The sequence below is a fragment of the Euleptes europaea genome, chromosome 2 (assembly GCF_029931775.1).
Source record: "Euleptes europaea isolate rEulEur1 chromosome 2, rEulEur1.hap1, whole genome shotgun sequence".
Taxonomy (NCBI): Eukaryota; Metazoa; Chordata; class Lepidosauria; order Squamata; family Sphaerodactylidae; genus Euleptes; species Euleptes europaea.
In genome coordinates, this window is record NC_079313.1 from 117,701,759 (window position 1) to 117,772,341 (window position 70,583).

General features: G+C 44.6%; 2 protein-coding genes and 3 non-coding genes across 12 annotated transcripts; 4 read left to right on the plus strand and 1 right to left on the minus strand.

Moving 5' to 3' along the window:
- Positions 1 to 3,604: 3,604 nt before the first annotated feature.
- On the plus strand, positions 3,605 to 50,362 carry STAU1 (staufen double-stranded RNA binding protein 1). 8 transcript variants are annotated; one of them, XM_056867406.1, is made up of 16 exons: positions 3,605 to 3,699; positions 12,111 to 12,181; positions 19,054 to 19,331; positions 22,162 to 22,286; positions 23,489 to 23,645; positions 27,562 to 27,700; positions 29,151 to 29,316; positions 35,825 to 35,923; positions 37,689 to 37,919; positions 40,056 to 40,199; positions 43,375 to 43,521; positions 44,480 to 44,552; positions 45,206 to 45,522; positions 47,527 to 47,649; positions 49,243 to 49,328; positions 49,895 to 50,362. In XM_056867406.1, the coding sequence occupies exons 3-16, from the start codon at positions 19,127 to 19,129 to the stop codon at positions 49,980 to 49,982; spliced, it is 2,100 nt and encodes a 699-aa protein (XP_056723384.1). In that variant the 5' UTR covers positions 3,605 to 3,699; positions 12,111 to 12,181; positions 19,054 to 19,126; the 3' UTR covers positions 49,983 to 50,362. The 8 variants fall into 8 exon arrangements, with proteins under 8 accessions (XP_056723384.1, XP_056723387.1, XP_056723385.1 ...); XM_056867409.1 differs by having other exon boundaries at positions 37,707 to 37,919; XM_056867407.1 differs by having other exon boundaries at positions 19,058 to 19,331.
- Positions 50,363 to 52,765: 2,403 nt separating this feature from the next.
- On the minus strand, positions 52,766 to 60,863 carry LOC130473358 (retinol dehydrogenase 10-like). Its single transcript, XM_056844879.1, has 5 exons — positions 60,408 to 60,863; positions 57,464 to 57,562; positions 55,051 to 55,196; positions 54,200 to 54,331; positions 52,766 to 52,862 (listed from the first exon to the last, which is right to left on the minus strand). The coding sequence occupies exons 1-5, from the start codon at positions 60,861 to 60,863 to the stop codon at positions 52,766 to 52,768; spliced, it is 930 nt and encodes a 309-aa protein (XP_056700857.1).
- A 3,973-nt stretch (positions 60,864 to 64,836) lies between these two features.
- On the plus strand, positions 64,837 to 64,930 carry LOC130474071 (small nucleolar SNORD12/SNORD106). Its single transcript, XR_008933218.1, has one exon. It is a non-coding gene; the product is annotated as a small nucleolar SNORD12/SNORD106 (small nucleolar RNA).
- Positions 64,931 to 65,752: 822 nt separating this feature from the next.
- Positions 65,753 to 65,844, plus strand: LOC130474069 (small nucleolar SNORD12/SNORD106). Its single transcript, XR_008933216.1, has one exon. It is a non-coding gene; the product is annotated as a small nucleolar SNORD12/SNORD106 (small nucleolar RNA).
- A 1,936-nt stretch (positions 65,845 to 67,780) lies between these two features.
- On the plus strand, positions 67,781 to 67,871 carry LOC130474070 (small nucleolar SNORD12/SNORD106). Its single transcript, XR_008933217.1, has one exon. It is a non-coding gene; the product is annotated as a small nucleolar SNORD12/SNORD106 (small nucleolar RNA).
- The last annotated feature ends 2,712 nt before the right edge of the window (positions 67,872 to 70,583 follow it).

Consider the following 70,583-nt stretch of genomic DNA (forward strand, 5'->3'; position numbering starts at 1 on the left):
GAGCACTATCAGGACATGCGGCAATACACAGCCTGCAAAAGCACTCACCCAACTGCCACATAAGCACTTTTTGGAAGCCCCCTGGGGGCCATCAACTGACTTGCTTTAAATAGAGCAACATGCTCAGCTCAGCGGCTTTGAGGCCTTCCTGGTGGAGACTACAAGACCCAGCATTCCTAGTTACTTTTGGTGCAGGAGTCTACAAGTGCCCAAAGGCCACATTATAGGAATCCTCTGGTCTATTGGTATTGCAGGTGGTGTGGGTGGGTGCTTTGATCCAGCTGCATGGAGAGAGAGAAATGAACAAAGCAACTAACCTTTCCCAGCAGAACAGTTTACGCCTTTCTTTTCTGGATGTGAATTTCAAATAATTTGATGTTAGGACACGTTTTAAAAAGATGCTTTAGAGAGCTGCAATATATGGAGCTAGAGTCCATAGACGAAAGCATCTTATATTCTAATAGCGAAGTCGGCCAAATCTTTGGATACTTAAATCCAGTGACTGGAGCTGTGAACGACAAGATAGGTCTATTGGTATTGCAGGTGGTGTGGGTGGGTGCTTTGATCCAGCTGCAAACCTGAAAAGGGCCCCAGGTTTGCAGAAAAATCTGAAATCTTAAAAACAAAACATTGAGGGGTTTTGAAAAGCCTGAAAATTATAAAAGGAGCACCTATAACTTTAAAAAAAAAAATAGATTCCTTCAGTGGTTGTTGCTAGGCAGTCACAACATTCCAGGCTGGGTTTCTGTGAGTAAAAGGCAGGGGGAGGGGGCTGTGCCCTTTCCAGGCCTATTTTGGCATTTGAGGGAGGACTAGGGTTCCCAGGTCCCTCTTTGCCACCTGTGGGAGGTTTTTGGGGCGGAGCATGAGGAGGGCGGGGTTTGGAGAGGAGAGGGACTTCAATGCCATAGAGTCTTCCCTGCAAATCCTTGTGGGTTCCTGTTTTGTGTTTCTTGAATGTTAAAAATCCAACAAGTGTCTGGGGAAGAGGAGGTTTGGTGTGACAGAATTCAATATTGCTAAAGTGAATGTTGGCTGCTGTCTTGAACAATGTATCAAAACAAGGCTGTTAATTATGCTTATTACTGATTTAGAAAAGTGCAACTTCAAACAGGGACCTGGAATTCCTCACTCACTACAGGTGTTTATGTCTTGCATAATCCCACTTCTTACAAATGCCAGTTAGTTCAGGTGTCTCTCTAACTTCATACTATATGGGTTTATCTTGCACTAGATTAAATCCTATGTTTCCCATCCAGCAACAGCTCACCCACCCATTACTCCTTCTTAAACCTCCACATCAGAGTGGGAATTCAAACTTGGGTCTGCCAGATCCTAGTGTGACCCCCTAGCTACTACTCCACCCTGGCTCTCGAAATACTTACTCCTTCATCTGTATCTTATCATCATCTCAGTCACTTTATTACTATCTCATTCTACAGCATATGGAGTACCAAGTTCAAGCCTTACTCCCGAGCAGACAGATACAGGACAGGACCGGCAAAACTTCCCACAAGCCGAATTTTGAGAATCCCACTAGGATCATGACTAGCGAGGTGTGGCTACTCAGAAGTGTGTCCTACTTTATTCAGCGGAGCTTATTCCCAGGTAAGTGAACAGCTCGGACCTCTTCCCTGCACGGTCTCTATTGGCCAGTGTAACGCGAGTTTAAGCTTAAAACTAGGCTGACCATGTAATGCCTGAAATCATTATATGCTATGGGAAATGTATTGGAAAAGTATGCTTTTATGCTCAGTCCGCATACCCGCACTTATAAAGATGCTAAGTCCAGGATATAAGGGTTAGCATCTAGCACAATACCATGTGAGAGCACATATATGTAATTGACCTGCAGCCCCAGGTATAATGGGTGAAGTATTGATCCTTGGAACAGATGCCCTAATGTGTAATCATTAGAGGTAGCATGAGTCTGGCAGATGCCATTATGAGCTGCCAAAAAAAAAACTACATTGCTGCCTGGTACGGCCGTTCACCAGTAGAGAAAAAACGTGTCTTACCTATACCTGCATCCTTAGGAATGTGGTCTCTAAATCACAAGACCTAATGCTGGCTTAGCTTTGACCAATATCTATATGCTATGCTAATTAAAGTGAAATAGACAACCAATGGGCAGTGAATCTACGTAATTGTAACATCCCTGACCCAAAGTTATAAACGTTGTTGTAATCCTTTGTTCTCTGTGTGAATTGTCCTGCGCATTTGGGGCAGTTCTTATCCGGTATGTATATTGGGCCTAATAAACAACTGCTTTAAACTCTCAACCTCCTACTGTGTTATTGTCATTGGAAATTAATACAACAATACAGGCCCTATCAACCATATTTCCTTGAGACAAAAACGGGACAGGGGTTATGTAATATGAGTGTAACTCGATCGGTGCACTTTTTCTATGAGTATTTACCCAGCCATGCCTGCATGCAGCATAAGAAATGTCAGAACTGAAAGAAAGAAAGAAACGTTGGAAGCGTAATGAGATGCAAAACATGACAAAAATTGACATTTTAATCAAAAAGACGGGACAGCCAGGAAATATGATAAAAACGGGACTGCCCCGTTCAAAACGGTGCGTAAGGTCAGCACGAATGCGCCGCCCCGCCCAGCACTCTGGCAGCAACCTTTCTTCAATTAAACTTCTTTCTGAAGTATATATAATTTTTTTAACAATGCTACCTATTTGTTTTTATTTTTTATTGTTTATGTCATTGTTAAACTGTGATTAATAATTTTGGAAAAATAATAAAAATTTTATAAAAGAAAAAACTTCTGAAGTATATATAAATTTTTTAACAATGCTACCTATTTGTTTTTATTTTTTATGGTTTATGTCATTGGTAAACGACGTGATTAATAATGTTGGAAAAATAATAAAAAATTTATTAAAGAAAAAAAAACTTCGTTCTGGAGTATATATAAATTTTTTAACAATGCTACCTATTTGTTTTTTATATTTTTATGGTTTATGTCATTGTTAAACTATGTGATTGATAATTTTGGAAAAATAATACAAAAAATTTATTAAAGAAAAAAAAACTTCGTTCTGAAGTATATATAAATTTTTTAACAATGCTACCTATTTATTTTTTATATTTTTATGGTTATGTCATTGTTAAACTATGTGATTAATAATTTTGGAAAAATAATACAAAAATTTATTAAAGAAAAAAAAACTTCGTCCTGCGGGGGTGGGGGAGCAGCGCCCGCTGGGAACTGTAGGATCCTAGGACACGTCGAGGGAGCCGGCGAACGCGATCCCGCCTTCCTCGAATGAGCAAAGCCTGCTGGGAAATGTAGTGCGGGGGGGAAAGGCAAGCGAGAATCCGCTTAGCATGCCGGGAGCGGTAGTCCTCCGGCGACGTGGGCCCGGGGAAGCCGGTGCGGGCCGCGATTGGCGGCGCGCGCCTTTGCTGGGCGGCGCCATAAATAGCTGCGGAGGGCCTGGTTGGCTCCTCCCTCCCCGCCCCTCGCGCGGTGCCGTCACTTCCTCCCCGGCCGGAGCTGGCCCCGCTCATTCTCTTTAGTGTTTGCCCTGTGTCCGCCGCCGCCGCGACTCGCTCGCCGCCCCCCCTCCTCCTCCCCGGATCCCCCCCCTTTCCTGGGAGCTGCCAATGGACTGAGCCGCCCGACCGCCCGCCCGCCCACACGAGCCGGCCCGGGAGCCGCAGCCCAGACAGCCGCCAGGTGAGGGGCGGAGGGGGAGGAAGGGAGGGAAGGGGCGGCCGGAGATGAGGCGGCCGGGCGGGCGGGCGGGCTGGCTGGCTCCGCGGCGGGGCTGTGGGAGTATAGAGGCCTCCTCGGCCGGGCCTGGGCTCAGGCTGGGGCCTAGTGGGGGCGGGCTGGAGGGCAGCTCAGGCTTCTCCGGGGGGGGGCAGTTGCACGCTCGCCCATAGAGGCTAGTTTAAGCCTTCCACTCTGTGTGTGTGTGTGTGGGGGGGTCTCCATAGTTGTGGATCACGCCCTTCTTTCCAAACTTTAGCTTGATTCGCACAAATGCATGTGCTTCCTCTCCCGGAGACCTCCTTCATGCAGCTCAGCTAAGTAAAAGGGATGCAATAAAATAGCCTTCAACAATATTTTGCAATAAAATAGCTTTTTTTTTTTTAAAAGAATGAGAAAGTGCGGATAATAAAGCAAGCATTGGAAGAAAGACAGAAAAAAAAGCAAGGCGGTGGTGTCCAAGTGGCGTTCGGTGACCGGGTGTAGCGTAATAGGGTTATCTTCCCAGTCTGCTCACAGTATTTTTCTCTCCTCTCTATTATGCTCACAACAACAATCTTGTGAGGTGTGTTAGGCTGAGAGAGTGACTGGCTCAAGCTCGCCCGGTGAGCTTCCATTCAAAAATGGGGATTTGAATCTGGGTCTTCCAGATCCTGATTTGACACATCACACCTCCACACATTTATTTCCTTTGTAATTTGGATTCCTATTGGGGACTCTCCTGCACTTTTGGGGTGGTGGAAGGAAGAGGGCAGGGGTTCACACCTTACTTAAAATACCTGTACATGAGTGTTTCAGAGGTAAATAGCAACTTTTTTTGTCAGTCTCTCCCAAGCAATTGATACTGTATAGTCTGTGATGTTTATTATTTATAGTGTACAATGTGTTCTTCATATGTGCAAGTATCTATTCTTGTCAGATCTCTTGCCAAGCAGACATTAAACACCTTTGCATCTTAAAAGTGCTGGTGTAGCAATTCTAAGGGAAGTTGCAGATGATAGTGGGGAGAGGATATACTGGAGTTAAGATCTGAACTTTGATTCTGTGCTGCGTACTAAATCTGTTTCTTTAGCTTCTGCCTGCAACCTGCTTTCTTCAGGATAGCCTGGAAATAGCTTCACGTTTCACTCTTGTTGCAGAAAGAGCTTTTGCAGTAATGTCGCAAATATAATGCTTTCAGCTCCTTAATGCAAGTAATGAATGGCTTAATGGCTGTAATGGCTTATTTTGCTCCCCGTTACATGGCCACAAATCTAATTGGCTACTTAACTTTAGCAACATAAGAAAGGGCTTTGGTGTGTTAAACTTCTTGCCATTGTTAGAGATGAAATCACTTGTGAAACTTAAATCCTCTTGCATTTGCATCTATTGCATCACTTTCAATAATGTGAATGAGTGCAGAGGGGAAAGCTGTAGGCTGTTGCATAGCTGTGGAAAGCCACTGTCAGTTGCAGTTAACACGAGACCTTGAAAATGTTTAATATCTCAGGTTTCATGGAAATAAAGCTGTCTTGATACATGAAACTTTGTTCGACACCATTTTTTTGAGCACACTTGATCCCTATGAAAGCAATTAAAGAGAAGTTCTGGGTGACAGTTAAGAAGTCATGCAGATGTGGTATTTAAAGATCATAGATGTGCCCAGATCTTGTGTCAGAATAACTGGTAATGAAGAGACCAGTGTGGCTGCTATATTAAAACCATCAGCCCACGTGGCTTAAACTGCACGGTATTTTTAACAAAAGCCATACTGACAAAGCAGACTAATTTAGAAGTTAACCTTTACCTTTTTATCCCAGTTCTTTGTCCAAGGGTTACTACTGTTTGTTCTCATTAGTAATATTATAGTTACTGGCCATTTACAAGTTCAACCTGCCCCCTAATGTCTCCGAACACCCACTTTACTCCAGTGGACTAGTTCTTGCACCTTCCTGTGCTACAACTGAATTCCAAATAAATGTGGCTATAGGGGGTTACCGCACTTTGTATTCCCAGCGATGTATTAAGAGTTTGAAAATGTTATAAAAACCATCGCTTTAAAAGGGTTTTTGGATACCATGGCTTATAAATGGTTGGAAGACGTCTTCACAGCTAAAGGGGCCAAACAAAGTGCGAACAGTATTTTTTATAACGTTTTCAAACTCTTAATACAACGGTGGGAATACATAGAAAGTGCGAACAGTATTTTTTATAACATTTTCAAACTCTTAATACATCGCTGGGAATACAAGTGCGGTAACCCCCTTAGTTAGCAAGTGTGTCACAACGGGAGCAATCCTTATCTAATTTTACATTCTTGTGACACTGTGAAGTGACTGTGTGGACACCCTGGAGAATTTGGCTAATGTTATGATAAAATGCCCAGGTGTGTGTAAAGTCGGCATGATAATAACTGTGCGGCAGATTTTTTCACCGTAACAGTCTTCTGCTACTCAGCGGAACTTTCAGTAAATTCTTTCACCTGAACCATAGGAGAAACAAAGTACAGTTAATCTAGGCCTGTTGGCTGCTCTTGGTGGCGGTGGAAAGTACCATCAAGTTGCATTCGACTTACGGCAACCCAGTAGGGTAGGGGTGTCAACCATAAGGCCCGGGGGCCAGACCCGGCCTTCTGAGAGCTTTGTTTCGGCCCACGAACCAGCCGAGGCAGCCACCCCCTACTTTTGATCCGGGCTGGCGAAGCATGGCCTGTCCCGACTAAGTGACGCTTATGTCATATCCGGTCCTTGTAATGATTGAGTTCGACACCCCTGCAGTAGGGTTTTCAAGGCAAGAGGCGTTCAGAGGTGCCATTGCCTGCCTCTGCATAGGAAGCTCTTACTCAGTTGAAAACAGTGAAATGAGAAACCAGGTAAGTTCTCCTTATGAGCACTTCGTTTCACGGGCAATATATTGTGGAATGATCACACACAACAGTGAACTTCATAGTGTACACACTGCCTGGTGTACAGTTGTGTTTCTTGACCGTGTGAATTGTCTGACTGACTGCTTAGATCAGTGGTCCTCTTGACATTTGCACACAGGAAGATGCCTTTGGTCTTTTAAGGCCAGTATCTGGCTGGCAACAGCTGTCTGAGGTTATCAGGTAGAGGTCTTTTGCATCACCCACTACTGGTGCCTTTCAACTGGAGATGCAGAACGTTGAACGTGGGACCTCCTACATACAAAACAGATGCTCTACCATTGAACCACAGCCCTTCCCTATAATTTTGTGAAAAACATAGGACCCAGCTTGAATCCCCATCAGTTAAAATCAGCTGCCATATATCATGTAGGGCAAATGCATAATTTAGATAATCTTCACACTGATGTTTTTGCAAACCTGGTCTTAGATGAGTGAGAGCAACAATTCCCCTGGCTAAAGATGCTCCTGACTCTAGCATAATGGTCTGTTGGAAAGCCTTATTTAGTGGAAGGTATTTCCACTTGTGTGCTACTAGGTAGTAGTTTTCACGAATAACAAAAGCATTAATGCACATATTACTGTGTGCAGTCAATGCAGGAATTGGCAGTGTCTCTCAAAATATTCTCATCCTGCCATCATAGCATTTGGCAGACCAGATTCCCCCCTCCATTTATTTAAAAAATGGAGGTCAGAGAGACCAGGATGGCATATCATAGATTTTGTTGTGCCCGCCCCGTTATTTTACAATCACGGGATGCATTCCATTGGGAAATCCTTAATGATTAGAAATTGTACAAAAGCATTGATGTGGCCTATTCATTTCACTGCAGTTTGCGTACTGGAGCTTCCCAGGTTGGATGAGCTTATTGTAATAAAAACAAAGAGGGGCGGACTTCTTCCAGCATGAGCTTTCATGGATGGTTCTAATGGGCATTCTTTTGATGAAGTGGGCTATAGTGCACAAAAGCATACGCTACAATGAATCTGTTAGTCTTTAAGCTTCTTGAAGAACTCAGTACTTTTCTGTGCCCAGTATGGGAAAATAGATAGTTGTACTACAGTGCTGCTTGTATAATCAGTGTACACAAGGTGCTTGTCCCAATTACAGCAGTGCAACTTTCCAAACTATGTTTTATATACTAGGGGAGTCTTTGTACACTCATTTGGTAAAGCTTTGGGGAAAAGATGAGATTACAAAGCAGCAAATATGTAGCCAAAATGCTACTAGAAGCTTCTGAGAACCAACCATGCAATGTTTAGTAATGTTGCCGTTAGTAGGCAGATGACTTTGAATAAGCTACACTTTACAGTACAAGTTTCACATTTGCCTGATGTGTGTGTCTTTCACTTTTGGTGACTTTGGTAGAAACGGGCAGCAGCTGGACACTTGAAAACCAATGAGCTAGCTGTTCATCAAGCCTACTCCCTTTCCTGAATAAGTTTTTTTTTTCATACCTGGGATCCACCTTTAACAGCCCATTCCTGAGGTGGGGGACTGAAAGTGGTCTGGAGGCAGCAGGACCCCGCTGCCAGCATATGTGTGTGTGTGTGTTAAGTGCTGTCAAGTCGCTTCTGACTCATGGCGACCCTATGAATGAAAGTCCTCCAAAATGTCCTATCTTTGACAGCCTTGCTCAGATCTTGCAAATTGAGGGCTGTGGCTTCCTTATCACGGAATAAGAGGCACTTATGCTGGCAGCAGGGGCAGTTCCATCAGCGCCTGGGTGCCACAGAGCTGCATGCTGCTCCTCCAACGCCGCAGTCTCTCTGGGACCTAAATCTCAAAAGAGAAATGCTGCGCCGGCATGTGGGGGGGGTGTTCCTTGGGGGGAGAGCTGATGGTAGACCGCTTCCAAAGCCTTTCCAGCTCGGGAATGCCCCCTTGAACAACAGCGTTGCTGCGCCAGGTTCTTCTATGGGGGGAAAAGCCCATTTTCTTGTTACACCTTTAAAAAAGTTTTTTTGAGTCTTGTGGCAGCCGGGAAACCTCTTTGGGGGCGCCACACCGATGCCTCGGCTATGGTGTTTCCAGCTGCCGCAAGGCTCAGGAATGAGCTGTAAGTTGGGTATGCAACAAGGGTCCACTCCGTTTCTCCTCTTGCTTTCTCTTGCGGTTTGCTTCCTTACCTCATGTCTGTTTCCTCATTTAAAAATGAAGCACAAGCTATAAAGGGAGGGAAAAAAACAGTGGTATCGTCACCGGTGTAACCTATGTTGAGGTCCAAACTGTGATCCACCGGTTTGGCATGCTTAGAGTCATGCCTGGAGATGTGAGATTTGTGAAAATTTTGAAGCCACAGAAAAAAAAATCAATGGGAGGAGGGGTTTTATTGGGAAAAGCAGGAATTTTAGGGGAAACTGACATGTATGGAAGACTTTCCTCTCAAAAGTAAACTTATTTTACTGATTTAATAACATTAAATGCATAATTTGTAACTATATAAAATTATACTATTTGGTGTATTTTAAATTCCTTAAATATGCCAAATAGTGCAATTTTGGTTAAAAATGGTGCATTTTATGTTGCCTAAACGTATGTTTATGGATCTCTTGGTTTCTACAGGAAAAATTGCAAATTTAGGCAGTACTTGAGAGAAAGTTGCTAACTGCTGTACCCTATGCTGCCTTAGCACATTATCTTATTTTTTGACATTTGAGGAAGCAGGAAAAATAAAAGTTTAAGGTAGAAAACAAAATTATGTAGTATACAAAGTATTGTTTGGGCAGAAGCCCTCTGATACAGTCACAAGCGGTAAGACCACCAGCATATTTGGATGTCAAGTAAACTTTATAACAAATGCTGAAAACACTGAACTGTTTAATATTGTTAAATGTTTTGGCATCAAAATGCTATAACATATTTAAGCAAAAAAAAACCCATTCTTGAAAATGTTGTGTCTACAATATACTTAGGTATTATAATTATTTAATGCTGCAGACTTACATAATTTTTTTCATATTACAAATGTTAGATAAAACCTTGTTTTAAAAACTTATTCTAAAAAAAAAAGTTCAAAGGTATTTTCAGTGTTCTTTGTCTGTTGGGCAATTTGGTTTTTATTTGTCTTTATTTACTTTATCGCCTGCCTTTCTCACTAAGACTCAAGGCGGATTACAGAATAGGAAACAGTGTAGTCAGACACCACAAGAAACAACAAACAATGCAGTAGGTCTAGAGTTAGGAAACAGTGAGAAAGTTACATCATCTAAACCAAGGTATCATAAACAATGCAGAAAGTAAAATGGCAAATGTAGAAGATAATGCTATAAAAAACAAGACGACATCTGCAGTGCAAGGCTGCAAACCTTCCGTTATGAAGGTGCCCTCCTGGACTGTTTTATTCTACTACAGTTCTAACCCCGTTAAGGAAACGCCCCTTTCTCTGTTTCAGCTTTGCACATTCTGCAGAATGCTAAAAGAGTGGGAATGTTTCTGACCTCCAGTAGCCACCACAGAGAAATCACATGAATGGCCATTTGCCAATCTTACCCTTTTGCAAGGTGGCACCTTCGGAAGGCTTCCCTTGGGTGAACGAAACTGTCAGATTATTTCCCAATGTCTTGCATCCATATTTCTCAGTAGCTCTACTGTATCTGGGAATCCAGGCATCAATTCTTGAGATGCATTGTTGTGTTCCCATGTCTGCCTTGCCCGATTTGGCTTCCTTGCTGCTCCATAAAATTTCCAATCTTTCCGCCGATCTCAATGCTGTGCTTCTGTCTTGCAGAAGGGGGAGGTTGTATGCCTAGTTTGTCGGATATTTTCAGAGTTGCACTTCAGTGTGTTCTAATCTGGGTGTGTTTGGGCTGCCTTCCATTATACCCGTGCCCTTTTTATAACCATACACAGTAGGAATGGTACTCAAGCCCCAGCCAGGTTTCTTTGCATTTGCAGAAAACTATCCAGGAGTGATGGTAGAAGGCGTTGGTGACCGAGTAGAGCCTTCCTGCTCCAAATGTTGGAAGAGATAAGCATGATAGACCTGGAGACCAAGCCCTACAAGCAAAGGCTGAGGGAGTTGGGAATGTTTAGTTTGGAGAAGAGGCGGTTGAGGGGGGACATGTTTGCTCACTTTAAGTATGTGAAGGGCTGTCATTTAGAGGAGGGCAGGGAGCTGTTCCTGTTGGTAGCAAAGGATAGGACTCGCAATAATGGGTTTAAATTGAGGGCAGAAAGGTACTGGCTGGATATTAGGGAAAATCTTTTACAGTAAGAGTTGTTCAACAGTGGAATCAACTACCTAGGGAGGTGGTGAGCTCCCCCTCACTGGCAAACACTTGTCAGGGGTGCTCTAGGCTGATCCTGCATTGAGCAGGCGGTTGGACTAGACGGCCTGTATGGCCCCTTCCAACTCTATGATTCAATGATTGGGTGCTTTGGGACACAATGCATGCATCATGGATGTGGAAGACTAGTGAGTTTTAGACTGATGCACACAAACTTACATGTATTAGGGCAGAAAGCACTGCTGGTAGGTAGCACCAAGATATAGTTAAGAAGGCCGGCACTTGCCACAGTTGAGCAAGAATATTTGTATGGCTTGTTTCAAAAATACGAGACTTGCTGTTCTCTCTCTTCAGGATCAACAGCTTGCTAGTTTTGAACAGCAACCATCAAATATTGTGCAGTATAAGCACATTGTTTCAGTCAGCATCTTGAGTGTACAAGGCTTTAGCCCAGTGCAGATGTAATACTGGCGAAATGTTTTTAGTTAAAATGGGTTTGTGTTCTTGATTATCCCCCATTGTACATGGGTCTTTGCTGAATGTTGCTTAGAATCACAGAGTTGGAAGGGGCCATACAGGCCATCTAGTCCAACCCCCTGCTCAATGCAGGATCAATGCTTAAATTAGAATAGAATATTTGGATCCACAACAAGTACGTGTTTTATCTGTTTATCTGTAAGCTCTGAAAGTTTTACCCAAGAAGAACTTACCTGTCCATTGCTCCTGACTATTGACAGAAATGAAAGAACCACCGTGGTGTAGTGATTAAGGTGTTGGACTGGGAAATCCAGGTTCGTATCCCCACTCTGCCATGGAAACTTCCTGGGTGACCTTGGGCAAGTCACACACTCTCAGCCCTGACCAGTATTTGGATGGGAGACCTCCAAGGAATACCAGGGTGGTGTTGTGTGGCAGGCAATGGCAAACTACCTCTGAATGTCTCTTGCCTTGAAAACCCTACGGGGTCACCATAAATCAGTTGTGACTTGACGGCAACACACACACAATTGTAGAATACTAAAATGTTGGTGTGGAAAGAACCAGCTTTTTTGCTCCATTCCATATGGCTTTTGCCTGTGCACATCCCATGATCTCCAGCACAGCCTTTTTTGATGGTCAGCAAGGGCAGAACTCCCTCCTTCCTGTCTCACAACAGGAAGAGCTGGTTGGATCCAGCCCACTGTGTTTTAATTTCTCAAAGTAGCTTTCTAACATGATGTGTTTTTCTCCCCTTTTGTTATAGGCAATCTCCAACATATAAATAAACCGCTTGGAACTAAAGCCAAAAGTACACTGTCCCTGGATCATCTAAAGGTACAGAAACTTGTAATGATGGTAGTAAATTCCTGAGGAAACCTTTTAATAGCAGACGTTAACGAATCCTGCAACTTCCCGCCTGCAATACCTCTTCATTCTTCTAGCTCTCATTGGCAGTGTTGGTCGAAAGCACTGAAGACCTCCATCCAGCATCTGGCTTGTTGACTTAAAATCAGTGTGAAATAATTGACCTCTTGCCCTTCTTCATCCACACACCTTCAATCTCCTATGGACCATAGTCCTCTGGACTGCAAACCTAGTTTCTCTCTCCACTCCTTGGTGGTGACACACGATGTCCAGCTCCAACCATGGAGATGACTGGTTCTTTTGTGCCCTTACACCCTTCTTTCTCAGGTCCCTGCTTTCCAGCCTATTTGCATGCCTCTGTCTTCCTTCAGGCTGCCTTTCTCTGGGCTCTCTGCTCTTCAGCTTTCCTGTGTCCTTCCCCCAGTCCTCTTTACCCAGATTCGCTGTCCCTTTGCCCCACCCCACCCCGGCCTCATTCCTGTCAGAAGCATCCTTGAATCTGCTGAGTCAGTATTTTGTAGGCAAAAATGAGAGATCTTAACATAAGTGGAATGCTATTGATGTCTAGGGCCTTGACTATGATGGTCTACCTTAAGGGAAGGGTGGGGACTGTAGGCAATTTCTGGGTATTTTTGGCTGTTCTGTTTCTTTGGTAGTGTCTGATTATATTCTGTAGAACTCTCCTGGTATTTGTGTCTATTAAAAAAAACAGTAGAACTGTATTTGGAAGGAGTGTGTGGCATATACAGGCCTTGACAAAAGCTCTTTGCCTTTAGGAGCCAGACTCCTCTTCATCTTTCCTGGGTGGTGCATTTTTATGACCATATTTTGTAATTATTTTTACTATGAAGCCTCATCGTAAACTCTTTACAGAGTTTACAGAGTAATTTTTATTAAAGCTATCACAAAAGTGTGGTAATATATAAATAATTATGGGGTAACGTTGGTTGTCCTCACTGAACAGAAAGGTTGTCCTAAACGCAGCTTCTCCCCAGTTTGCCGTAATTCAATTATTGTTTTTTAAAAATCAATTTAATTGAATATTGGAGCCAGTTTGGAAAGCAATTGCTGCTTAAGAAATGAATTCATGCATCACCACTGAATACAAACAGTCATGCAGGCAAGGACAAGCAAGGAGCAGTTTTATCTTCATTCACATGAATTTTATATCATAGAACAAAACATATATCATGGGTTTACAAAATACCTTTGTATTTGTACTGAGGATTACCAAGAGATATTACAATAATATAAACCAGTGGTTTCCAAACATTTCGGGCCACCGCCCACTTGGTTCCACAAACTCAACCCCAGCGCCCCCTACCCTATCCTATAAAAAGCATTATTCAAAATAGGGGTTTGCATGACGCACTAAAGAAGATAATAACAATAAAATTTCAAAACCGTAACAATTAATTGCACATCTATTCGAAATCAAATTAAAACTTTTCAGTTGGAATTTATTCAACAGAACTGATGAACTTGATCTGTTGGTACTAGCTCTTCAAAGTCTTGAAAAAATTCTGATAGTTTCCACCAAATCTGCCAGCATGGTGCCATAGCTTGAACTACTGTAAATTAGTGAACAACACAGTTGAAGGGGCCCACCTCTAGCGCGCCCCCCTTGCTGCCCCCTTGCCTCTTACTGCCCCCCTAGGTAATCCCACCCCCCAGGAGGTGGTACTGCCCACTTTGGGAACTACTGATATAAACAATGAAAATACTAGGTGCTATGGCTGCCAAGGGATTTGTAGAGTCTTTATAAATATTTGTATGTATAACTGAGGTTGCATACTAAAGGGAAAATAACAAACTTGATTGAAAACGTCTGTATCCCATGCATATTAATCTGGAGAAAATGGTGTTTTTTAAAAAAACTTCTACAGATATTGAGGCAATATTCTTGTAAATGGTGGACATTATTGCCCAGATTATAGATCTGCATATGCTGGTTCTAATAGACGTTCAAGGAAAAGTGCATTAAACTGAAGCCAGTATTCATCTGAGAATCAGGCTATGCTTTTTGCCTCCAGGTGACTCAGTGCTCCTGCTCCTAGTACGATAGTGACTCATTCTAAACAGCTTTTTAGGTGAAAAAACATGAATTACATGTTGAGATAATGGAATATGTCCAGATTTTCTGGAAAGGGCTATGGAGCTGGGTGTGCGCGTGTGTGCATGTGCAGCCATTTTTGAGCCAAAGCCTTCCGTTAGGCAGTCTAGCTATTGCATTCATTTGCTTTGCTAAAATTACAGGTTAGCTCAGTCAGGGTTCACCTGTCTGGGTTACTTTTTTTTCTTGCAAGTTTCCTTTTATACAAGCAGTATATTACACTGTGGTTGGTCTCAAAAGGAGAGGCTGTCATGGACACATGGAGCTGCCTTATACTGAATCAGACCTTTGGTCCATCAAAGTCAGTATTGTCTACTCAGACCGGCAGTGGCTCTCCAGGGTCTCAGGCAGAGGTCTTTCACATCACCTACTTGTTTAGTTCCTTTAACTGGAGTTGCCAGGGATTGAACCTGGGACCTTCTGCCTGCCAAGCAAATGCTCTACCACTGAGCCACAGCCCCGCCTCTGTTAGATTTTATAATTTACCTAGTTGGATTTGTGTCTGGAGGTGATGTTAAGTGAGAAGGGAGAAAAGTTTTGCTTCTATTCCGTGGTCATTTTCTTCTGTTCATGAGAAATCAAATCCCTCCGAGTGCCCAAGAAACTTTCCAAAAGTTCTAGTTTTGGCAATGGTCTTCCCATTCTGTGGCTCCATCCTTGACGAAGCTCTTGCCTTCCCTACCTCTTCCTGACACAATCTTTAAAGACGTGGCTGGCTTTTCTCTTGCACCTAGACCAAAGTACACAACCTGTGGGTTCTTTTACTAGGACATTTAGTAGGTTTATGCCTGTTGCAGCGAGTTACATTCATGATTTTTAAAATGAGCCGTTTGGACTTGTGCGGAACTCTAGCCTTACACTTGTTGCACTTGGCCAGACTATTGTAAGTTGCAGGAAATATTATTGCCAAACTGGAAATCCATAAATTTAAAATAGTGAGTTGCACTCTGTGTGAACATAGGCTTAATAAAACCAAACTATAAAATTCTTTGCTCCCTGGGGCTCAGTGGTAGAGCATCTGCTTGGCATGCAGAAGGGCCCAGGTTCAATCCCGGGCGTCTCCAGTTAAAGGAAATAAGCAAGTAGGTGATGTGAAAGACCCCTGCCTGAGACCCTGGAGAGCTGCAGCCAGTCTGAGCAGACAATACTGACTTTGATGGACCAAGGGCCTGATTCAGTATAAGGTAGCTTCATGTGGGTAACTTGTAGAAAGGCAACACGTGAGGGGAATTATGGAAGACTGTTGCTGATGACTTTGTTAATGCAGATAATATTGACCACTGTGGCACTGGAAGCTGTGAAGTTGTCAAATGATCATAGTGTGCTTTGGTCTGCGCTAGGGAAGAATTTGCATTGTGGTAGACTGGGAAAGCCAAGTGCCTTGTCCTTATGTAAATTCCCTAGTCCAAACTTAGAAACTGGATCCGGGACTGAACAGCCTTCCCCAGCCCCAATGAGGAAATACAGAGCTTCTGTTTTTTGATGCCCACAAACAGGGTCAAAACACAGTTGAATGCTTGAGTTCAGCACTACCTGAGGATTTCTATGTAATCACTTCTCAAAATCCACAGAATTGTTTGTAGTTTGGCCTTTGCAGATCTGTAGAACATGGGGCTTTCGGAGCTCTGGAATTTTTATGTGCATAGCTGGGGAAGCTAGTACAGAAGCAGAGTTACTGGTATAATTGGTAAAGAACCAACCATTTATTTAAGATATGTGCGAGACCAGATTGACGCTTGTTTTGAACACCACTTTTCAAAATTTTCCCCTGATACCCTCACTTGTATTTCCAGAAGTACTAGCTTTTTGCTAAAGTCATCTTTGTCTATGACACATCCTCTCTAAATTTAGAGGCCTGGTCATGACTTTATTTTGGTGGCCTGCAGAATGTTTAAGCAAATGGCTTTTACTAGTCCCCAGATTCTAGTCTATAATTGCTTCTTTCTTAACGCTGGAAACTTGTATCATCTAGCTTTTTGTGAGAAGTTTTTAAAGCTTCTGTAAGAGGGCAGAAGAAGAAGAGTTGGTTTTTATACCTCGATTTTTTGTACCTTTAGGGAGCCTCAAACTGGCTTACAATCGCCTTCCCTCCCTCTCCCCACAACAGACACCTTGTGAGGTGGGTGGGGCTGAGAGAGTTTGGAGAGAACTGTGATTAGCCAGAGGTCCCCCAGCAGGCTTCATGTGAAGGAGTGGGGAATCAAACCCAGTTCACTTGATCAGAGACCACCGCTCTTAACCACAACACCATGCTGGCACAGGAAACAAGGTGTTGCTGGTAGCCATTCACAACTGTTCTCTGGTACCCATCAACTTAGGCAATGTAAATGATAGTATCTAAGTGTACAACATACGAATCTTCTGTTCTGACAGTAATATATGATAGGAATGATTCAGTCGTCCCATTCCATGCCTCCTTTATGAAGATATTTGTGGTACCCACGGGGAATATCCCATTGCACGCATGGAGCTTTCATCTTATACAGAAGAACAGGGGTCTCCCTCCATGAATACAGTTATGCATTTATCACAAAGCAACTGATGTTGATGTTCACAAGATTTCAAGCACATTATATAGAAATTATAGGAAGGCAACGACAAACCACCTGTTAGTCTCTTGACTTGAAGACCGGGTTGCGGTAAGTCAGCTGTGACTTGATGGCACTTTACATACATACACACGCACACACATACACAGAAACAAATCTTTTGCTCTTTTGATCATGGCCTGTTTTAAAATGAAGTTTTGAAAGCAACCCGCTACTGTGATGGCTTCAATCTGCACATTATTTTCTCATGTCTCCCTCTTTAAAAAAGGAAATAGCATATTGGTTCTTGTAGGTTATCCGGGCTGTGTGACCGTGGTCTTGGTATTTTCTTTCCTGACGTTTCGCCAGCAGCTGTGGCCGGCATCTTCAGAGGAGTAACGCTGAAGGACAGTGTCTCTCAGTGTCAAGTGTGTAGGAAGAGTAGTATATAGTCAGAAAGGGGTTGGGTTTGAGCTGAATCATTGTCCTGCAAAAAGTATCAAAGGTAATGTGCTAATCATTGTCCTGTAGTATCAAGATAATGTGCTAATGAGGGTGTGGTATGTTAATAAGGAACCATTGTATCCTGAAGTGATCTGTTAATGTGTGAAATCCAAAGCTAATCTGCATGGCTATTGTGGACTGTAGTCTTTGTTAGTCTGGAGGTTTTCAGGACAGGAAGCCAAGCCTTATTCATTCTTAAACTCTCTTCTTTTCTGTTAAAGTTGTGCTGATGTTTATGAATTTCAATGGCTTCTCTGTGCAATCAGACAAAATAGTTGGTAGAATTGTCCAGTCTTTCAGTGTCTTGGAATAAGACCCTGTGTCCTGTTTGTGTCAGTCCATGTTCAGCCACTGCTGATTTCTCAGGTTGGCCAAGTCTGCAGTATCTTTCATGTTCTTTTATCCTTGTTTGTATGCTGCGTTTTGTGGTCCCAATGTAAACTTCTCCACAGCTGCAAGGTATACAATATACTCCTGCAGAGGTGAGGGGGTCTCTCTTGTCTTTTGCTGATTGTAGCATCTGTTGTATTTTCTTGGTGGGTTTAAACACTGAAAGACTGGACAATTCTACCAACTATTTTGTCAGATTACACAGAGAAGCCATTGAAATTCATAAACATCAGCACAACTTTAACAGAAAAGAAGAGAGTTTAAGAATGAATAAGGCTTGGCTTCCTGTCCTGAAAACCTCCAGACTAACAAAGACTACAGTCCACAATAGCCATGCAGATTAGCTTTGGATTTCACACATTAACAGATCACTTCAGGATACAATGGTTCCATATTAACATACCACACCCTCATTAGCACATTATCTTGATACTACAGGACAATGATTAGCACATTACCTTTGATACTTTTTGCAGGACAATGATTCAGCTCAAACCCAACCCCTTTCTGACTATATATTACTCTTCCTACTCACTTGACACTGAGAGACACTGTCGTTCAGTGTTACTCCTCTGAAGATGCCTGCCACAGCTGCTGGCGAAATGTCAGGAAAGAAAATACCAAGACCACGGTCACACAGCCCGGATAACCTACAAGAACCAATGAACTCTGACCATGAAAGCCTTCGACAATATTTTGGAAATAGCATATCTTCTCCAGTCATATTTCTAGCATACTTCTGTCCCTATGAACAACTGTAATGTTTACCTGTTCGACAACTACAAAGTTAATTCCATAAGGCAGTCTAAAGAAAATCTTGGCTCCAAACATCAGTGGCTTAATAATCATTTTGGGAATCTGTATTGTAAGTGGCTTTACTGAATGGTTCAAAGACAGTAGATAATACTAATAAGCAAATAGAAATGATAGCCTTCACATGGGCTGTTACCGCACTAGGTATTCCCAGCGATGTATCAAGAGTTTGGAAAAGTTATAAAAAACATCGCTTTAAAAGGGTTTTTGGATACTATGGCTAAAAAATGGTTGGAAGACGTCTTCACACCTAAAGGGGCCAAAGTGCGAACAGCATTTTTTATAACAGTTTCCAACTCTTAATACATCGCTGGGAATACCTAGTGCGGTAACAGCCTGGTGTGGCTGTGTATGATTGAGTTAACCTGCATTCCAACGTAAATTCCATGTGGCTGAAATATGACAGAATGTAGAAACCGAGATTCCATCACCTATAGTTATCTGGAAATGTGGGGGGGAAAGCAATTATCTAATCATCTTTCTTTCCTTCTAAGGTAGAAATTCAAGCTCTTGTACAGAAATAACCTGCATTCAAAGCCAAGTTTACCTGCAGTGAATTTGCTTTTGATGGAAGTCAACATGTCTCAAGTTCAAATCCAGAACACATCTGCTGGTCTCTCTAGCCCACAAATACTAACCAAGAACCAATCTCTTGCACAGCCCTTGAGTATTCCTTCTCCCACTAGTTCTCTGCCCTCGGAAAATGCAGGTAGACCTCTTCAAAATTCTGCTTTACCCTCTGCGTCAGTTACATCTACCAGTGTAGCTGCAGGTAAGCACAAAAGCGTTCTTGCTGTGTGTCTGCTATGCTTAATGCAAAACTTTTCTTCAAAACAGCGTGGTGTACTGGTTAAGAGCGGTGGCTTGAAGCGGTGGACTCTAATCTGGAGAACCGGGTTTGATTCCCCACTTCTCCACATGAGTGGCAGAGGCTAATCTGGTGAACTGGATTTGTTTCCCCACTTCTACACGAGGCCAGCTGGGTGACCTTGGCCTAGTCACAGCTCTCTTAGAGCTCTCTCAGCCCCACCTACCTCACAGGGTGTCTGTTGTGGGGAAGGGAAGGTGACTGTAAGCTGGTTTCATTCTTAAGTGGTAGAAAAAGTTGGCGTATAAAAACCAACTCTTCTTCTTATGTCAAGCATTGTAACAAAAATGCTGCAGGTTAGCATGCTGATAGTACTTATAACCCACTGGTTCAATTTTCTAAATTTAGAATGTATTTAAAAAAATAGGAACACTGGAACTAAATGAGAGAACAAATCCAGTCATTAACATGGCTTTATATATTTACCGCTTTTAGAACATCTCTGCTTTTTAATGCAGCATCTTCAGATCTTGTGCCGAGCTCTTTCATGGGGCCATAACCTTTGCTCTGCACTAGTTGACCTAACCGTTTGGGGCTGTCTGATTCTTTGGGAATGATTGTGCACTGATGCGAAGCAAAGCGTTTGTCATTCTAATTTGACCTTGCAAATTTTTTGGAATGTCCACAGCACTGTGGACTTTGGCTTCTTACGTCCCTTATTCCACCACTCATGGGCCTTTCATGGCAACCATTGGCTATTTTCAGTGGATTGCAGCACAGCAATTTGGAAGAAGGGGAAGACCCAAGTTCATGGCCAGCTTCTTCCTTCCCCTGGAAGTCTCTGAGGTGACATTACAGGCACCACAGTAACAGAACATGATGATCTTTCAAGGCATAATATTTGCACACTGGCTTCAACTTGGTATCGCTAATTAAATGTGACGGCTCCTCTAATTGCAGTTTTTCATGTATGATCTCTGGCACTTGATAAGCCCAAAATTATTGTGTTCCAATAACCACTTGGGAAAGCAGCAATTTATCTCGTTAATACATTTTTATACCCCCCCCCCACATACAGTTTTTCCAATATTCTCAAGGCAGCATACCTTAGGTTGGTAAAAGGTAAAGGTGTGCAAGCACCTGGTCATTGCTGACCCATGGGGTGATGTCACGTCACGACATTTACTAGGCAAACTATGTTTGCAGGGTGGTTTGCCAGCAAGCTGGGTACTCATTTTACCGAGCTCGGAAGGACGGAAGGCTGAGTCAACCTTGAGCCGGCTACCTGAAACCGACTTCTGTCGGGATCGAACTCAGGTCGTGAGCAGAGCTTTGACCGCAGTACTGCAGCTTACCACTCTGCGCCACAGGGAGCCAGGCTCAATTTTCCAGTGGCAGAATGGAACTTTGTTGCCTCCCCCCCTTCCACTGCAGCCCATTGGTCTCTATTAAATGCTGCTCCCTGGGGGATAGGGGACCCCTTGGAGTGACATGAGGGCGGTCTGCGGTGGGAAGGGGCAGTTGGTGGAAATTGCCAGTTTAGTCTGGATCCATCCCCTTGTCCTCCCCTGCATGTTTTCTTCTCAACGACCCTGAGGGTTAGGTTAGGCTGAGAGAGTGGCTTAAGGTCACCCAGTTGTAAGATGACGAGTTGAACCTGTATCTCTCAGACCCTAGTCCAACACCAAACATTACACTCTATGCACATACACACGAAGCTGCTGTATACTGAATCAGACCCTTGGTCTGTCAAAGTCAGTATTGTCTACTCAGACCGGCAGCGGCTCTTCAGGGTCTCAGGCAGAGGTCTTTCATATCATCTACTTGCCTGGTTCCTTTAACTGGAGATGCCGGGGATTGAACCTGGGACCTTCTGCATGCCAAGCAGATGCTCTACCACTGAGCCACGGCCCCTCCCAATCTGCATACTCAGCTCTCTGCTTTGCTAGAGACCATAAATGACTAGCTTTCCATGCCGTTAGAACTGCCATGCAGCAAGATCTTAAGAGTTACATTGCCGGTAGTTCACCTAATTGATCCCCAGGTTGACTGGAAACTCCTCAGTAGAACCTCTGTAGGCTGGGCTGGCTTGTTTGTAAAGCCTAATGGGTTCTGTTCTCATCGTCTAAATTATGACATTTCGTTGACTTGCTTAACGGGGGTTCCACGCCTGGCTTGAGAGATTCAAATAGGTTCTTCTTGTGAAAGGGAAGGGGGAGTGTCTGATTAGAAGCAGTAGGGATGAACCATGAAATCTGAATCTTTGCTGTATGGTTTTTAAAGGCCTTAAATAGGTACTGAAGCTGTGTCCTCTAAGGAATAGCAGAGACACCTCTCCCCACCCCCCAAACATTGCTTAGTAATGAAGGTTTAGAGAACTTCTGAACAGAGCATGCTGTATAGGCCAAATGAGAGGTTACAGCCTTTAAACATCAAAGTAAGCATGCTAGTGTCTCGCTAGATGTTTCCTTGCAAAGCAGACCTAGTGAATTGTTCTTATGGCCTGTTCTTGCAACTGTAATGTTCACTCTGTCAGGTCATAAAGTTAATTCCTGGCATTCTGGGCATCAAAAATTAACAGATCTTCTGAAACTGTTTTACTCGTGCCACAGAGTAAGCGTGTTGGGCATCTTTTATGGAGTGCTGATTAATACGTTCCATGAATTCATGTGTCTGTGCAGTATTGTTCTAGCTTTCAATTTAAGCTCCTCTTTAATGCTGCCATAAAGAGGCAACTTTCACTAATCAATTTTATTTCCACATACTAAAGTAGCTGTTTTGTCTTGCCTTGCAGTTCCTTCTAACATGGCAAACCCCAAAGAGAAAACCCCAATGTGTCTTGTGAATGAGTTAGCCCGTTTCAACAAGATTCAGCCTGAGTATAAGCTTTTGAGTGAGCAGGGTCCAGCTCACTCAAAGGTAAATATTGCCTCTTTTCTCTCATGTTCATGCTGAAAGGATGAGATCAAGCTTAGAATCCTAGAGTTGGAAGGGGCCGTACAGGCCAGCTAGTCCAGCCCCCTGCTTAATGATGCAGGATCAGCCTAGAGCATCCCTGACAAGTGCTTGTCCACACTTTGCTTAAAGACAGCCAGTGAGGGGGAGATCACCACCTTCGTAGGCAGCTGATTCCACTGTCAAACAACTCTTACTGTAAAAAATTGTTTTCCTAATATCCAGCCAGTACCTTTCTGCCCACAATTTAGACCCATTATTGCGAGCCCTATCCTTTGCTGCCAACAGGAACAGCTCCCTGCCCTCCTCTAAATGACAGCCCATCAAATACTTAAAGAGAGCAGTCATGTCCCCCCAACCTCCTCTTATCCCAAAAGCATTGCAAGATGTTACCGAAGCAAGATTAACATGATGTGGGCACTTCTAACTTGAATGTCGTTGCATTTCTCTCGCTGCCGATGGTTGGAGTGCAAAAAGCTTGATCGTGCCCAAGCACTTCAGCCTGCACAGTGGGGCTTCTCTGGATTTTAATCTTCAACTTGGGGCTACTTAAGCTGGGTAGACTGCTCTGGAGGATTCGCAGGCAGCTTTTTTGGATTGCATAAGATCTTTCAGTAAGGAGAGGCCTTGGAAGTCCTGCTGGCTGTTCCCTGTTCAGCTTTCAGATTGTGACCCTGAAACCAGATGCATTTGTATGCAGTCATATGTGATCACCTGCCTCAAAGTCATTGGTTAGGACAGGATGAATTTTTAAAATAAACCAGACATGTACATGTTATTCTACCTAATGTAGTTACCACAGCCATGGAGCGCATTAGTTACAAAGCCACCAGAGCATTAGATTGGATAGCATGGAGGATTTGCATGGATGGAAGCAATTTCTATCTGTGAGACACTGCTTTTTTGCCTCCCCTTTCTTCTGCAGAGTGAAATGTTGCTTGGGAGGAAGGGATGGGAATGCTAAGGAACAGGATGGGGGAGGGTTAGAGGTCTGCTGGAGTAGGAGGGGTGAAATAAGTGAAAATAGTCCCCCCCAGTCCATGGAGATCTTCCACTGGATCCACTCCATTGTATTCATGCCTTGTGCTGATCTCCATGCAACCTTAGGCTGAACACCTGCGTGTTTTAGAAGGCTGTCATAATGAAGATTTCCTTCTCCTTCCTAGGTGTTTACGGTGCAGCTGACTCTTGGGGACCAGCACTGGGAAGCTGAAGGAACTAGTATTAAAAAAGCTCAACACGCAGCTGCTGCCAAAGCTTTGGAAGGGACGAGGTTTCCTAAACCTACAGCTCGCCCGTCACGTAATGAAGGAAAGAACCCAGGTATGAGTCTGCCGTGGAATTAGGGTGGAGTAGCGTTGGGCTCCATTGAGTGACTACTGTTAAAATCCTGCAAAGCTGTGGCTTTAAATTAATTGCTACAGAAAGAGAGGAGTTTGAAAATTTGATGGCAAGGGGTTTTTTGCAACTATGGGGGAGAAAGGAGGCAAACACAATAAGGACAATTCAATTTAGAGTGAGATACTGGCTGTCTAAGGGCTGACACACTTGTTTGCTGTTGGACCTCTCCGACACTCGGCCCCTCTCAGCTGTCGGTGTCAACCAATGAAAAAATTGATGTGATGGTAAGTGATCTGAATGCTGTCTTGTTATATCTGTTCATCTGTGTAGATATTGCCAACGTACCCTATATTTTAAGACTTGAGAACAGATTGCTGCTCATAGCTTCTGGTGATTATTAGGTGACCCAGCAGCCAGAAATACTGCAACCCCCCCCCCCCCAGACATCTGCTAAAGGAAGCTGTTGTGTCAACGGATGTTCTCTGTACAGTTGTGAGGAGTCACTTGCAGATCCTGTGATTTCTTTTGGAGCAAAGCCCTTTGTGGTCAGGGTCCTAGCCCCTAGGATGCTTCTGTATGAGCGCTTGCTTGCCAATTGGTCTGTCCTCTGCCTTTTTTCTCGGCTTCCAGTAGCAGCTGTGAAACTGAGCAGCAGCCCATGAATTAGTCCAAAGTGGGGGGAAACGTCAATTAGGGGTGTTGAACTCATTTCTTACGAGGGCCGGATATGACATAAATGTCACTTGGTCGGGCTGGGCCATGCCTCACCAGCCCAGATTGAGAGTGTGTGGGGGGGTCTGCCTCGACTGGTGAGCTGACAGCGGATTTGCCAACCCAGATTGGGACTGGGGGTGGGTGGGTGGCTGGCTCACGGGCCAGATAAAAACTCTCAAGGGGCCAGATCCGGCCCACGGGCCACATGTTTGGCACCCGTGACATAAGTTATGTTATGTGAGCATAAAGTAGCTTTGTTGCTGATGCATATTGCCTCTCCTGTATTCAGCATCTGAAACGATTTTTATATTTATTTAAGCAATTCTTTAGATAGGGTTGAAGTCAATAATCTTGTGCAGTCTTCCAAAAAAATAAGCTTGAGAGACTCCAACTTAAAGGGAGAAATCCATTCAGAGAGAAGGCATTTTGTTCAAAGATGGAGACCCCCAATTTAGGCCAAATTGGGGCTTTGCAGGGCCAGATTAACAGTTTCTACTCTGCCTTTGTTTCAAACACCACCCAAGATGCTTACAGAATTAAAACACACCCAGGTAAAACCTTAGCATAAAACCCCGTATAAGTTTGTATGGTTTGTGCCTTATGAAGTTCTAATTTAGTGAGGAAGAGGCAAGATTTCATCACAAGCGTGGTGCAGTGGTTAGGAGCAGCGGACTCTAATCTGGAGAACCAGGTTTGATTCCCCACTCCTCCACACGAGCAGCAGACTCTAATCTGGTGAGCTGGGTTAGTTTCCCCACTCCTCCACAAGCAGCCTGCTGAGCGACCTTGGGCCAGTCACAGTTCTCTTCGACCTCTCTCAGCCTGACCTACCTCACAAGGTGTCTGTTGTGGGAAGAGGGAGGGAGGTGATTGTAAGCTGCATTGAGACTCTTTTCGGTAGAGAAAAACTGGGTATAAAAACAAACTCTTCTTCTTTCCTCCTGCTTCACTAGTCCTCCCAAATGCATGCTTGCTCATCCATGTGGGTCCCACAACCTCGGTAATAATCTGTCTGGTGATTGAGAGCATCTGTGGAGGGAGGGGGGAGGGCCGTGGGGGAAATTCAGTGTTCTTTGACTTTTCGTAGGAAGCGAACCAATATCAACAAAGAACCAGCGACAAGCATAAAACTACCTGAAAGCAATAAAAATCACAATGAACCAGTGAAATCTCATTTTAAAACAAAGATCAAATTAACACCAGCCATAAAATTGCAGCAGGCAGCACCTATGTTTGAAGTAGCTACTACATCCTACTCCCACTAGATTCTCGTCCGACACTGTAACCCTTACACTTTCCACAGATGGAAGCAACAGAATGGAAGTGAGCATTAAATATTCAACAGCTGCCTTTCTCTGGAAGTTCTGAAAACATCAAATAAGCACTGTGTTATTAAGTCAAGGCAAAATCAATTCAGAATCATTTGGTGTGATTTGGCTGGCATCCACCTGAAGCGTTTTCTGCATGTACAGAAGTTCTTCGTAGTAGGGGGTTATTTATTTATTTCAGAAATGTGTATTTCTGTCCCTCCTGACCTGCTCAAGACAGCTTGCAGCTAAAACAGCAGAGCAAAACCAGTCAAGACAATAAAACGAGTCAATAAAGCAAGCCAAGCCAGCAGAATAGAAACATTCCCATCAAAACAAGACAAACCAGGGCATAAAAGCACACACAACAAACAGAGCAGTCCAAAATGATTTTAATAAAATAGTCCTCAGGGTGAAACACCTCAGTTAAAAGTCTGTGTAAATAGAAATGTTTTGGTCTGGTGCCTAAAGGAGCATAGGGGCCAGGCAAGTCTCAAGGAAAAGCAACACTTAAAATAGGATGTTGCAGAGCTTGAGAAGGTACAGAAAAAAGCAGCCAAAATGATCACGGGTCTAGAGCAACTGCTCTTTGAGGAGCGGTTAAAGTGCTCAGGGTTGTTTAGTTTGGAAAGAAGGCGGTTAAGGGGAAACGTGATAGAGGTCTCTAAAATTATGCACAGTATGGAGAGAGTGGACAGGGAGAAGCTTTTCTCCCTCTCATAATACTAGAACCTGGGGTCATCTGCTGAACTGGAGGGTGAGAGATTCAAAACAGATTAGAGGAAGTATTTCTTCACACAACGCATAGTTAAATTGTGGAACTCCCTGGCCCAGGAGGTGGTGATGGCTGCCAACTTGGAAGGCTTTAAGAGGGGAGTGGACATGTTCATGGAGGATAGGGCTCCTATCCATGGCTACTAGTCAAAATGGATACTAGTCATGATGCATACCTATTCTCTCCAGGATCAGAGGAGCATGCCTATTATATTAGGTGCTGTGGAACACAGGTGGGATGCTGCTGCAGTCATCTTCTTTGTGGGCTTCCTTTTTTTTTTGTGGGCTTCCTAAAGGCACCTGGTTGGCCACAGTGTGAACAGACTGCTGAACTTGATGGGCCTTGGTCTGAACCAGCATGGCTTCTCTTATGTTCTTACGTTTAAGCTTGTTTTTCCTCCCCCCAGGGCTGTGTCTCCTTGGGGTCCTCTGTCCGAAGTGTGTGGTTTTGAGGCATGCTGTGCTGGGCGTGTTTGTGCGCTCTGGTGTACGTATTCAGACCACACGTAGCCTTTTGCAACCTGGCCACTGATTGTAACTTTCCAGAAGGGGGATTTACATTGTACCAAGCCGTACGCAAATCAGAGAGAGCTGGCTGGCAGTCCAGCAAATGCAGAATGTGAAAGGCTAGCCCAAGCAGCATGGGAACTCGAGGAGAAGTAGAAAAAAAAAGCACGGTGGTATTAAACCAAGCAGGTGTAAAGCAGATCACCTTAATCGGTACCTTCCACATTGAAGAACGTGTCTGCTTTGGGCTAGCTTTTTCACTTTCTCAGTAAGAGGGCTTTCCTGTCAGACGCTGGTTATTCTCAGTACCTGTTTGCAAATGCAAATCGAGCTGAATGTTGCCGCAAAAAGGTAAGTTCCTAGGGGCTTATTTGCATTTAAACTTGGCTCCTGTAAATGTACTAACAGATGTGACTCATGATCCTGCAGCATTGCTTTCCACAGTCTCTTAATACACAGTGTTTTAGCTTGTTGTACGTGGTGCTTCTCGGGGGTTGTCCTGTTGCTGCCCCTAACTGTCGAGGGAATGAATGTGCAGGGTATAATGTGGCTCTCTTAAACCTTCAGCATTAACATTTCCTCTGTCTTCTCTTTAGATAGTGTAACCCCCACAGTGGAGCTGAATGCGCTTTGTATGAAGCTGGGAAAGAAACCTATGTACAAGCCTATAGATCCTTACACGGAGATGAGATCCACCTACAACTATAGTATGAGAGGTGGCTCTTATCCCTCACGGTAGGTCACGCAATAATTTTCTCTTCTTGAATGAAGTCTGGGCTACACAGTTTTGAGGGGTTTCTGAAGAAGACTTTACGCTTGACCTGCATGAGAATGTAGGAGCAAACTGCTTGGAACATTCTCTGGTATTTGGGGCAATCTGGCTGCTGTAAAACCCTAGTCCACTTCCCTGCAGATTCTGTAATGAAGGTGAAAATGAATGGATGAGCTGACGAGGCTTTAAAATGTCCTAGGTTTGGAGGGAGGGGGTTAGGATACAAAGAGGAAAGACTGATAGCAGAGGAGGTGTTAGGGCAGTGGTACTCACTCCAAGTCTCGCGGAGAGCCATGTTCGCAGTTACTATCAGCCCAAATAGCCACATATACTTCCATTGCTGGCATGAAGACTGCAGTTCAGGCAAGCTTTGCAGAGTATGGCCCGCATGGCCCCTTCCAACTCTGTTCAAAGTATGCTGGTGGGTGCCTGCTGCCACCCTTCTATTTGTGCTCAGTGAGCTGTATAATAGCAGTTAGTAAGTTTATTGATACGGTCAGCCAAACGTTATGCATAAAATTAACTGGCTTAATAAAACTGCAAAATTAATATAAATTACAAAATTAGATAAAAGTCTAATGCTATTTAAAATGTAAGATTTTAACACAAATCACAAGAATTAACTTAGCATCTTAAAATTTCTAAAAATGTAGCAAAGTTAAGTAATTTTTTCCATTCTATTTTTGCAAGTTTTGATTGCGATGGCATAGAATTTGGCAGTTGGGAGTGATAAGTGTGGAGTATCACCCATCAGGAGCCTCTTAGTCAGGAGTTCTACTGGCTTATCAGGGAATTCACTGATCAGGGGAGCAATGAATTTGAGTATACTAGCAGTTGTGAATGGCTGCAAACAACACCGTGTGTCCTGTGCCAGCGTGGTGTTGTAGTTAAGAGCAGTTGACTCTAATCTAGAGAACTGTGTTTGATTCCCTACTCCTTCTCATGAGCAGCAGACTCTAATCTGGTAAACCGGCTTTGTTTCCCACTCCTCCACATGAAGCTAGCTGGGTGACCTTTGTCTAGTCACAGTTCTCTCCAAACTCTCAGCCCCACCTACCTCACAAGGCGTCTGTTGTGGGGAGAGGAAGGGAAGGCGATTGTAAGCCAGTTTGATTCTCCTTAAAAGGTAGAGAAAGTAAGCAAAAAAAACCCCAACTCTTCTTCTTCTTCTTTTAATTTGTCGCTGTTAACTCTGTGCTTCTGGATTTTATTTTAACGTTTCTGATCATACAGTGTAGACACTGTAAGTGCTATGAAATCCAACCATCAGACCTTTGAGGGCTAGCAGTTAGCGCCTTGTGTTGTTCAGTATTGGCTTTCCATCTTTGGGGCTCTGTTTGAGCTTTGGCTGCTGGCAAGGTAATCCCGTTATCTGCCAAAAGTCCTGAAATGTCAAATCTTTCCACTTTTTAGGTACTTCTACCCCTTTCCTGTGGGACCCTGGCTCTATGAAGTGGAGCTCTCTATCGGGGGACAGCAGTTTCGTGGGAAAGGTAGAACAAGACAGGCTGCTAAGCATGATGCAGCTGCTAAAGCACTGAAAATCCTGCAAAACGAGCCCCTGCCTGAGAAACCAGAGGTAGTATATCTGAAGTATCCTCCAGCTCCACTCAAAACTCATATTTGCACTTTGCAGATCGTTGAACGCTCCTGTTCTTCGCTTGCTAGATGTGGGCAAAAGCTGTGGCTTTAGTGATTGAAGGCGTGCACATGCAATCACTTTTTGGGGAGTACCCATGAGAATTAGCTTTACGTGATGCTTGTCTCATGCTTTATATTCTGTAGCAGGTTCTCTTGTTTTACCTCTTGTAAAATTGTACCTCTTGTACCTTTCTAACCCTGCCACTCAGAAACACACTTGCAGCTAACTGGAGGTACCTGCAGCCATGGCATTATTTATTTCTTTATTAAACTTGTGCCCGGTTCAATTCCTGCCAAGGCCGGGCTCAGAACAGCTCACATCCGGTATCAATACGTTATAATCTATAATACGATACAACACAAAAATATGATTCTGAAATTAAAACTATAAATCTATAGCATCTAAAAATCAACTGGCTCCTAATTTCTTGACACACTGGTCAGCAGCCATCCGGGGGGCGGGGGGGTCAGAATCCCCACTAGTTGGATTGGCTGCAGGACAGTCAACAGGATGTAAAATGGGAATTGGTAAGGACGAAATTGCTTTGCTGCAGGACTGCTGGTCAGAGTAGCTTAGTTGCAGTTACTTAATATGAATTCGGATTCTATGGCAGAATCTGGTTAGCCGCAGTATTGGTCGCCTAAAGCACTGCTGTTCAGTAAGTGATGGTGTTTCCTCTGAGCTTTAGCATAGACCCCCTGCTAGTTTACAGAACTGGGGAAGAATAGCCATAGATTTCTGGCCTCCTCCAGCACTGTGTTTATATCCTGTGCTCACTCTCTTCTTTGCTCCGCCACAAGACAGCTCTGTTCTCCCAGGCCATCCACAAATGTCACATGTGAATGCATGAAGCTGCCTTATACTGAATCAGACCCTTGGTCCATCAAAGTCAGTATTGTCAGTACAGCGGCTCTCCAGGGTCTCAGGCAGAGGTCTTTCACATCACCTACTTGCCTAGTCACTTTAACTGGAGATGCCGGGGATTGAACCTGGGACCTTCTGCATGCCAAGCAGATGCTCTGCCACTGAGCCACAGCCCCTCCCAGTGTCTTCTGGTGGTTGCCTGAGTTATGGCATAGCTTAACTACACTGCCTCAGGAAAATTGTAGTGATTCTAGGAGAGACACTCAGTGGGTCTACCCAGAACTTTAATGCAGGCTGGATTCAATTTTAATATCTGAGGCATGTTTAAAACCCGGATTTTGGGTACCAAGTTAGTCTCTTCCTAACGCATGCTGGAGTCATGAGGAGGACACTTAAGGCGCATTTGTAATCATGCCTGTAATGACAATAAATTCAATTTAAAGAAGTGATGCAGTTATAAATATCCAGAATTGAGGCACTGTAGCAATGGTGCATGAGGGCCATCTTTCCTGTAAGATGTATTTAAGTGATACAGCTGTTGAAGTCATCATGATTTGCATGATTTTCATGGCCAAAGTTCAATGCTTGTTGTTTCTGAAAAAATCTGCAGTGGATTTCAATCAGAGTTTCCTAGGGAGTTTTGTTTCACCCCTTTACTTGGGCTGTGTGAAAGATAATGCTGCTTGCTAGCAGCAGACCTGAATTGCTGGCATCACTCACTTGCATCTGGGGAAGGAACTGGATTTTAAATTGCTTAATTTTGGCATTGCCTTTGAGTCTGCCAGAGGTGTTTGGCCTACTTCTGTTTACCTTGACTGGCTGCGGCTCCAGGGCCTCAGGCATAGCACTTTCCCAACATCGCTATTGGAAATCCTTTTAACTAGAGATTAGGTCCTTGGACTTTATGCACAAACCATATTCTCTACCCCAAACTGTGGTTGGCAGGTGCTTCTCAAAAGCTTGGTGTGTCAGCTTTCCAGTTTATCGGCAGTCTTGTTTTCCTGATGACGGTTTTCCTGTTGACAGTAAAATAAGATTCTAAAGAATTGCTGAAGATTGCCTGCAGCCCTGTTGGTCTTTTTGTCCATAAAACGGCAGTGCCTTTTATTAGGCCCAACCCAAATGTCTCAAAGCAGTGAACAAGCCTTGCAGGTTCCCCCAAATTCTTCATCGGGCAGCCAGATCTGTAAGTCTTAAAATGAAGGCTAGAAGATGTTGAAGACTTGGATTAGATGGCACTGGGGCAGAGTAGATTTTTAAGTTGCACCTACTACTTATTGGCACAAAATCAACCCCCCAATGATTTATAGCATTTCAAAATGTAAAGGCCAGGCACAGGTGTTAATCAGAGCCTGCAGGTTCTTTATTGGATATACAGCAGAAGAGAGAAGCACAGCTTTATTATTAGCAAAACTGTAGATGAATGGCCAACTATTTTGACTTTCCTGCCATTCTCTGTTTCTGTCTCCAGTTGGCTGCAGTTGACTAATTTTGCATGATAGTTATTTGAAAGGGGGGGCGTTGCATGTCCTGCATAGCACTATATGTTACGCTTATTTCCCTGGGATGCTGTAGCTGGAAGGCTTCTCTCTGTGTGCATGGATGTTTCCACATAAGCCACCTCATCGACATATGAGCCACTTGCTATTAATTAGTAGCAGAGCATGTGTGTTCAGACTTTCTGTGTTTGCATGGTTTTAGTTAGGTCCGAAAGACAAACTTGTTTTGCTCACTGAACGGATAGGAGTTTGTGTGTGTGTGCATCTGATCTAAACTGGCACCACGAAAACAGCTCACACTGAATGTTAAGAAACTGATTTGTTTTTAAATTGAATGTAATTCTGTATGTTTACCAAGTTCCTGAGCTATTAATAACTAAAGCCTCTCATTCAGAGGAGGAGAACATAAGAACATAAGAAAAGCCATGCTGGATCAGACTAAGGTCCATCAAGTCCAGCAGTCTGTTCACACAGTAGCCAACCAGGAGAGCATGCTGGTTGGGAGATTCTGCCCCTGAAGGCAAGATGGCTATCCAACTTCCCATCTCTGCTATTGGGGACGAGTCCCCCCCCCCATTTCTCTTCCCACCTTTGTGATATTACTCTTCACATATAATATACCACCCATCATGTATTTTGACATTGGTAGGGGAAAAAATCCAAAGTATTGGCTTGTAATACAGAAGCCTTCTTAAAACGGAGTTGGACGCACAATTAAGACCCTTGGGTTGTAACATGAAGCTTCTAGATTCTCCCCGCCCCACCCCCAAGACTAGAAAAGACAGAATACGTGTTTGAACAGATAAATGATGAGGGGGAAAGATCAGTCCAGCTACTCAGAACAGCCCTTACCGACACAGATGATTCTTCTCAACCACCAACTCCAGTTATGCAAACATTACTCTTCTGGTTATTTTGTGACACTGTGTGTCGTCTGTTATCTGGCTCAGAATGTGTGGTCCTGGGCACCTCACAGTTTAAGGCTTTCACTCATCATGTTTGTGGAGTAGTGCTTGGAAACTTGTAAATGATGGGAGACTCATCTCTGAGAGGAGTACGGTACTGTTCCAGTCTCCATGTCCTTTAGATCTTTCCATCTTAACTGACTGCTTACTGCTTTTAAAAAAGCTCTGAAAGTCTGAATCTTGGAAGTGGAGTAGATTATTGGAATGAGTGGAAGTCCATTTTTACATTTCTTTCCACACTGTTTGGTGTGCATGGTGCATATTTGGGACCAGCATGCATGCTTGGCTCTATGCAACCCAAAGCAGCTTACATAATTTTTCTCTCCTCCATTTTAAAGCCCTGTAGATTCCATGCAAGCGCAGAAAAACAACAACAACTTGGTTTTGGGCACAAAAATCAGTACTCTGAGAATTGTTTTTTAAAAGCAAATATCTAGTCCTTCTAGGTTCTGGGAAACCCAGGTTCGAATCCCCACTCTGCCATGGAAACTTGCTGGGTGACCTTGGGCCGCTCACACACAGCCTCGACCCTGGCAAGTGTTTAGATGGGAGACCTCCAAGGAATACCAGGGGCGCGACGTGGAGGTAGGCAATGGCAAGCCACCTCTGAACGTCTCTTGCCTTGAAAACCCTACAGAGTTGCCATAAGTCAGCTATGACTTGGCAGCCAAAAAAAATATAGTCCTTATGACTTCAAAGATGGACCATAAGGTTTGTTCTAGGCTATGGGTGAGGGACCTCTATCTATGAAGGTAGATAGTGTGCCCAGTAGTATTTGAATGGGCCAGAAGATGAGGCTTGCATAGCTTATTTCCTCTCTCCACAGCTCATTGATGCAGAATAAAATATGCAAATCCATGCATATTTGCATCCCTCCAAGTTTCAAAAATAGCTTGCCTTGGCCCAAAGCTTAGATTACTTTGCCTAACCACATAAGAGGGGGAAGAAAGGAAACGTGCTGTTTTGCTTGCTGCTTGACACAGCTCTGTCCTGCCGGACTTAAAGTAGGAAATGCTTCCATTCCTGTTCTCCAAATACACTTATTCGACACTTTCAGAGTGGACATCCAAGGTGGATGAGCATCTTCCCAACACCCCGCTGCACCCCACGTGGAGAAAGTAGCGGCTGTGCTAAAAGCTCCCCATAGAAAATAATTGATTGCAACAGCAAGTGTTAATCAAGCAGGGATATGCTGTGCACTTCCAGTATTCAGTGCTGGCAGCTTGTAGCTGGGATCCAAACATCTGTGTTGGGTTTGCCCAAGGGCTTGGATGCACCAAGTGGGGATTTTATACTTCCTTTTTCTTGGCACGGTAGCCTTCTGCAGCCTTCTCTTGCGGCTCTTCTCAGTTTCAGAAGTAGCATTAACATTAAGGTTTGTTTAGAGGAACTGTTTAGGGTTGATATTTATTTACGGTCATAGACTATCAAATAAAACAGGATTACAAAATTGCTTGATGAATAGTAGAACACGTAGACAAAATTGCAATACTTAAAATGACAAGAACATTACAAAAATAATCCAGTCATATGTATTTGTAAAATTAGTATAAAACCAATCTGAAAGGTTCCAGACAGTAAAGATCCTATGCTTCCTTGACTATTGCAAAGATTTAGTCCAGCTCTGCTGATGTTAATTGCTAGCCAAGCAAACCTGGCAACTGTATTAATTAAATTGTCTATTGTATCTGATAATAAAAGCTTTAAGACGTTGTTTCCTCAAAACTCTAGGACGGGTCCTCAAACTTTTTAAACGGGGCCAGTTCACTGTCAAACACTGTTGGGGGACGGCTCCCCCCCCCCCGCCCAAACGGGAAGGCAGCCAGGCGCCCAGGCAAAGAAAAGTTTACTTGCAGCAGGAGGACATGCTGCCCCTCCCCCAGGTGCCTCTCCATGGCCGACACTCCCCCCTTCACTGGGCTGAGAGACACCCCCCCGCCGCCGCGCACCCTCCTTTCCCACCTCCCGGAGCGGGAGATGGGTTGGCTCCCTGCTTGGCAAAGAGCACCTGAGGGGAAGGGGGAAGGGCGCGGGAGGAGGCCGGCGGGAGATTGAGGTCTCTCAGCCCTCCCCGAAGGCACCGCCACTCAAGCCCCCCACGCGGGGGCCCCAGCGCCCGCTCACCCACTCGCCTCGCTCCTGCTCGCTTCGCAGGCAGACGGGGATGTTCTTCTTCCAGCCCGGCATGGCTCCTTCAGGGCTGCTGCGGCAGGAGGAGCAGCGGCGGCGAGGGGCACATTGCAGTCCGAGGCAGCGCCTCCCGTCCCCTGCGCGCCTGGGGAAAGGAAGGCGGCGGCTCTTCAGGGCAGCCGCGGCAGGGAAGGTGCAGAGGCGGTGGCGGCGGCTCCTGGGTCGGCGCGGGTGTCGCCGCTCCACTGCCGCCGCCGCCGCCGCCGCTTTATACGGCGAACGGCCGCCTTAGTTTGGGGAAGGTACGGGCGCGGCGGTGGCGGCTCCGGAGGGAGCCGGGTTCAGGACCCTGACGGGCCGGATCCAGCCCGCGGCCTGTAGTTTGAGGACCCCTGTTCTAGGACAATCTACAAGTAATGGGATCAGTGATCCCGTGCGTACATGATCGTACAGTTTGCATTCGGATAGCGCATGTCCAGAGATTTAAAGTGCATCTTGTTTGCAAATACATTTGCGTCCTTGGTTTCAGAAGTAGCACGCTGCGTGGCACAATAGGCTCCAGTTCTGAGAAACGCAAAAGAATAGCCTTGCCTCTCTTGGCCTGTATCAAAGAGGTGGGTTACTGCCTTCAGCCTTCTCTGTCAGACACAGTGTATGCTAAAACCCTAATTGATCTTTCTTAGCAGCCCCGTTTATACATTTCCTTCAGGTGACTTCTTGTACATACACTGAAATTTAACATTTCCTAAGGTGTGTCCTTGAGTCTCAGAGATAAGACTCAATATTTTTCACCCCAGTTTTCAGGCAAGTTGGTAAGTTTCAGACGTTTCGCTTGCATGTCAAGGCGATTGTACTGAGAACTGGCACCGATAGTGACAACTTAACCTGCTTTTAGAGAAAGTACATTTATGGTTCCTTTACTAACCCCTTGTGCTGTTAGTGAGCCGGTTTGAAGAAGCTTCCTCAATATCATTGTTCTTCTCTTAGATAAATGGGAGAGAACCAGATGACGAAAATCTCAATAAATCTGAAATAAGCCAAGTGTTTGAAATTGCACTTAAAAGGAACTTGCCTGTGAATTTTGAGGTAGGTTTAGTTAATTGCTGTAACGGGTGTTTTTTTATTTAGAATGTAGAAGAACAATGGGGGGTGTTGGGAGGGGCGTTTGGGGTCAGATACACCTGACCTTTAAACCCATGTTTTAATGTGTCCAGATTCTTCTTCCCTGGGTTCTTGAAATGTATCAAAAAGGGAATTGAGAGGTCAGGTGTTGGTAGCATGAGATATATTCCAAAATACTAAATAAGAATTCTACCCAGGGCACCTTTGGCTGGGGACCAAGTGTGTATGTTGGGGGGGGGGATACACTTTAGCAGGAGTGCTGGGACCCCAACTCTGGCTGCGAACCCATTTCTGGATATTGTGTGTTTATATTCCTTCAGAAATAAAATAGGATATTTTTTTTCCTTTTCATGACTCAGAAGATGAGAAGGTTGCGTGCATGAGTGTGTGCTACAAGCCTGTAGAGCAGGGGTGGAGAACCTTTTTTCCGCCAAGGGCCATTTGGACATTTATAACATCATTCGCGGGCCATACAAAATTATCAACTTAAAAATTAGCCGACCAAGCCCCAAGCAGGCAGCTGACCCAGATGACCCCCACCCGCTCGCACGGGCAAGCAGGCAGGCATCCAACTGGTGGCACACTCTCCCATCTGGTGGCACAGGATGGGCGCCCCCCCCCCGCACATTCTCCCCTCTGCACACATTCTGGCCCTGCCCCCTTCATCCCTTCCATTATCACCACTTCCGCCCTCAGCCCTCTTATAGTAGAGGGAATACATTTCCCCGCAGCCCGGGTAGGAAAGGGTTAACACCGTTTCTTGGGCGGTCCTAGCAGCTCCATAGCTAATGACTCTTCTGCAAGTGGGGGAAAGGTTCCTTTTCTCGGCAGAACAAACTCACCTCCGCCTTTTATAGAGGCTATTCCTGTCCGCGGGAGGGGGCGGATCGCCAGTCTTAGATCTTTCTGAGCTAGAGATCTGCCAGGACCCACGAAGGGCCAGACCAAATGATTTCATGGCCCTTAAACGGCCCCCAGGCCTGACGTTCCCCACCCCTGCTGTAGAGGGTCTAGGGAAACAATGGTTTGGCTGTGCCTTGAGATACATAGTTTAATTGCAGCTTCTGTCTCATATGGCTGAATCTGGATGCAGCTTGGTTAAAGAGAGGGAAGGGTTCATTATCCCAGTTTGGTATTATAAATGTCCAGCTTCTGACACAAGCTCATTTTAAAGAATAGACTGTCTTTTTGATGATGCGTTGTGTGTATTTACGAACTGTTCAGAGCCGAGTTATGGCGCTTAGCAGCATTCACTCTTTCCCTGCAAATTAATATTTGGGTGTTTGCTTAACTTAAGCATGGCTGCATGCCAAGATTTAGTATACTTTAATTTTATATGCTATATTCACTTGAATATAGATAGACTCAATTATTTGGGGGGGGAAAGGGGGGGGAGTGGAGATGTATATTCCAAAAGGTGAATTTGGCACTTGTTTAATGGAATAAGGCTATACAAAGAATGAAGTCCCTAGAACATGTTCACACTTCTTGGGGTTGACATTTTTAACTTGGAAAGGGAAGGGCCGAGGGAAATATCCAGAGGGTTTTCAAGTTAAAGCAGGAGGTGGTTGTATTTTTTTTGTAAGTAGTACTGACCCACGTAATCTTGTTCTGCCCCTGTTGCTCCCATCCCCACTCCAGATTTTACAGTGTAGTTCATGTGAGTGAAGTTTGCTACAATCATTGTACCCTACCACTTTTAATAAGTGTTTATCACGCTTTCACTCAGTTTTTCCCTCTGAAACAGGTGACCCGGGAAAGCGGCCCGCCTCACATGAAGAGTTTTGTAACCAAGGTTTCGGTCGGCGAGTTCATGGGCGAGGGCGAAGGCAAGAGCAAGAAGATCTCCAAGAAGAATGCCGCCATAGCCGTCCTGGAAGAGCTGAAGAAACTGCCGCCCCTTCCAATGGTGGAGAAAATGAAGCCACGGATCAAAAAGAAAACAAAATCGATAGTAAAAGTGAGTTTTTATCCACGGTTACAAAAAACAGTTTACCCATTGTTACGAAAAATATGGTTCCTTTCTCTGTAAATGCTGGCCTCCCCAACCCTCCACTGCTTATTTTTCCCCCTTTTACCATCTATGGGGGCCTATTCATCTGTTCGCCCCTCTGTAGCTCCATGTGACAATCTGGGGGACGCCATCGGATAGCTTTATGCTATTTAGGTTTTTACAGGGCTGTTTTAATTGCTGTTTTTAAATGTTTTATTTCTGTTTTAATGTATACTGGAGTTTATGTGAGCTGCTCTGAGCCCGGCCTTTGGCTGGGGAGGACGGGGTGTAAATTAAATAAAATAAATAAATAATAAAATTTTAAAAAATGAGAAAGAAGGAGCTGGAGGAGTAAGATTAGACAGGAGTCCAGTCCTTTTGCATGTCAGAACTCACTTCACCGGATGTCTAGAGTGTTACTCCAAGCAGCTGATAGTATAGATGGATCTGATTAAAAGAGCTCTGACTCATGGAAGCTTGGATAAAGGAACGTGCTGTCGAGTTGGCCCCGACTCATCCATAGGCGTTTCAGGCAAGAGAGGAGCAGAGGTGATTGGCCATTGCCTGCCTCTGCGTAGCAACGCTGGTCTGCCTTGGTGGCCTCCCATCCAGGAACTGACCATGGCCAGCCCTTCTTAGGTCCCAAGCTCTGATGAGTCCAGGCTAAGCTGGGTTATTCCAGCTGCTTAGGCTGTAATAAACGATATTACTCTTTTATAAGGGCATGATTAATTTTCATAAAACTCCTGCTTCCCTTGGGGGAAAGGATACTGTCTGCCGCGATGAAGCGATTGGCTGTCTCCTATGGGTACTGCTGCTAAAGTGGCTCTAATATTTTATGCTGTGAATTCTTTCTGTGCTGCCTCGTAGTGCAGCTTTCAAGAAGGCTTACAGAACAGCAAGGCATGCAGAAAATCCAGTAATTAAAAAATTACAACTACTGCAAAATCAGTAATAAAACTAAGAACCTGTGGAATCTATCAAGATGATGGTGGCCCATGCCACAGGAGAGAAATTTCTTTTTGCCACAGGCCTGCGAAAGCACCATTTCCTTGCACTGTTCTGAGCTTCAGGTGCCAGGTGAAAAGACGTAGGGTGGGAATTCTAGAAATAAGGTACTACAGCAAACAACCTACCCCATCTCCCTTTTTTGGGGGGAGGGGGTCTCTGCGAAAAGCCTGGGCAGTTGGACAGGTTTGCATGCAAACTGATGCTATATATCTATACTGTATCAGCAAGGAAGCAAGTTTTTTTTAACCTTGCCTACATTTAGAGACATGTATTTGCTGCTGTCTTCTGTCTGCTACGTGTTCTTGTATAACTCCATTCTGGTGGACGTCCCCAGTTTGTTTTTGCCTTAGAGTTTTGTATGAGTGAGTGTTCAACCCACTTGTGACAGCCGTGTGCAGAAACTGAATATAACGTTGTGAAATTAGTAAGGCTGATAGCCTTGGCCTTCGTGGGCATCAAAAATGGCGGAGGAAATTGCCACCAAGTCGCAGCCAACCTACGGTGATTCCATAGGGTTTTCAAGGCAACAGAGATGAACAGAGGTGGTTTGCCATTGCCTGCCTCTGTGTAGCAACCCTGGACTTCCTTAGTGGTCTCACATTCGGTTACTAACTAGGGCTGAACTTGCTTTGCTTCTGAGATCCAACAAGAAGGTAGGACCAGAACCAACGGGTTAAAATTTAATCAAAAGAGTTTCCAACAGTTAGAGCAATTCCTCAGTGGAACAGGCTTCCTCAGGAGGTGCTATGTGCTCCTTCCCTGCAGGTTTTTAAGCAGAGGCTAGATGGCCATCTGTCAGCAATGCTGATTGTATGACCTTAGGCAGATGTTTGGGGGGGCATCTTGGCCATCTTCAGGGCATGGAGTAGGGGTCACTGGGGATGTGGGGGGAGGTAGTTGTGAATTTCCTGCATTGTTTAGGGGGTTGGACTAGATGACCCTGGTGGTCCCTTCCAACTTACCCTGGGGCATCCAGATCAGGGCAGCATCAAATATAGAAGGTCCAAGTGAAAGAGTTTCTAGTGGGACCATATGATCTTGGAATTGCTGCGGTTGACTGGCTTCTTTTTTTTTTCTTTCTCCCATCCTCAGCTACAGAGAAGCCCTGAATATGGCCAAGGTATGAATCCCATTAGCAGACTGGCTCAGATACAGCAAGCCAAGAAAGAGAAGGAGCCAGAATACATGCTCATCACAGAACGGGGGCTTCCCAGGCGCAGGGAGTTCGTTATGCAGGTTTGTGCACCGAGTTCCCCTCCCCACCCACTCCCGCCCCGGCCACATGTATTTATTTATTGCATTTATTTATTGCATTTTTAGCCCGCTCTCATTCCCAGCAAGCCGGGCTCAGAGCGGGTTAAAAAGGTAAAGGTCCCTTGTGCAAGCACCGGGTCATTCCTGACTCATGGGGTGACGTCACATCCCGACGTTTACTAGGCAGGCTTTGTTTATGGGGTGGTTTGCCAGTGCCTTCCCTAGTCGTCTTCCCTTTACCCCCAGCAAGCTGGGTACTCATTTTACCCTCCTCAGAAGGACAGAAGGCCGAGTCAACCTTGAGCCGGTTACCTGAAACCGACTTCCGTTGGGGTTGAACTCAGGTCGTGAGCAGAGCTGTTGACTGCAGTACTGCAGCTTACACCTCTGCGCCACGGGGCTCCTTACAACATTAAAATTCAGAATACATCAATTAAAACCTACTCTAAAACATACCTTAAAATTATAGACTCCAAGTCACTATAATACAAATACAATGAAGCAAGACGGCACTAATACAGGGTACCGTCACAGGCACTGAAGGACCTGGCCAGGCACTGGACCCTCTGAACCAGGTTGGGGGAGGATGGGGAGGCCAACGACTGTAGTAATGGAGAAGGGCTTGCAGCTGCCCTCAGTTGTAGGCCTGGTGGAACAGCTTCATTTTGCAGGCCCTGCGAAACTCATTTAGGTCCTTCAGGGCCCTGATGTTACTTGGGAGACTGTTCCACCAAGCCAGGGCCGAAAAGGCCTTGTCCCTTGTCGAGGACAGCCGCACACACTGCAGGCTGGGGACCACCAGTAAGTTGTTATTCATTGAGCGTAAATCTCTTGGGGGGCAGGTGTAAGATACCACTTCAAGGTTTAAAATGTGTATTTGTATCTGGAACTATTAAATTTATAAGTTACTTTTTGGCCAAAGGGGCCTTTGAAGTACCCTACAATAAAAACTACAGCAGAACACTATATAACAATTCCTAAACAAAATTTTTAAAATTCACGGCAATAGTGCGTCTCACCTTCAAACCAGGAGAAATCTTTCAGCCTGGAAATTTTAAAATGCCCTTGCAGATAGAGAAGCTGTCTCGGCAAATGTCCTTGGTTAGGAAGTTCCACAGTACAGATGCCACTACTAGCAAAGTGCAGACTCCACTAGAGGTTTACTTTCAGGCAGTGAAGTGTGGAAGGAAATATTCCTAAGAATCCCTGAGCCCAGGATGAAAGATTAAAATCAGCGCACAGAATTCAGCCCAGAAACAAACTGAAAACCAGTGAAGTTCACAAAGAAATGGGTATTGCATGATCTGTGGCTAGCATCCCCAGAGAAAGATGCACATTCTGGACCAGCTGAATCTTTGTGAACAGCCTCCAAGGGCAGTCCTACCTAATTAACATTATAGTGATCCAACTGAGGAACTACTAGAACATATGCAACAGTGACAGGTGCTTGCTTAATGAATACTGGGCTCTCCCATACAGATTACAGTTGCATGCTAGCTTATATGCTGACAAATTTATTGTTGGTAGGGGCACACAGTCCTGTTCACAGAAAACCAGTTCTGCCCTCTAGAAAAACAGTGGAAGAAAGCAGGGGTGATGATTCAAATAAAGCTCTACATCAGGGGTGGGGAACCTTTTTTCCGCCAAGGGCCATTTGGATATTTATAACATCATTTGTGGGCCATACAAAATTATCAACTTAAAAATTAGCCAACCAAGCCCCAAGCAGGCAACTGCCCCAGATGACCCCACACACCTGGGAAAGCAGGCAGGCATCCAACCAGTGGCACACTCGCCCACCTGGTGGCACAGGATGGTCTTTTGCACCAGCCGGGCGTAGCCGTCCAGCCGCACACCGGAGTTGCTCCTGCTCCGCACGGTTGGAGCCGGATTCTACAGGCGGCTCCTGCTACCTCCACCTGCAGGCATGAAATGAGGACACACTGGCTAAGAACTCTCCCCCCCTTGCGCATTCTGCTCCTGCCCCCTTTAACCCCTTCATTGTCGCCACTTTCGCCCCCAGCCCTCTTGTAGTACAGAGGGAATATGTTTCTCCACGGCCCAGGTGGGAAAGGGTTAACACAGTTTCTTGGGCGGTCCCTCTTTGTCATCCTCCTTTGATACCATGTCTAGTTTTGCCATTTCCCTGTTCTGATATGGAGGAAGGCGCATGCAAACATCTTGTTCTTCAAGGGGGTTCAGCACGAGAGCGCCATGGTCCAATCCTCAAACAGAACACTGAGAAGTTTCACCTTGCTGCTGGGGCAGCTGATGACTTCATGGAAGTCCTTTGGAAGTTCTAATGTGCCTTGAAAACTCAAAAAGCTACTAGTTAAAAGCAGCACAGTGCAATATTATCAGCAAGTGGTTGGTTAGTTATTGAGCCTCTCAGTTTCCATCTACATAAGAAAGGCCAAGGACCATCAAGTCCAGCAGTCTATTCACACAGTGGCCAACCAGGTGCCTCTAGGAAGCCCACAAATAAGACAACTGCAGCAGCATTGTCCTGCCTGTGTTCCAAAGCACCTAGTAGTATAGGCATGCCCTTCTGATCCTGAAGAAGAAGAGGAGTTGGTTTTTATATGCCAACTTTCTCTACCACTTAAGGCAGAATCAAACTGGCTTACAATCACCTTCCCCTCCCCACAACAGTCACCCTGTGAGGTAGGTGAAGCTGAGAGAGCGTGACTGGCCCAAGGTCACTCAGCTGGCTTTGTGTGTAGGAGTGAAGAAACAAATCCAGTTCACCAGATTAGCCTCCGCTGCTCATGTGGAGGAGTGGGGAATCAAACCCGGTTCTCCAGATCAGACTCCACTGTTCCAAACCCCTGCTCTTAACCACCACCACGCTGAGATGCATCACGGTCATTTTCTCTTGGTATTGTCTCCTGGAGAGTTGCTGAATATAGCTTATTTGGAGCAGTAAAGGAAAGTGCTGAAGGGGGTGGTCGTGGAAGAAAGATTGTTTTGTATATTTTAGGCTACGGTGCCTGCAATAAATCACATTAAGACCCTTGCAGCGATGGGGGTGGGGGAGTAATCCCTGTTAGACTTGGCTATCAGGCTGTGTTTGAGATGGATAGGCTGCTGCTCATAATGTTTACACTCTTACTTAAAAGGCTTTTTCTTGCCTGTTGTCTGTTTCCCGCTGCGGCAGGTGAAAGTCGGCATGCACTCAGCTGACGGGATGGGAACGAACAAGAAAGTGGCAAAGCGCAATGCGGCTGAAAACATGCTGGAGGTCTTAGGATTCAAAGTCCCTCAACCTCAACCCCCAAAGCCAGCACTAAAGACAGAAGAAAAGGTAGTGTGTTCTTAAACAGTGGCCTCGATGCTTCTGTAAATGTGGGCTGAAACTGTGATGTACATTTGTAATAGGACCTGGAGGCCACAGTGGATCTCAGGGAGAGGAGCTTGAGAGTGAAGCCCACCAATAGGCTGTCTGTGGGTGGTGGATCCAGACAACTGTGTGATTGGCCAAGGCGTAGAGCTGACCTTGTCCATGCTGAGAAGTACTGTATTTTTGGGAATGGACAATATGCGGATAGTGCCACAGTCGCCTTGAGTCTTACAGTGCAATCCTATGCAGAGTTACTCCAGTCTAAGCACATTGAAATGAATGGGCTTAGACTAGAGTAACTCTCCTTAGGATTGCACTGCTAGTTCCTTGCTTGTTTTAATGCCTTTCTTGCCTCCTTATGGTCTTGCCTCCGGTTGGTTGGGGAAGGGAGGCGGGGCGGCTCTTGCCCGCACAGTTTGTGCAAATTATCTACACAGTGGCCATGCCCTTCTGTGGGTGATGTCATGAACACATGAAGCTGCCTTATACTGAATCAGATCTTGGTCCATCAAAGTCAATCTTGTCTACTCAGACCGGGAGCGGCTCTCCAGGGTCTTAGGCAGAGGTCTTTCACATCACCTACTTGCCTCGTCCCTTTAACTGGAGATGCCGGGGATTGAACCTGGGACCTTCTGCATGCCAAGCAGATGCTCTACCACTGAGCCCTCCTCTGTTTCAAGGGGGTGTTTGTAGTCCAACCGTATAACTACTTCTTTCTAACATAGAACTGCTGTCACTATATTCTGAGGACTGGTAGAAGTCTTATCCATCTGTTCGACCAGATGGGCTTGGACTTCTAGGATTCATTATGTGGGGTTAAACTTTATTTTTGGATTTTATTTCTGAAGTGTTGTAACTTCTTCTCTGTGGTTGGAATTGTAGATTTTTAAAAGTAATTGTTAATTTTCCCTCCCCTTGGTAGACACCAGTAAAAAAGCCAGGTGATGGAAGAAAAGTAACCTTTTTTGAACCCGGTTCTGAAGAAACATCTGCTAGTAAGTGGTTTTAATTTTATTTGGCTTTCATGTATTATGGTTGTAGAAAAGAGCAAGAGTCCAGTAGCACCTTAAAGACTAACAAAATTTCTGTCAGGGTATGAGCTTTTGTGAACCACAGCTCACTTCTTCAGATACAGCTAGAATGTGACTCCATCTGTCCTTAAGTAGAGACGAGTAAATTAGACACACAATGGCAATGTAAATGTGAAAAGCAACTAAATGACATTAGCTGCCGTGATTGGATTAGGTGTGATATTCAGAGGGGTAGTAGGCGTGGAGAAATCAGCATTGGTAATGCGACAGGAATCCCAGATCTCTATTCATTCCAGGAGAATGCATTGTCTTTAGCTTCATGTATTATGGTTGTATGGGATTAAAATACGTTGAGGATGGCAGATCCCTTGGAAGTGTACATCAGCAGTGCCCTATCGGCATAGTTTGTTCTGTTGAGTCTCTGAGAAGAAGAATTTAAGAGATCTTTCAAGTAAACCATGTTCCCATACAGAGTGCTGCTATTTCACTGAGCACCGGGGTATATTCTGGGGTTTCAGAAGTAGTATCAGATAATACTCAGTGACCTGCCGTTGTGTGCATGACAAAGAAATTGCCACTGAATTGCATCTGTGCTCCACAATTTTGTCTCTGCCTAGGTAATAAAGAGGACGAGTTCAGGATGCCTTATCTTAGCCATCAGCAGCTCCCTGCTGGCATTCTTCCCATGGTCCCCGAGGTCGCGCAGGCTGTAGGAGTAAATCAAGGACACCACACCAAAGAGTTCAGTAGGGCAGCCCCGAATCCTGCCAAGGCTACGGTGACCGCCATGATCGCCAGAGAGCTGTTGTACGGTGGCACGTCCCCTACCGCTGAGACCATTTTAAAAAACAGCTCCTCGGGCCACGTACCCCATGGGCCGCTCGCTAGACCCTCAGAACAGTTGGACTACCTTTCCAGTGTTCAGGGAATCCAGGTAAACTGGCTGTGGGAGGAATGTTTTGGGGGTCTTTGTAGGATTTGCCTCCTGAGATGAGAGCCTTGTTCCACAGAGTTGAGACTGGAGGGTGATAGATTCAAAACAGACAAAAAAAAATATTTCTTCACACATAAATTGTGGAACTCCCAGGATGTGGTGATGGCTGCTTGGAAGGTTTTAAGAGGGGAGTGGACATGTTCATGGAGGATAGGGCTATCCATGGCTACTAGTCAAAATGAATATTAGTCATGATGCATACCAATTCTCTACAGGATCAGAGGAGCAAGCCTATTATATTAGGTGCTTTGGAACACAGGATAATGCTGCTGCAGCCGTCTTGTTTGTGGGCTTCCAGAGGCGCCTCGTTGGCCACTGTGTGAACAGACTGCTGGACCTGATGGGCCTTGGTCTGATCCAGCATGGCTTTTGTTATGTTCTTAAAGGGGCTGCTATTGTCTGTTTAAAACATTCTAAAAACCCTACAGCTCACCCTCGGAGCCCGGCAATGGTATAGCCTCTGTTTCTTTCAGTAGGCCATGGTGCCTTGTACTTTTTTTTCAAGAGAGTGGAGCCCTTTGTAGCTAGCCAGAGTTCTTAGTTGTACTGCACCTTTGATGGGGACACGCATGTTTTCTCTAGCACTCCTCAGTCTACATGGTCAAGTGAATTTCTGTGGCTTAGCTCTACCTGGACCTGTGTCCTGTTTCAGATACAAGTTGACTCCATTAGAATGCTCCCTCTGGTGTGGGGCCGGTGTGGGGGGGGGGAAGGAAGAGAATCACTACATGTAGTACAGTAGAGCCAGAAAAGAGTCTTCTTTCCTGATGAGCTGCTTTACTTCAGCTTTTTACCTTGGAAATATCCTTACATGGGGGTACATTTCTAGACCACAAAAAAGGGGAGAAATGCTCAACCAAAAAAGACAGGGTAAAACCAAAAAAGGTTGAGAGCACAAAGTAACAGTAAAAGGAGTATGATGTAATATATAAACAAATTCAGTTACGTGCACAAAACAGAACACCAGTGCTTTAATATATAAACAAATCCGAAAAAGGAAACAATTGTGCACATACAATAAAATAACACACACTGCCAAAGACAATAAAACAGAATGCCAAATGCATTTCTGCACAAAGCCTTCACCAGTGGCCTGTTATGGCCACAGTCAGCACAATCATATCTAACTCGCACCGTAAAAGACGTAACAAATCACAAGAACCAGCACAATAGCCAAATTAATTTTTTGGAGTGAATTAAATACTCCTTATATAAAATCAGCCTTCAAATATTTCCACATCTGGGTATCTCTCGTCCAAATAACATCGATATACGTGAGTGTCTCGCCATGCTGATATTTGATATTAGCTATTTGATATTAGTACTGCATCCTACTACTTTTTTCTGTTTCTTCATGTGCTCAGCCTTTTTTAGTTTACCCGGTATGTTTCTAGAAACAGATGTGCTGCTTGAATCTCCTGATGATGCAGATCAGCCAGTTGATACTTCCTGCTAGACATGACTTGTTCACTCTGTATAGTCCCCTGCAATGCAGATTTCTATTTCCATTGCCGCACAATGCATGAAGATATATGGCTTGGACAATGGACCTCGGCCATTGGGGAAGAGGTGATGCTTCCTGTCATCAGAAAAAAGAGACCACAGGAATCACCCTTTCCTGCTCCTTGTTTTGGAGAAAGCGGGCTGCCTTGACAGTCAGGGACGCTTGTTCCTGATGAGTGGGTGTGTGCTGTACTGGTTAGAGTGCTGAACTAAAACCTGGGAGATCTGGGTTCGAATTCCCACTTGTGCCATAGAAGCTCATTGGGAGACCTTGGGCCAGTCACTCTCTCTGAGACTAACCTAGTTCACTGCATTGTTGTGAGGATAAAACAGAGGCAAGGACAATGTAACCTTTTTTGGGGTCTCCATTGGGGAGGAAGGTGAGGTATAAATGTAATAAATAAAGTAAGTTAATAACTAAAGCTTTTTTTTTAAACTTAGGTCGAATACAAAGATTTCCCCAAAAACAACAAGAATGAATTTGTGTCTCTTATAAATTGTTCCTCTCAGCCACCCCTGATCAGCCATGGAATTGGAAAGGATGTAGAATCTTGCCATGATATGGTAAGGGAACTGGAATCTCATCTCAGCTGACCTGCAGAAATCCCAGTCTCATTGGTTGCCGTAATTTTCTCCAGACATCTGACCTTCAGATTTAAAGGGCAAGGCCTCATTCTTAGTAATCTCCACTACCGTGAAGTGGAGAAGAACAAATTATTGTACTGTCTCTCCCTCCCCCCTTTTGTTAAGGTTTGAACTAGTGTTTTGTTCATCTTTCCCATCATCCAAACCATGAATCCAGTTTTACGTGTCAGAGTAGGTAAATACATGTTGTTGTCATACTTTTATCTATGTTATGATGATGTCATTTTAGCGGGGGGGAATAACGTGCTGTCAATTCACAATTGGCTGATGGTGACTCCTTCCACAAGTTGTTCCAGGCATGAGGTGACCAGAAGGGGTTTGCCATTGCCTTCACCATATAGCAACACCAGTCTTCCTTGGTGGCCAATCCAGCTTAGCGCCCAAGCACTGTCAAGCTCAGGCTAAACTGGGCTAATTGGGCCACAGGATTGCACCCCTAATAACCCAGACTAGCCCAATCTCATCAGAGTTTGGAAGCTAAGCCGAGTCAGAACTTGGATGGGAGGAAGACTGGGGCCGCTGTGCAGAGGAAGGCAATGGCAAGCCACCTCTGCTCATCTCTTGCCTTGAAAACCCCATGATGGTTTTCTTTTTTTAATCAGATAACCTTTATTGGCATAATAAAATTGTTGGTGGCAAGGTCAGAGATAAACAGATAATACATATCTAGATTAAAATTGAGTTTGAATCTTAACCTTAACAACTTCTGCCAAAAACTCCGCCACCCTCACTGTAACATCAGTTGTAATGTCGTTCAGCAAGAACTGGCAAGTGGATGTTCTATAAGGGGCCATCCATTTGCTGATTAAGGGTAATATAATTTTTTTACGGGGTTCTTCATGTAAACGACAATCTAAAATAATGTGATGTAGGGTGTCTGGCTGGCCCGTTCCTCATGGACATACCATGAAGGTTTTCACTTTATGTAGTTTTAGCCCCGTGGTGCAGAGAGGTAAGCTGCAGTACTGCAGTACTGCAGTCAAAAGCTCTGCTCACGACCTGAGTTCGATCCCAACGGAAGTCTGTTTCAGGTAGCCGGCTCAAGGTTGACTTAGTCTTCCATCCTTACAAGCTCGGTAAAATGAGTACCCAGCTTGCTGGGGGTAAAGAGTAGACGACTGGGGAAGGCAATGGCAAACCACTCCATAAACATAGTCTGCCTAGTAAACATCAGGATGTGACGTCACCCCATGGGTTAGGAATGACCTGGTGCTTGCATGGGAGACTACCTTTACCTTTTTAAATGCCAGTTTATGGAAGCAGACTTTTGAGCAACTTGGCCGTTTTGTCCATGAGCTCTTTTCATTCATCTCTGCCCGGTGAGAACTTTCCGAATTGCCCCAAGAGTTCCCCAGTGGCTTTTCTCAAAAACTGGTTGTTGAAAACGCCCTTTCTTGCGCTTGAAACACATTCTATCGTGTTTGAGCGGTTTCCATGTTGACGTTGCTTGGTGCTATTCCAGTTTTATATGGTAACATGCACGCATGTTACGTGCCTCTTTTCTTGCTCCAGGCTGCGTTAAACATCTTAAAATTGCTGTCTGAGTTGGACCAACAAAGTACAGAGATGCCAAGAACAGGAAATGGACCAATGTCTGTGTGAGTAAAAAAAACCTATCTTAAAATTTTCCTTCTTTTTATGGGTTTTTTAAAATCAAAAGCACTCCCAATTTTGTAACACTTGGCAGACAAAGATAATTTATCTTAATATTTTATTTTAAAAAATACTTTTAATTTTTACACGGGAGCTGCAAAAATCAAGCTGTATTGTCATCTTGTTAAGGGTGGGAGAGCTGGGTTTATGTCCTTATTGCAGTTGTCCTAACAGTGGCTTCTTAGGACAAAATGTCCTATCGTTCTTATTTCTTTGAAGCATTTGGATGTGTTGCCCTAAGCGAAACACTCTTTCACCATCCCCCACTCTCAGGAAATGCTTTATAGAGTTGTAAATTATACAGTTTCAGCTTAGCAGAGCATGTTTCTCTTGCCAGAAGCTGTTTAATTTCATATCTGGCAGCACCCGTGAAATAAACTGATGAGGATGTTCAAGAGATTTTTGCTGTTTTTCCTTTTTTTTGGCACGAGCTCATCAGAACCGCTTTTCTGTTGGAGCGAATGTAACTGGGCCTAATAAGCGGTTTCTCTCTTCTTCTCCATTTCCCTAGATGCGTGAAGCAAGAAATGGAAAGCGACCCTCTCCTGAAACCGGCTAGCTCAAACACTTTGGGACAAACACTGGACACCACTGCCTGAAGAGGCTGACTGGACCCAAACCTGAAAGCACCAGAGAAAATCAAACGCTTCCTAATTAATGTAACCTAACTGTTTTAGAGCACTTCAGTGGCCGCAACTCACTGTAGTATCTAAACCATAACCGTTGCTTTTCCAAACTGATTAAAAATTTTTAGTTTCATTGCATTGTTTTGAATGACACTATAAATTTTTCATTTGGAAACAAGTTTCTTAATTGTACCTAGAACTATAGCACAGTTTAGAAACTTTGTTGTCTGAGGGTTGACACACTTAACCTATGAACTAACGTGGGAAGATCATATCCGTGTATGTGTCCGGTTTTTGTTTTTAATGAAGTTGTGAAAAAAAAATTCACTGGAAACAAACTGTGTGCCTGCCACTTGATTTGAAAAAAAAAGGAAGGAGAGAGAACACGTCAAACTTAGGTAAGCCCGGCCTAATTATTGAACGGTTGAATTAATAATTACGCATTTTAGGGATTTTAAACTTCATTTGATCATTTTGATTTCTAGAATATTTTGCAGGGGAGGGGTGGGGAACCTGAATGCAACAGAAATTTAAATGGTCGATAATCTTCGTTTTAAAAAATAAAAAAATTGTGTGTGTGTGTCTGTATAAAGGCACATGAACTCAGTACATTACAGGATATGATCTCAGTGTAGTGCATATAAAACTGCAGATTGATTTTCCTTGAGTGCTTTATACTGTTTAATTACATTTCCATGTAGGGCTGAAAAAAATTACCTATGTTTATATATAAACTGTGTTGCTTTTGATGTTGTGTTTATTGCACACAGCGATGTGGGCAGTAAAGTTTTTGCATATGGTCCAGGTAAAGCACGATAGCCTTGCAAGTTAAGTACTGCTTCAGTTCATTGTTTACGCTGGAATTTTTTCTCCCCATGGAATGTAAGTAAAACGTAGTGTTTGTCACCAATAAATGGTAAATACTAAAAGACGAAGCGGGTGCATTCTTTACTCCTAAAGTAGCTATTTCCCTTTGGGGTCTGCTTGTTTCCCTTTTCTAGCCCATGCAAGTATTTAAAGCTGAAATCATGGGATTGGATTTTGACAGCTCTGAATGGAGCTGAGATCACAGGAAGGATCTTGGCTACCTCTCCTCTCTCACAGGAGCCACACACACACACCCTGGTGGCTTCTGAGGGTCAGGAGGTGCCTGAGAAGGTTTTTATATGCCGACTTTCTCTGCCACTTAAGGAGGTGGCTTACAATCACCTTTCCTTCCCCTCCCCACAACAGACACCCTATGAGGTAGGCGGAGCTGAGAGAGTGTGACTAGCCCAAGGTCACCCAGCTGGCTTCATGTGTAGGAGTGGGGAAACAAATCCAGTTCACCAGATTAGTCTCTGCCACTCATGTGGAAGAGTGAGGAATCAAACCCGGTTCTCCAGATCAGACTCCACTGCTCCAAGCCACCTCTCTTAACCACTACACCATACTGGCTGGAGGGGCTTCGGAGGGGATCTTATCAATCCAGCCCGGTGGGCCTCCTATCATTATGCATGGGAGGGGGGCTAAAGAAGGGTCAGTGCTGATTGTGGAAGGCCGTTTGTTCCCTTCACTGCTGTTCTTGGCACCCTGTCTCCTGTAGCCATTCTGTCCTTCTGAACTTGCTTTGACCTTGATGCACACGGAGCAGATCCAGACATTGACACAACTGGGGAAACTTCGTGCACAAAATTCCATGCATTTTTGCAGTCCACTCCATAGTTTTAAAGTCTCTTATGCTATGGCAATAAAATATTGGAACTGAAACAGCAGACTGGCTTTGATTGCTCTTTTCTAGGTGTCTTTCTTTTTTAGATTTTTGTTTAATGTTAGCTTCATAGTGGTAAGAAAATCCTTTTACCAAAATGGGGTGGCTTGGATGATGCTACACATGAAAAAATAGCTATAGCTGGGCTCCACCAGTGGTGCTGTGTAGTGTGGTTTGGAGCGGTGGACTCTAATCTAGAAAACTGGGTGGACTCTAATCTGGAAAACTGGGTTTGATTCCCCACTCCTCCACATGAGAGGCGGAGGCTCATCTGGTGAACCTGGTTGATTTCCCCACTCCTACATATGATTTTGGGCTAGTCACACTCTCTCAGCCCCACCTACCTCACAGGGTGTCTGTTGGGAGGGGAAGGGAAGGTGATTGTAAGCCAGTTTGATTCTTCCTTAAGTGGTAGAGAAAGTCGGCATATAAAAACCAACTCTTCTTATTTTTCTGTGATACCTGCTTACACCTTAGTGGGGCCTATGGAAGGTGTATTAAAAATGCAAAGATAAGTTGTGTATTCATGAGACTTTACATTCTTCCCTATTAAACTATATTTACATCAATATTCCAACTCTTTTCAGTCAACTAAAAATTTGAAGTTTTGCTGGCTGAATGAATACTCAATGAAGTACTCATCTGAACCATTTTTCCAGGCTGCCTTCAGGATTGGCATGAGTCAAATCAACTCATTTATCTGATAATGGGAAGCTGAAGTCCTCCTTAAAATGCACCATCTGCACATCTGGGCTAGAAGGCCCAGAAAGAATTATTACTTAGGCCAGCTTCTTAAAAAGAACGATGTGAATTTTGCCCTGTTTGTGGTTGCAACTGCCCATTTCCTGTTTGATAGAACAAAGGAAGAATGTTCTAGAAGCCAATGAGTCTCACATGTCAAATGCAACACAGTTTTAAGGAATTTTGTCCAGACTTTTTTTTTTAAGTCTTGAGTTCACGATTAGAAACAGTGCTTCAAAAGCTGGTCTTTGAAAAGGGAGTATCTTCATCTTCCTGCAGCACAATTTGCTTCTTTTTGTGGGATGTACTTGTCCAATCCCAGGAATTTTTGAACAAGAACTTGAACATCCCAAGGCAGGAAGCTGAGGAAGAAGAGAAAATGGACAACTTTGTTTAAAAGCTTAACTGCTTGTCATAATGTATTAGCCTTTAGAGGAAAGCACAAATAACTGACTTGGCCCCTATCTCCATCCTCTTTCTGATACAGTGTCCCTTCTATTTCAAGAAGGTTTGACACAGCAGGCAAAGGCGGCAGGCCAACAAAATTTTCCAAGGGGAAACAATTTTGTGGTAATAATAATGAAAGTGTTTGAAATATTGCAAGAATTACCAAAATGTGATAGACACACGACGTGAGCACATGCTGTTGGAAAAATTGCACTGATAGACTTGCTCGAAAATGTAATATCTATTTTCTGGCTGGGAAGCCTCTCAGGAGGCGGTGTGGCTGCACCATTTCCAGCCGTCATGTATCTACTCCACCCTCCTTAGGATTGGGCTGTAAGACTGAAATCCTGGGAACGCTTTCCTAGGAGCAAGGACCATTGAATAAAATTGGATTTACTTCTGAGTAGACCTGACCAGGATGGCTTCCCAAATCAACACACATTTACTTAATCAAAGGTTGTTAATTAACAAGGTAGCATGACTATTATTAGGCTGTAAATTCAGTACAGGAAAATACGTTGCTACTAAAATACGAGGCTCACAAAATACACAGTTACAGAATTGCTGAAGACTTCAAAAACCAAGATTAGTATGAATGCAACTTAGAGTCTTCAGGCAAGCAAAGAATCAAATACTGGCCGTAGCCAGTTAAAAGATACAAATCTTCCATAAATCTGGACTTAGAAGGAGGAGGAATTTCAATGTTTATTTAAGGAATTAAGATGCCAGGTCTGTGTGCTTGCATCAGCTAGCAGCTCTTACCCAGGGGCATTTAAATTGTGTGGAGTAAAGAGTGTTGGACCAGAACTGCAGAGACCTGGGTTATAATCCCCACTCCAACCTGAATCTCACTGGGTGACTTCTAATCATTTGAATGGTTTCAGAAGTTAGGTGTGTTGGTCTGCAGTAGAACAAGTCCAGTATCCTCTGGATTCAAGTCCAGTAGCCTCTTAGATAACAAGATTTTGGGGGTATAAGTTTTTGAAAGTCAAAGCTTCCCTCGTCAATATCTGACGAAGGGAGATTTGACTCTTTAAATCTACTTAGTCATTTGCATTACACACTCAGACACATTGTCAGAACTACAAATTAAATGGATGTGCTCTGCTAACCAACTTCACAGGGTTGGGGTAAAATGAATATATTTTGCCTGAGCTACTTTGAGGAAGGGCAGTTAAACAAATAAAATCAATGCACTGCACGTTGTATGGTCAGAAGCAAACGTCTGCAGTTTTCAAAAGGGTTAACTTACTTTTTTGATATCATTGCAAAGTACATCACTCTGGGGATGCAGATCATGTGCTGGTTACGAAGAATGCCTTGCATTGCTGATTTCACACAACAGCCTGATTTTACAGGAGAAATTGCAGCTTCAAGTTCTTGCCTGCATTAAGTACAGGGGTAAAGGAAAAAGCAAGTGACATAAAAATATACACTAAGCACATACTTTCAAGCTTTTCTTTACCATTGTAAGGACTAGAAACATACTTTTTTGTTTCTAAGGCTGAATTTTACACATCCACCAAGTTAATTGGGGACTGACTGAGCATTGCCATCAAATGTGTATGGGACTCTTGCTGCTTCTGCGTGAGGATACCCTGACCTGGATGGCCAAGGCTAGCCTGGTCTCGTCAGATCTCAGAAGCTAAGCAGGGTCGGCCCTGGTTAGTATTTAGATGGGAAACCACCAAGGAAGTCCAGGGTTGCTACGCAGAGGAAGGCAATGGCAAAACCACCTCTATTAGTCTCTTGCCTTGAAAATCTCAAGGGGTCGCCATAAGTCGGTTGCAATTTGGCAGCACACACACGGAGATGCGAAAATGTGCCTCTGCTATGACAGGTGCAGCAATCAGAGTGGAAATGGCTTCTATAAGCAGCTGTTTCCCCCTGTGCTTGCTGCTACAAAAGTTCTGTCAAGTTGCAGCTGACTTTGGGTGAACCCCTGTAGGGTTTTCAAAGGCAAGTGGTTTGCCATTGCCTGCCACTGAGTAGCAACCCTGGTGGTCTCCCATCCAAGTACTAACCAAGGCCCCTTCTTAGCTTCCGAGATCTGATGAGATCAGGCTAGCCTGGACCATACAGGTCAGGGCTGTGAGTTGTTACCTGATTCCAAAGCATCCTGACAGACCGGTGTCGCCAAAATAAGGGCACACAAGAGTAGTCTTCACACCGTTGACTTTTTTTGCTTTCAGCTCATGGCTCAGCGCTTCATGGAACCCAACCACCGCAAACTTGCTCGCACAATAGCCCTGCAAGGGAGGGGGGGAAAAACCTTTTCTCATTTACAGGCATCCTCTCCCCAAGTCTCACTTGGGTTACAAAGGGCTGAAGTTCTCTTCTTTAATTGACCAGCTTGATAGAGTGAATCAAAATGTTTCCCTGCACTTACAATGAAAATACTACTTCTTTTCTACACGCAGCCACATTACTTCATGTGCCTAAAATGGATGTTTCAGGTAAATTGCAAGTCTTAAGCAAAACCAGCTTGTCCTACAGAGCAGTTCAACCTTGCTTGTGAAGACAGAGGTGACAAGAAGACGACGAAGAGTTGGTTTTTATATGCCTACTTTCTTGACCACTTAAGGGAGCATCAAACCGGCTTACAATCACCTTCCTTTCCCCTCCCCACAACAGACACCCTGTGAGGTAGATGAGGCTGAGAGAGTGTGTCTGGCCCAAGGTCACCCAGCTGGCTGCATGTGTAGGAGTGGGGAAACAAATCCAGTTCATCAGATTGGCCTCCGCCGCTCATGTGGAGGAGTGGGGAATCAAACCCGGTTCTCCAGATCAGACGCCACTGCTCCAAACCACCGCTCTTAACCACTACACCACGCTGGCTCTCCTTAATGCTCAGGTCACTTTAATCAGAGGACATGACCTGTATTGACAATGTAATGGTTACATTATTATTTTCCTCCTTCACATCTACGGTATAAGATTATTGTGTGTGTGTGTTAAGTGCCATCAAGTCGCTTCCGACTCATGGCGACCCTATGAATGAAAGTCCTCCAAAATGTCCTATCTTTGATAGCCCTGCTCAGATCTTGCAAATTGAGGGCTGTGGCTTCCTTTATTGAGTCAATCCATCTCTTGTTGGGTCTTCCTCTTTTCCTGCTGCCCTCAGCTTTTCCTAGCATGACTGTCTTTTCCAGTGACTCTTGTCATCTCATGACGTGACCAAAATACGACAGCCTCAGTTTAGTCATTTTAGCTTCTAGGGTCAGTTCAGGCTTGATTTGATCTAAAACCCACTGATTTGGGTTTTTTTGGCAGTCCACGGAATCCGTAACACTCTCCTCCAACACCACATTTCAAAGGAATCTATTTTCTTCCTATCAGCTTTCTTCACTGTCCAGCTTTCACACCCATACATAGTAATAGGGAATAAGATTATGATGAGGATATAATTTCTCTTCCATCTAGTATTATTATGACTCTGTCCTTTCTGTCACATGCGCATGGAGTAACTGTTTTCTTCTACTTTATGATTGTATGGTGATGGTCCTTCATCAATCTGAAGAAGATATCAGAAGGATATTGAAACGAGTTTGTGCCAGAGATCCTGTCATATTATCTTGTGTATTTTCGTTGTACATGTTCATATAAATTGTGGAGGAAGAAAAAAGGAGGGGAATAGAACCCAACCTAAAAACAAAAGTTGAGTACCCAAGGTTGGGTGAAAGGAATATATATATATATAAGTTTATGTATACATACTGAAAGTATAATTTATTAGAAGCGCTATATAAAAGTTAAAATTATTTAAAAGCATTAAAATAGCACAATGGCATTTCCTGAGGTTGATAACTATAACCACATACCAAACGCGTTTCGGCCTATGGGGACTTCATCAATGGTTAATTAAAACCCTTTGTAAACCTGCACACATTTACAGAAATACATTAATGAATACAAATATAAACAGTTCAAACCCAACCAGGCATGTGTATACGTTGTAAATTCTATTCTCAGTTACTCAAACATCTGGTATAATAGGTTCTTTTGTAATACTGGTTAGTATAAGTCAAATACTACGTGTGCAGGTATCAACCTAGTAAAGCACTGCCATTGTGCTATTTTAATGCTTTAAAATAATTTTAACTTTTATATAGCTCTTCTAATAAATTATACTTTCAGTATTTATACATAAACCTATATATAATTTCCTTTCACCCAACCTTGGGTCCCCAGCATATAAATTGTGGATCCATGATACTCTATTAGATCTAGTAAATTTACATTTGCGTTTTAGTTCATACTTTATTATATTTTTCCATCTGGGGCTCATACGTTCCAGATGTGTTCCTGTTTGATAATTCCTGCCTTTTGGATGTTCGGGATGGTCCTGGCACTGCCCTTTTTTGGTTTTCCTTTTCATTGACCATCAGTGATGCTAGACCTTCAGAACCAGACAGGAGTGTACGTAGCAAAACATGGATGTGCTTCAGAAAAAGGGACACTTTTCTGAGAGAGTATGTGTATCATGTTAAGTTTTAACTGGCTTTAAGTTGCCAACCTCCATGCAACAGGTTGCAAACAGCCCCGATGATCCAGCGATTGTGACAATGTGGCCGTGTCCCCTCTCGATCATTCGTGGAAGGAAAGCCTTGACAGTCTGCAAAGAGACAAAAGCCCTTGTTGTGCATATGCACCATTTGCTTATTACAGCTGCAACCTCAGAACCCACTGTTCCAAGGCCGCCTTTGCAAAAGTGCTATCACCATTTACCCATTCTGTTTCAAATGCCATTGATGGCAAATACAAGGCAGGTAAATTACTGGCTATTATCAACCCAGTTTAGTCTCAAACAACTCATGGCATGTGACTTTAAATGCAGATGGGTCTTGTTCATAGGTAGGGTTGCTAACCTCCAGGCGGTGGCTGGAGATCTTCTGGGATTACAGCTGATCTCCAGCTGACAGACCCTATGGCATTCTAGCCCACCGAAGTCCCTCCCCAAAACCCACCCTCCCCAGACTGTACTCCCCAAATATCCAGGAATTTCTCAATCCGGAGATGGCTACCCTAGGTACAGCCCAAGCTACGATTGCCAACTATAAGTGGAGCCTGGAATTCTCCTGGAACTACAACTGATCGCCAGACTACAGGGATCCGTCCGCCTGCAGGAAACAGCAGCTTCAGAGGGTGGACTTTATGCCATACTTTCCCCGCCAAGCTCCCTCCCCTCCTCAAACTCTGCCATCCCCAGGTATTACCCCCAAATGTCCCGAGCACAGGGTTACCACCAAACTACCCATGCAGTGCTAGATAGAGTTCCTCTTTGATTCCAATGGCCTTAGACTAGCGTTAACTCACAATGCCATTCTAACAAGCCATAAGAACCTAAGAGCCCCACTGGATCAGGCCAGTCTATCCATTCCAGCATCCTGTTTCACACAGAGGCCATCCAGTTGCCCTGGAGGGCAAACTCGGCATAGATGCTAAGTCTGTTCCCTTCTGCTGCCTCCCTGCACTGGTATTCAGAGGTTTGCTATCTCTAAATATGGAGGCTTTCTTCAGTCACCGACGTGGCTTGTAGCCATTGACGGACCTAGTCAGTTGTATTTTTGAGTCCACCAGGCCTTGATTTCAGCCGGATGGTTTCCATTTATCCTGTTCCTGCTGAGAAAAATATCCACTCCAAATTCCCCTGGATATTTTTGGGTTTAGCAGCCCATGTGACAAGGCTAAAGGGGGTAACGAGATTAGCCTTCATTTCGATCCTCTTAAAATGCCCTTCCACCCGACAGTCTTTTCATCTTTTTGGAAATATTGGTGAAAGCCAGTCTGTGTTCTGTCAGGACTTGATTGATAAGCTGCTTTCCAGAATCAGTTGCTGCAAAACCACCATTCTGGCTAGGAAGCTGAATCTAGGCTGTTACCGCACTAGGTATTCCCAGCGATGTAGTAAGAGTTTGAAAATGTTATAAAAAACATTGCTGTAAAAGGGTTTTTGGATACCATGGCTTATAAATGGTTGGAAGACGTCTTCACAGCTAAAGGGGCCAAACAAAGTGCGAACAGTATTTTTTATAACGTTTTCAAACTCTTAATACATTGGTGGGAATACATAGAAAGGGCGAACAGTATTTTTTATAACATTTTCAAACTCTTAATACATCGCTGGGAATACAAGTGCGGTAACCCCCCTAGTTGGATAAACTCCAAATTATCACATACCACCTTGGATAACTTCTCTATGTACAAACCCTATAACTCAGCACACATTATGGAATACATAGGTTTGGTCTGGGGTCCCCAACCTGTCTGAGCCATAATGTGATCACTCATGGCTTGTGGGTTATTCTCAGTTCCCATGGCTAAGGTGCCCGATTAAGATCAAGAACGCCATACACATGGACAAATGGCTTCAACCCCATCCCCTTGGTGATGTTTTCGCAACCTGAAACAGTCCGGGGAGAGCATGATTGGACCTGTTGGGGAAATTGATATGTATCCCTGGGAAGAAGTGGACTTCTCCCAAACAGTGTTCTTCTCTGGGACTGCTTCAGATTAAGAAAGTGGCAGAGGGGGAAAGCTTGAATTCTTTCTACATGTGCCACCGTCTTAATCTGAATCAGGCACCGCATGGTTGGGAACTGACTAGAACCTGCAATTCATGTATGACTGGCCTCCTGGGGACCCCTGACTGAATCTGTCGTAAATGATTTGTGGCCACCCCATCAAGGGCCTTTCAAGACTAGTGCGGTGCTTTGCCATTGCCTTCCTCTGCAGTGTCTTCCTTGGTGGTTGCCCTTCCAAGTACCAACACTGCTTAGCTTCTGAGATTTGGTGAGATTGGCCTATACCATGCTGCCTTTCCTCCCAAATCCACATGCTTAGGTACCATCATATATTCTAAACACAAGCCAAAAATCCACAAAAGGTCTGTGTGTGCCATCCCCGTTGAGTGGTCTGGAGACCAAGTCCTATGAGGAAAAGTTGAAGGAACTGAGTATGTTTAACCTGAGGAGGAGAAGACTGAGAGGTGATATGGTAACCACCTTCAAGTACGTGAAGAGCTGTCATATAGAGGATGGTGCTGAATTGTTTTCTGTTGCTCCAGAAGGTTGGACCAGAACCAACAGGTTGAAATTAAATCAAAAGAGTTTCCATCTAGAATTAGGAAGAATTTTCTAACAGTTAGAGCGGTTCCTCAGTGGAACAGGCTTCCTCAGGAGGTGGTGAGCTCTTCTTCCCTGGAGTTTTTTTAAGCAGAGGCTAGATGGCCATCTGTCAGCAATGCTGATTCTATGACCTTAGGCAGATCATGAGAGGGAGGGCATCTCAGCCATCTTCTGGGCATGGAGTAGAGATCACTGGGGGTGTTGGTGGGGGGGAGAGGTAGTTGTGAATTTCCTGCATTGTGCAGGGTGTTGGACTAGATGACCCTGGTCGTCCCCTCCAACTCTATGATTCTATGAAATGTTTTCATTTTTGTTGCAACGAATGCCACTTACCCAAAAATGAGCATGACAATTAGTCCTCATGGTCCTCTCCAGAAGTTCGTCTGGACACTGCAAGATGGGCTTCCCAGCTACGATGCTGGCATTATTGACCAAGATGGTGACATCTCCAACATCTCTTCTCACCTTCTCAGCAGCAGCATAGACCTCTTCCCGCCGACTCACATCACAAGTGTAAGCATAAGCCCTGACTCCCAGCTCACGTACTTCCCTTGCTATGTTTTCATTATCTTCTGAGTTGACATCCCACAAGACGAGAGTAGCTCCCCTTCGGGCAAATTCCAGTGCCAAAAGGCGCCCCCCACCAGTACCACTGGCTGCTCCCGTTATCAAGCAGATTTCATTAGCTACTGTTTTCTCCGGGGGTTTCACTACCCACTGAAGCAGAGAATGGATGATACATCCAAATATTTTCACTGTGAGTATAAGGAAGTCTGTAAGCACAGCCATTCTTTCCGATCCCTGGGCAGAAAACAATAGCAATAATTGCTAGTGCTCTGGAGGGCTGGTGCATGAAAACACATCTGAAATTCAGAAAAGCTGTACTTATAGGAAAAATGGAGATTTAAGAGATTATAGCAACTGCTTCTAATAAGAGGGTGGAATTTGGACAACAAAGAGAGTGTTAGGTCATTAACTCCCAAACTGCAACACTGGACACACTAGAGTATTGTAACAGCACAATTTGTGAAATAAATGAATCAAACAGTAAAGGACATTGGCCCACAAAGGAGTCTGCCTGCTGGGTCTCAGAATGATTCGTTGGCTTCGCCTATTTCCAATCTGCCTCTTCCGGTGTTATGCCAGTTAGATAGTCTCCGTTTAATTGGGGGAATTAGCAATGGAGACAAAACTTTGCATGCAGGATCTTTGATACCTTTTTCCATGAGGATGAGCATACCGGTGGAAATATTCTCAATATAGATGCCTTGCATGAATTCTAAGGATTTTATTAAAATAATTTTAGATGCACACACACTCACAGCAAATCCCACGGAACCCAATACATGCAAGAACTAGGAAATAAAAGGAAATAAAACCCCTAATTGATCCTTTTAACTGGAGATGCTGGGGACTGAACCCGGAGGTGAGACAGAGAGAACCTGCTATCCTTCTCGAAGCAAGTTCAGTTGTGACAGAGGACCTGAAGTGTTTTCCATGTCTAATTATGAGGCTGACTTGAGCACTCTGATGCTCAAGGAAAGCTTTTCAAACGGTCGTGGATTTTAATCATTATTGGGTTGGATCTTGTGGCTCCGTTCCCACAGTGGTGCTTTTCTTTTGCATCAGTGGCACTTGAAGAAAGCACAACCCTTATCAGAATGAAGAAGAAGAGCTGGTTTTTATATGCCGACTTTCTCTGCCCCTTAAGGGAGAATAAAACCGGCTTACAATCACCTTCCCTTCCCCTCCCCACAACAGACACCCTGTGAGGTAGGTGGGGCTGAGAAAGTGTGACTCGCCCAAGGTCACCCAGCTGGCTCCATGTGTAGGAGTGGGGAAACAAATCCAGTTCACCAGATTAGCCTCCGCCTCTCATGTGGAGGAGTGGGGAATCAAACCCGGTTCTCCAGAACAGACTCCACCACTCCAAACCACCACTCTTAACCACTACACCACGCTGGTGGGATTCAACCAGTTGTGTTTCTTGGGCTCCTCTTGCCCCATTCTTCTCTCCTTTGACCACCCATTGGCTGGCAGCCATAGTTTTTACCTCCCTATCTCTGTTAACTACTGTTCCACGTAAACATCTACGGACTGTTCCTCCTTGTGTCGCTTACTCTGGTGCCAGTGTCTAGGAAACCCTGGGGGAGGCACACTGCACACACATGCCCAGAGTGCAGTCCTGAAACAGTGGGGTGAATGAATCTGCTCCCCACAATTAATTCATATTATTATTATTATTCCATTTTATCTCACATACATCTTTCTGTCCTCCCCCATTTTATCCTCACAGCAATCCTGTGAGGTAGGTTAGGCAGACAGAGTGACAGAACCAAAGTCACCCAGCCAGCTTCACGGCAGTGATTTTTTTTTTTTTTTTTTGCCTTGATCAGTAGGGTTGCAAGCCCTGGGTAGGGAAATACCTGAAGATTTTGGGATGGAGCCTGGGGAGGGCAAGGTTTGGGGAAGGGCGGGACCTCAGTGGGGATGTGATGCCATAGAATCCACCCTCCCAAGCAGCCATTTTCTCCAGGGGAATTGCAGTGCATTCCTAAGGAGAGTTACTCCAGTCTAAGCCCATTCATTTCAATGGGCTTAGACTGGAGTAACTCTCCATAGGAGTGCACTGTTGATTTCTGTCTTCGAACAGATCTCCAGGCCCCACCTGGAGGCTGGCAACCTAGGGTTGCCAGGTTCCTCGTCACCTCCAGCGGGAGGTTTTTGGGGCGGAGCCTGAGGGGGGCGTGGTTTGGGGAGGGACTTCAATGCCATAGAGTCCAATTGCCAAAGTGGCCATTTTTCTGCAGGTGAACTGATCTCTATCGGCTGGAGATCAGTTGTAATAGCAGGAGATCTCCAGCCACTACCTGGAGGTTGGCAACCCTATGTCAGGGGTCCTTTTTGGCGTTGCATCAGACAGCCACAGACAAATCCTTAGTTCCTAATCTGCACAAGGGAATAAACAGTCAGTCCTGTCGGGCAGAATTTCTGCCACAGATTTAATAACCCTTAGGAACAAAATTATTATTAACCCTGATCCACTATTGCTTCAGCCCAGCAGGTTCAGTTTGTATAGACGAGGTTTGCAATAAACATGTTTCATCGTTAAAAAAAAATACATCCACAAGAAAATATGGGTAGCAATGACAGGGTCATTTGTCAATACAGTTTTGCTGCCGCAAGAATTGTAATAGCTAAAGTTTGGAAGCAAGTGAATAAACCTTCAATTAGTGACTGGAGAGACTATGGATGTATATGAGGATGGCCAAATTAACAGAATTCCTACATGGAAAAGATATGGAAGAATTAAAAAAAAAACTTGGGCAAAGGCCGTCACATATTGGGATAAACTGGCGAAAATGAATTTTACTATTTTAGTTAGTGAGTTACAGAAACACGTTTTATTGCTGTTCTATTTTACTGGTAATAATGTAATTTTTAAAACTGTTTAGACACTCCCTCGGAAGTCTGGTGATGGGTCACTTTTTAAGGTGGGTGGAGGGTCGAAAGGGTGTTTGTTTTTTGAGCTTTACAACTTTGCATTAATTAGAGTATATAATTGATACTCTTTTGTATTTTTTTTAATTTTCCTTTTATTATTGCATCTGTTTGTTTTGTTGTATGTTATAAAAATAAAAAAAATCATACAAAAAAAAAATACATCTCAAGTACAAAGTTTTCGTCTCCTCCTACTCCGGCGGGCCTCGCGCCCTCCCCGTTTGCTTTGGAAAGACGCGCACGCCCGTTCTCCTACCTAGCACGGCTCTCCCAGGACTACATTTCCCACAGTGCCTTGAGAAGGAGCATGCGCACTAAAGACACAGGGGCTATATAATAACATCATCTGGCGCGGGGCGTTCTTTTCCGTCGAGCTTCGCCGCGGTAAGAGGCGCCGGTGGGGTCCCCCAATCCGTGGCCATCCGGTCCGGCGGTCGGTTTTCCCCCGGTTATACTTCTTTGTTGTTGCTCCTCGTAGCCCCCTTTGTTCCCCTCGACCTATATTGGCTGCGTGCGGGCTCGGTAAGGGGGGGCGCGGCCAGATTGTTGCATCCCGCACCAAGGCGGTGTAGTTGCAAGCGCTGCACCTAGAGAGCCTTTTGGGAGGCTTGGGTGAAGGGTGTCGCTCCTTTTCTATGTTCAATGCTATTGCCCTCCTTTACCCTGCGTTGGCTTTTTGCGCGAGGAGGGAGCAATGGTTGCCTCCCATAAGGCTGATGCACGTCGGAGCCTCCTAGCCATTAATTCATTTTCTTTCTTGAGCACATTATGGTTGAAAACGCATGGTCGCTTTATCCTCCTTTAATCCCTGTTTTAGCCAGGATCGAACGCACAATCAGCGATCCTGGCTGAATCTTGGCTGAAACAGGGATTAAAGGAGATAAAGTGACCATGCGTTTCCGCCCTATAACTTGTCCGTTCTCTAAGGAGCATGGGGTGAGTGGGGCACATTGTTTCTCTCCCCCCTTATCCTCACTGCAACCCTGTTTTAGGTGTGGCTGTGCAAGAACGCCCATAGAAGCTTAGCCCACGTGCTTTACTTAGTTAACCCATGTTGATGCTGCCTTTCGACCCAACTTTGGGTGTCCAAGCCGGCGACCGATTAAAACCAGCTTTTAAATGCACAGGCCACATGCAAAGCAATTGGGGTTTGAACTTGGGTTTGCGCCGTTCTTCACCACTGCACCCTCTGCTGCTTCTTTATTATTATTCTGTCTCTCTATGTGACTTCTTGGGAGTCTGAACTGGCCGAAGTCATAGAAGTGGTGTGTGTGATGACTTGCAAACTTTTTTCCCCATCAGAGCGGAAGTGGTGATTTATTTGCTGCTAGCCAGAATCTGTCTGATACACCACAAAACAGAGACAAGGGGGTGGGGAGATCTGGTCGGCGTCGTTTTCTTCCCGCTGTCTTCTGAAAGGCTAATGTCTTGCATTTGGACTTGCAGATGGTAAGGTTTGCTCTTCCTACGCTGGATATCTGCCCATTTAGGGCAAGCCATGTGAACGGTTGTAACATCCTCTGAGCAGAAGGAAATGATGGGTGGCATCCTGCCTCCTGAGAAGATGGGTGAGTTTTTGGTTCCCATTTTAAAAGCAGGTTTAGTCACCCACCTTTCAAATATAGTAAAAACTCCCCAGGCTCTTAATAGTCCACATACAGTAACTGATGCGTGTCACAATTAACATTAACGCAAGCAAACTTGTATTTTTGCTGCTTTCCTTTTTAAAAATGGGGTGGTGGATTTTGTACGATACCAAGGGATGTGCTTTTGGGTGTACCCTGTTCCTTGGTATTAAAAGCACAGTGTTTGGTAGGGAGCATGGCTGTGTAAGAAGTGCTGTATTTCTTGCCAGAATATATGAGGAGTGGACTAATTTCATGGGCCTTTTAAAAGCAAATCTGGAGAGGGTTCCTACACAATGGTGCCTATCTTCTGTGGACTGTCCATATGGGCTATTTGCATGCATGACCATGTGGCTGGCAAACAAAGCGCATTGTTAACACGCCCACCTCTTCAGGATTTAAACCACGTGTAAAACTGGTGCTTGAATTTGGAGGTGGGGGACATTAAACATACAAGCCGGTTGTTAAATTGAGCGCAGAAATGAAGAAATGGTATCTTTGCCAAGTATTTTGTACCTGAGCAGGGCATCCCTTCTGCGATGTGTGTCTAAAGCTGATGTACGTGATGACTAAAACTTTTTTCCCCAGCAGAGCGACCCTGTTGATTTTTGCTGCTTTAGCCAGATCTTGTCTGATACATCAGCGTAATTGTTTTTAACGGCTGTGTGGTTTTAATGTATTTTAAGCTGTTGAGCAAATTGTTCATTATGGCATCTAAGAAACAGTAACAATTTCCTTGTTTTCTGCATCATTTTAGGATGGGTGAGACTGACGAATCGGGTTGAGTAGTTGAAGTGGGCTGACGGAGAGCAGAGGGTGACTTAAGCCTTGAAAGAAGGGCCTCTTGTTCCACTGAAATGCCTGAACACGTGCAAGAAGCATGATTGTAAGCCTCTCCATTAATGTAGATTAATCCCAGTTAATATCCTGTGCAAGCAGGTGTGGTGTTAGCTTTCCCATTTTTATTCTGTCCTTCCTCAGGGCGTTCATTGTTCATGGTTCACCCCCATTTATTCTCCTAACTCCTGTGAGGTGGGTTAGGTTGAGAGTGTGACTGGCCCGAGGGAGTCCCATTGAATTAGAGTTTTTGAGTCTGCAGAGAGCTGCCTCTCCTGGACTCTTCAGAACTTCCTCTTGTACTGAGAAGGCAGTAAACCTTTGTAAGTTAGACATGAGCTCTGACTCATAAAGGCGTACACTGGAGTAACGTTTCTCATCTCGAAGGTGCAGCTGGCCCCTGTTACATTTTGCTTATTTCCAGTATCCAAAGAGAGAAGACCGCTTGCTGTAAAACCGCAGGGAGAGGTTTTAAAAGCCTGACTTGCTGTATCTGTCGCAAGCAAATGGTGACAGCTTAGCTTTTTGCTAGTCAGCTGATGAGGAGCCACCCAAAACTCTGTGTATTCCATTTGAGCCCCCCCGCCCCGCAAAACTTGAGATGCGAGCTGATGCCAGGAAGCACATTAGCAGGGAGTGTGGAATCCATGGGCACTATGTTGGGTAGCACTGAGATGTGCTGCATCCAGCAGATTGGGAAAGTGGTAAGCTTTTCAGAGGGTGTGCCTTTTTAGATTTGTATTCCCCCAAACCCTTCAGAAAACTAGGGTTTCGGGTGAAATAATATTTACATCTGGACGTGACTTAAATAATTTTGGGCCCTCAATTGCAGTCTGATGTACTGCTCAGACACCAGTTCATTACCTTAGTAAAAGCTAGATTTTAGAGCGGGGTGTCAGACTTATTTGTTACAAGGGCTGGATATGGCATAAATGTCACTTAATTGAATTGGGCCGGGCCATTCCTTGCCAACCTAGATTGGGAGTGGGGGTTGTGGCGGCGGTTGCAATGGGCTTGCCAACCCAGTTTGGGACTGAGGGGGTGGATGCCTTGCGGGCCGGATAACAGATCTGGCCCTCGGACTGTTATGTTTGACACTGCTGCTTTAGAGTGTCAGACTTGCACTAGGACGATAAAAATGCTTGCTCGGGTCAGTCCTGGTCTCCGTTAAACCAATTTCACGTGGTTGCTGTAACCCAGTGTGGGGCAACCCACGTATGCTGCTTGGAGCTCCCTGGAGTGAGGGTGGTAGAGAGGAAATAAATCTACACCGTCTAGTATGTTGTGGGAGGATGCTGACTTGGATATCTCCCTGGGTTCTGTGCGGTAAGTGCATGAGAGTGAAACCTTAGAATTGCAAGAGAATGCAAAATTAATAATGGGGATTTATTATTTTCTCATACAGCAAAGCGAATATTATCAAGGTCTGGTTTGCTGGTAGTTTCTTGTGGGTTTCCTAGACCCAGATCACCTGTCCTTTGCTGTACTGTATAATACTTAGTTGGGATCGGCGGTGTCTTCCAGTTTTATATAAAATGGCTTTTCATACCTCAATATGCCTTGCAATTGTGTTGCAGATGTACAGACGTGTTTGCTCGGATTCGGATGCTTGAAAGAATGCCGTAAGAGGTTGGGTGATTCTTCTAGATGAACACCTTTTGAAGGTTGTGGCGAGCCTTCAGTGACTTAAGGTAAATGCCGAGCGTCCATTTTAGTAGGACATGGTGGCACGGGACATATCATTCAGTGGTACATGATGACGCTCAACTTTTTTCCCCATCATATCGGCAATGCTGACCAAACCTGTTCTAGCCAGATTGTCTGATTCCACTGATACCCGTGTGCTTCTGTGTCACCTGTTCCAGTCTCAAGTTGCGCTCATAGTATCTGCTTCTGAAGGCAGAAGCTGAGGCACGTCTACCCAGACTGCACAGCTGATATCCATAGAGAACCTTAATACTTGTCTAGGAGCCTAAGTGTAATCGCTAGCTCTTGGTTGTCTGATACTAACACTCCCAAATATCTGGGGTAGACTAGAGGGGCCTGTTTTGCTCCTTGTTATTAGTTTTAGTTTCTGCAATAATTTGTCAGGCCCTTGTGATATTTGAGGGAATAAGATCGCAAGTAGCAATTCTATCTTCCTGGCCGGTGGGAAGAGTTCATCATGGTGTAGAGCAGAAGTTTCCTGACAATGGGTTGTGAAACACGAACGTGGGGCCTGTGGCTTTTGCGGATTTATTGATTGTACGTACTCTGTTTTCTTAAGTGGGTCATACCAAATAAAGTTGAACTTGTGAGCCAGCCTGGTGTAGTGGTTTGGAGCGGTGGACTCTGATCTGGAGAACCGGGTTTGATTCCCCACGCCTCCACACAAAGCCAGCTGGGTGACCTTGGGCTAGTCACACTCTCTCAGCCTCACCTACCTCACGGTGGGGGGGAGGGGAAGAAGGTGATAGTAAGCTGGTTTGATTCTTCCTTCAGTGGTAGAGAAAGTCGGCCTATAAAAACCAACTCTTCTTCTGAGTCGCCACACTTCAAGTACGGAATTGAGGTGCAGTGTCTTCCATTGCTCAGGCAATGTACGCTTGCTATGAGACTGCACAGGCAGAACAGGAAGTTGGTTCTTGTAGGTTATCCTTCAGTGTTACTACTCTGAAGATGCCTGCCACAGTTGCTGGTGAAACATCAGGAAAGAAAATTCCAAGACCACGGTTACACAGCCCGGATAACCTACAAGAACCAATGAACTCTGACCGTGAAAGCCTTCGACAATATTTAGAACAGGAAGTTGTTTGTACTTCTTAGAGCTGTCCAACTGTTTATATTTACTGCCTACAGTAACAGATGACTAAGCTGCCTTGGTTTCTGTTAACAGGTACAAGGATTCTGGAAGCTGTCTCCCGGCTGGCTTCCACTGCAAGGTGCTCATGAGAGCTGCCGAGATTTCGAAGGCATTGAAGTTGAAATATCAGGAGCTTGTTATTGTCACACTAATAATAAATACATGATTTGCACCATGGCACAGTCAAGTAGTTGTTAATGAGTGGGGATGGAAACTAATTCTCTCTGTCACACACACACCTTCCCTTCTAGCTCGTCTTCAGGATTTGTAGCAGGCTGGGATTCCCGCACTGGTTTGTCAGACTGCTGCAACAGGTTTGGTGTGTAGATCCACTTGGTTGAAGGGGGAGGGGGGCAGATTGGTGGGGAGAGCATGCGACTTGCATGCAGACGATGCCCAGCTTCAGGCTCTGGTATCTTCTGTTGGGAAAAGGGCTTTGGTGGTAGGGCTGAGAGAGGAACTCTGCCTGGGGACTTTTGAGAGCCACCAGTCGGATGCCTCTGGCCTAACTTGCTGGTAAGTTGAGTCTCGCTGGTCGTGAGGCAGCGGCTCACTTCAGCGCTTGTCTCCTTAATAGATTTCATTTTCCATGTCAGATCTGCACAGTACTTGGTTCATGTTCTTCAGGCTCTTGTTCGTACAGCAGATGTGAATAGAACTTGAAATGATAGCCAGCTTTGCAGTATCAAGACCCTAACCCATTACATTAGGTGCTGTGGAACCCAGGCAGGATGACTGCTGCTGCAGTCATCTTGTTTGTGGGCTTCCTAGAGGCACCTGGTTGGCCACTGTGTGAACAGACTGCTGGACTTGATAGACCTTGGTTTGACCCAGTAGGGCCTTATGTTCTTCCATCATTCCAGCCTTATTGAGGTCCACAAGCATTCATATGAAGCATTACAGGCTTCCAAGGGACATTCCACCTACCTGGTTTTCTGCTGGCTGAGGAAAGAAATATTGGGTGGGGGCCTCCATTAATTACTAGTTATTACTAGTCCTTTCGTTGCTAACTTAGCTGGAGGAATGTGATTTGGCCTTCTGAGCTGTATTCAAACCACCTGCTGCCCAGACATCTCAACTCCTGTGTTCCTCATTGAAGTCCTTTGGTTTGGCCAAGCGAACACATACTTTTACTTCACCAGGCCAGTAAAGACATGGGGCAAAAAGAGTGAGCCATCATCTAGCCAATGTGTAGCAGTGAGTGTCAGATTAGATCTAGCAAGACCTGTGTTTGAAACCCACACTCTGCTGCATTCACTTTGTGATTGGTGTCCCGCTGCTCTTAGTCTCGTGTATCTTCCAGCCTTGTTAAGGATAGAACAGAGGAGGAAAGGGCATGGTAAAAATGTGGATAGATAGGGACCTCTTAAGGGTGCAGGATTCTGTATTTCTCGGCTGAGAGAGGAGCTGCAAATGAAATATTTAGGCCTAAAAAGACCTTCTCACTGAGATCAGGTTAAGCGTCTACAGAGTAGGAACAGCCAGGTACAGAGGTTTTCCCAATAGCCTTGCCACCTTTCGCCTTTACCCTGTTTTTCCTTTCTGGATCCTGTTAACACAAAGGGAGAACAAGGGAGCTATTACTACAGGGAATATTTCTGGCAAATAGAAAAAGTCTCATGAGTTTGCAGACTTAATTTCCCCAGTTTTGATGCTGCAAAGCCAGGAATAGATGACCTTGCTTTTGGCACAATTTATAGTGGT

What these genes read in the sequence shown, in the direction of transcription:
- STAU1 (XM_056867406.1), top strand. Translation starts at nt 19,127, where the DNA reads ATGGAAGTCAACATGTCTCAAGTTCAAATCCAGAACACATCTGCTGGT. An exon ending in ATCTACCAGTGTAGCTGCAG is followed by an intron (nt 19,332 to 22,161) that starts GTAAGCACAAAA and finishes CTTGCCTTGCAG; the next exon opens with TTCCTTCTAACATGGCAAAC. An exon ending in ACTTGCCTGTGAATTTTGAG is followed by an intron (nt 35,924 to 37,688) that starts GTAGGTTTAGTT and finishes GCTTTCACTCAG; the next exon opens with TTTTTCCCTCTGAAACAGGT.
- LOC130473358 (XM_056844879.1), bottom strand. Translation starts at nt 60,863, where the DNA reads ATGGCTGTGCTTACAGACTTCCTTATACTCACAGTGAAAATATTTGGA. An exon ending in ATTGTCATGCTCATTTTTGG is followed by an intron (nt 57,563 to 60,407) that starts GTAAGTGGCATT and finishes GTCTCTTTGCAG; the next exon opens with ACTGTCAAGGCTTTCCTTCC. An exon ending in TTGCAACCTGTTGCATGGAG is followed by an intron (nt 55,197 to 57,463) that starts GTTGGCAACTTA and finishes CCTCCCTTGCAG; the next exon opens with GGCTATTGTGCGAGCAAGTT.